The sequence below is a fragment of the Neofelis nebulosa genome, chromosome 3 (assembly GCF_028018385.1).
Source record: "Neofelis nebulosa isolate mNeoNeb1 chromosome 3, mNeoNeb1.pri, whole genome shotgun sequence".
Lineage (NCBI taxonomy): Eukaryota > Metazoa > Chordata > Mammalia > Carnivora > Felidae > Neofelis > Neofelis nebulosa.
The window spans coordinates 38,537,794-38,609,882 of record NC_080784.1 but is presented as its reverse complement, the minus strand read 5'-3'; the positions used below and the strand labels follow the sequence as shown (position 1 = coordinate 38,609,882).

The 72,089-nt window shown below is 38.7% G+C and overlaps 1 protein-coding gene across 3 annotated transcripts; it reads right to left on the bottom strand.

Moving 5' to 3' along the window:
* Positions 1-43,811: 43,811 nt before the first annotated feature.
* SLC18A1 (solute carrier family 18 member A1) lies at positions 43,812-66,219 on the bottom strand. Of its 3 annotated transcripts, XM_058719694.1 has the most exons (15): positions 66,007-66,219; positions 65,009-65,372; positions 64,354-64,412; positions 61,661-61,744; positions 60,444-60,536; positions 58,812-58,901; positions 58,514-58,557; positions 55,916-55,976; positions 55,737-55,832; positions 49,032-49,110; positions 48,080-48,131; positions 46,497-46,560; positions 45,881-46,000; positions 45,528-45,661; positions 43,812-44,615 (listed from the first exon to the last, which is right to left on the bottom strand). In XM_058719694.1, exons 1-15 carry the CDS (start codon positions 66,128-66,130, stop codon positions 44,502-44,504), a joined length of 1,578 nt encoding a protein of 525 aa, XP_058575677.1. In that variant the 5' UTR covers positions 66,131-66,219; the 3' UTR covers positions 43,812-44,501. The 3 variants fall into 3 exon arrangements, with proteins under 3 accessions (XP_058575677.1, XP_058575679.1, XP_058575678.1); XM_058719696.1 differs by lacking the exon at positions 45,528-45,661; XM_058719695.1 differs by lacking the exon at positions 55,737-55,832.
* Positions 66,220-72,089: the final 5,870 nt, after the last annotated feature.

The window sequence follows — 72,089 nt, the reverse complement described above, 5'->3', positions numbered from 1 at the left end:
GTGCCAGTACCATACTGTCTTGATAGTTACAGCTTTGTACTAATAGTTTGAAGTCTGGGATTGTGATGCCTCCTGCTTTGGTTTTCTTTTTCAGGATTGCTTTCGCTCTTCAGGGTCTTTTCTGATTCCATACAAATTTTAGGATTATCTGTTTGTCGCGGCCGGCGCAACAAACACCGAGGTCAGGGTCCTGAGGGTAGGGGAATGCAAGAAAAAAAAGAGAGAAGAGAAAGTTTGGGAACAGGAGGGTCCCCTGGGCTGATGGCCCAAGTGACAGCTTTATTGTTGCTGTACACAATCTTTTATAACCAGATTCTTATGGGTTAGGTCATTCTAAGAATAAACAGGTTTCACATAATTGCTGCCCACCAAAACATTTAGTTCTGTGTTTCTTGTGCATTTTCTAGACAGGTCACCGACCTTGTTGATAGGATTGCTAGCAAAACACAATTCCCATGTTTGTTTCTATCTGACTCGGGGTAGAAAAAGGGAGGTAGCATTACTGCCAACACCTGCAGACCACAGGCTTCAGGAATTAACTTTCTCAGCCTTGACAAGGCTTTCGTATGCCCTTGAGAGTGGGGGAATGGGAGGGGGAACCACCGGGTTGGCTTGAGTCAACAGGGAACGTTGCTCGACCGGTCTCATCCTGGCGCCGGGGCCCAGCCTCCCACATGAATGGGAGGGGGGACCACAGGGTTGGCTTGAGTCAACGGGGAACATTGCTCGACCCAGTCTCAGCCTGGCACCGGGGCCCGGCCCCCCACATCTGTTCTAGCTCTGTGAAGAATGCTGGTGTTATTTTGATAAGGATCGCATTGAATATGTAGATTGCTTTGGGTAGTATCGACACTTTAACAATATTTGTTCTTCCTAACCAGGAGCATGGAATCTTTTTCCATTTTTTTGTGACTTCTTCAATTTCTTTCATCAGCTTTCTATAGTTTTCAGTGTATAGATTTGTCACCTCTTTGGTTAGATTTATTCCTAGGTATTTTATGGTTTCTTGTGTAATTATAAATGGGATCGATTCCTTGATTTTTCTTTCTGTCACTTCATTGTTGGTGTATAGGAATACAGCCGATTTCTGTGCATTGATTTCATATCCTGCAACATTGCTGAATTCATGAATCAATTCTAGCAGTTTTTTGGTGGAATCTTTTGGGTTTTCCATGTAGAGTATCATGTCATCTGTGAAGAGTGAACGTTTGACCTCCTCCTGGCCAATTTGGATGCATTTTATTTCTTTGTGTTGTCTGATTGCAGAGGCTGACTTCCAACACTATATTGAATAACAGTGGCGAAGAGTGGACATCCCTGTCTTGTTCTTGACCTTAGGGGGAAAGCTCTCAGTTTTTCCCCATTGAGGATGATATTAGCATTGTGTCACTCATATATGGCTTTTATGATCTCGAGGTATGCTCCATCTATCCCTACCTTCTTGAGGGTTTTTATCAAGAAAGGATGCTGTATGTTGTCAAATGCTTTTCTGCATCTATTGAGAGGATCGTGTGGTTATTGTCCTTTCTTTTATTGATATGATGAATCACATTAATTGTTTCGTGGATGTTGAACCAGCCTTGCATCCCAGGTATAAATCCCACTTGGTCGTGGTGAATAATTTTTTTAGTGTATTGGTGGATCCGGTTGGCTAATATCTTGTTGAGGATTTTTGCATCCATGTTCATCAGGGAAATTGGTCTATAGTTCTCCTTTTTAGTGGGGTCTCTGTCTGGTTTTGGAATCAAGGTAATGCTGGCTTCATAGAAAGAGTTTGGATCTTTTCTTCCATTTCTACTTTCTGGAACACCTTCAAGAAAATAGGTGTCAACTCTTCCTTAAATGTTTGGTAGAATTCCCCTGGAAAGCCATCTGGCCCCGGACTCTTGTTATTTGGCAGATTTTTGATTACTAATTTGATTTCCTTACTGGTTATGAGTCTGTTCAAATTTTCTATTTCTTCCTGTTTCAGTTTTGGTAGTGTATATGTTTCTAGGAATTTGTCCATTTCTTCCAGATTGCCCATTTTATTGGCATATAATTGCTCATAATATTCTCTTATTATTGTTTTTATTTCTGCTGTGTTGGTTGTGAGCTCGCCTCTTTCATTCTTGATTTTACTTATTTGGGTCCTTTCCTTTTTTTTTTTTTCTTTTTGATCAAACTGGCTAGTTGTTTATCAATTTTGTTAATTCTTTCAAAGAACCAGTTTCTGGTTTCAGTAATCTGTTCTACTGTTTTTTTTTTGTTTTGTTTTGTTTTTGTTTTTTTTTGGTTTCGATAGCATTAATTTCTTCTCTAATCTTTATTATTACCTGTCTTCTGCTGTTTTGGGGTTTTATTTGCTGTTCTTTTTCCAGCTCCTTAAGGCGTAAGGTTAGGTTGTGTATCTGAGCTCTTTCTTCCTTCTTTAGGAAGGCCTGGATTGCTATATACTTTCCTGTTATGACAGCCTTTGCTGCATCCCAGAGGTTTTGGGTTGTGCTGTTATCATGTTCATTGGCTTCCATATACTTTTTAATTTCCTCTTTAACTTCTTGGTTAGCCCATTCATTCTTTAGTAGGATGTTCTTCAGTCTCCAAGTATTTGCTACATTTCCAAATTTTATCTTGTGGTTGAGTTCGAGTTTCATAGTGTTGTGGTCACAAATATGCATGGTATGATCTCGATCTTTTTGTACTTACTTAGGGCTGACTTGTGTCCCAGTATATGGTCTATTCTGGAGAACGTTCCATGTGCACTGGAGAAGAATGGATATTCTGATGCTTTAGGATGAAATGTTCTGAATATATCTGTTAAGTCCATTTGGTCAGTGTGTCATTCAAAGCCATTGTTTCCTTGTTGATTTTTTGATTAGATGATCTGTCTATTTCTGTGAGTGGGGTGTTGAAGTCTCCTACTATTATGGTATTACTATCAAAGAGTTTCTTTATGTTTGTGATTAATCGATTTATATATTTGGGTGCTTTCACATTTGGTGCATTAGTGTTTACAATTGTTAGGTCTTCTTGGTGGATAGACCCCTTGATTATGATATAATGCCCTTCTACATCTCTTGATACAGTCTTTATTTTAAAGTCTAGATTGTCTGATATAAGTATGGCTACTCCAGCGTTCTTTTGTTGACCATTAGCATGATAGATGGTTCTCCATTCCCTTATTTTCAATCTGAAGGTGTCTTTAGGTCTAAAGTGGGTCTCTTGTGAACAGCATATAGATGGATCTTGTTTTCTTATCTATTCTGTTACCCTATGTCTTTTGATTGGAGCATTGAGTCCTTTGACAGTTAGAGTAAGTACTGAAAGCTATGAATTTTTTGCCATTTTGATGCTTGTAGAGTTCGAGTTTCTGGTGGTGTTCTCTGGTCCTTTCTAATCTTTGTTGCTTTTGATATATATATATATATATATATATATATATATGACATTTATCATATATATATATTATATATATTTCATATTTTTACTCTTTTCTCCCCTCAGAGAGTCCCCGTTAAAATTTCTTGCAGGGCTGGTTTAGTGGTCACAAACTCCTTTAATTTTTGTTTGTGTGGGAAACTTTGTATCTCTCCTTCTATTTTGAATGACAGCCTTGCTGGTTAAAGAATTCTTGGCTGCATATTTTTCTGATTCAGCGCATTGAATATATCCTGCCACTCCTTTCTGGCCTGCCAAGTTTCTGTGGATAGGTCTGCTGCAAACCTGATCTGTCTTCCCTTGTAGGTTAGGGACTTTTTTCCCTTGCTGCTTTCATGATTCTCTCCTTGCCTGAGTATTTTGTGAATTTGACTATGATATGCCTTGTTGATGGTTGGTTTTTGTTGAATATAATGGGGGTCCTCTGTGCTTCCTGGATTTTGATGTCTGTGTCTTTCCCCAGGTTAGGAAAGTTTTCCACTATGATTTGCTCACATAACCCTTCTACCCCTATTTCTCTCTCTTCCTCTTCTAGGACCCTTATGATTGTGACGTTGTTCCTTTTTAATGAGTCACTGATGTCTCTAATTCTTAAATTGTGCTCTTTTGCCTTAATCTCCCTCTTTTTTTCTGCTTCACTATGCTCTATAAGTTTGTCCTTTATATCACTGATTCTCTGTTCTGCCTCATCCATCCTTGCCGCCTCTGCATCCATCCATGATTGCAGCTCAGTTATAGCATTTTTAATTTCATTCTGACTATTTTTTACTTCCTTTTTCTCTGCAGAAAGGGATTCTAATCCATTTTCGACTCCAGCTAGCATTCTTATTATCGTGATTCTAAATTCTGGTTCAGACATCTTTCTTGTATCTGTGTTGGTTAAATCCCTGTCCGTTGTTTCTTTGTGCTCTTTCTTTTGGGGTGAATTCCTTCATTTTGTCATTTTGAAGGAAGAAAAGGAATTAATGAGGTAGAAAAATTAAAATTAAAAAAAATTAAAATTAAAAAATATTAAAATTAAAAAATTAAACACACACACATACGAAATCTAATAAATGATGCTAGATCCTAGGTGTGTTTTGGTCTGGGTGTTGAAAGTGGTTTGACAGATTAGAGAAAAAAAAGGTGGGGGGAGGAAATCATTTGAGAGTTTGAAAAAATGATTACACTGAAGTAGACTAAAATGAAATGATAGGAGTAAAATAGAATTTGAAAAATTTACACAAAAGTAAAAAATATAGTAGGAAAAAAATTAAAGAAAAGTATTTTAATAGAAATTGAAGGTAAAAATGATGTTTTTCACTTTCTGCATTCAAGAAAAAGAAAAGAAATGAAGTAGAGGAAAAAGAAAACAAGGAAATCGTTTGAAAACTTGAAAAGGTGAATACACTGAAGTAGACTAAAATAGAATGATGGAAGTAAGGTAGAACTTGAAAAAAATTACACAAAAGTAAAAAATATAGTAATAAAAATTAAAGAAAAATATTTTTAATAAAAATTGAAAATAAAAATGAATTTCTTTCTGTATTCAAGAAAAAGAATAGTGTAAAAGAGAAAAAAAAAGAAAATGGAATAGGTGGACCTGCTAACAGATTGAAATAGGACTGAAATTATTTTGTTTTCCCCTAGAAGTCAGACTATGTAGTGCAATATAGTTCATAAACTAAGTAGGCGGTGAGACTTGTGTTCTTGAGGAGCGAGGTTGGCCCAGTTGGTCAGGGCTCAGCATAACAGCTTCATTCTCCATTTGATGGTGCCACTAGCCCACTGGGGTGGACTGCTGCGGCACTCATAGGTGCCTATGTGCATGTAAGTGGTGAAAGTGGTGTCACCCAACTACTCAGTCTCTAGTATGGGAACTCAGTTCTCTCCCATCCACAATCACTCACCCATCCTCTGTTTTCAGCGTTCGTCCACTCCCCACTTCTTCACTGTCCGTGACCAAGGCTAAGGCAGTACCTCCCTCCTGAGTCTTGTCTGAGATGCAGCTGTTCTCCCTGCCCTGTGTTTCTGAAGGACTGTGGGATTTACCTATTCCACCCCTCTGTGGGAGGGTCTCATCGAGCAATGGACAAACAATGGCCAAATGTCAGATGCACCCAGGAACGCTTGCTGGATCCTGCTGCTGCCAGAGCCCCAAGACTGTGGCCAGGTGCCAGCCCACCCCAGAAAAAGTTTGCAAGATAGTGTAGCAGCAGCTTTTCAGGGATTATGGAAAATCACAACACACATCTGGCACCAGGCTTCACCCTTAATGACCTTGTTCCAGCACCAGCCAATGTGGTCATTTTCTGAGGTCTGTTGGGACCAGGTGGTTTCAACAGTCTCTACCAATTGTGCTCCCAGCAGTGGAACCGCTTTTCCCCTTTGGCCCGAGAACCCCCCGGACCCTGCTCTGTTCCTGGGGATTTGCCCTTCCCACCAGAGCACGGCCAAGTATCAAACTGCATGGTTGCAGACTTTGTGCTCCCCTTGTTTACAGTCTTAATGGAATTTAAACCCTCTCCTTTCTTCTTTCTCCTTTCTCCATTTTTAGTTTAGTCCCTGTGGCTGTGTCCAATTTTCCACTTTCTCTCCAGCTGCTTTTGGGGAGGGGTGCTTTTCCCATATTCTCCCCTCCCCCCAGTCTCTGTCCTCTCTCTGCCTGCAAAAGCAGCTCCCTGACTACCACAGGTTTCTCTCTCCCCAAGTTCACCTCTCTGCACCACTTACCTGCTGAATTCTGTGGTTCAGGTTGTGCATATTGTTGTGTTAATCCTGCAATCAGTTTTCTAGGTGTGTAGGATGGTTTAGTGTTGATCTGGCTGTATTTCATGGATGCAAGACACACAGAAAACTTCCATGCTGTTCCACCATCTTAGCTCCCCCCACCCTAGACTATTAGATTTTAAACCAAAGACTATAGCAAGAGATGAATAAGGGCATTACATCATACTTAAGAAGTCTATCCATCAGGAAGATATAACAATTATAAATATTTATGCCCTCAATTTGGAACACCCAAAAAATACAAATCAATCAATAACAAACATAAAGAAACTCATTGATAACAATACAATAATAGTTGGGGACTTTAACAACACACTTACATACTTATGGACATATTATCTAAGTAGAAAATCAACAAGGAAACAGTAGCTTTGAATGACACATTAGACCAGATGGACTTAACAGATATATTCAGAACATTTCTTCCTAAAGCAGCAGAATACACATTATTTTCAAGTTCACATGGAATAATCTCCAAAATAGATCACATACTGGATCATAAATCAGCCCTCAACAAGCACAAAAAGACTGATATCATATCATGCATATTTTTATACCACAACACTATGAATCTTGAAGTAAAATACAAGAAAAAATTTGGAAACACTAAGAATACATGAAGGTTAAAGAATACATTACTAAAGAAAGAATGGGCTAACCAGGAAATTAAAGAAGAAATTTTTAGAAAGTACATTGGAGCAAATAAAAATGAATACATGACAGTCAAAACCCTTTTGGATGAAGCAAGGCAGTCCTCAGAAGGAAGTATATTGCAATACAGGCCTATATCAAGAAACAAGAAAAGTCTCAAATACACAACCCAACCTTACATCTAAAGCAGCTAGAAAAGGAACAACAAGAAAGCCTAAAACATGAAGAATAAGGAAAATAAAGATTAGAGCAGAAATAAATAATATAGAAACAAAAAAGTACATAGGTAAATAAAACTAAGAACTGGTTCTTAGAAAGAATTAATAAAATTGATACCCTCCTAGCCAGACTATTCAAAAAGAAAAGAGAAAAGACACAAATTAATAAAATCATAAATGAAAGAGGATATATCATGCTCAACACCACAGAAATACAAATAATTATAAGAGAAGATTATGAAACTTATATGCCAAAATGTGGGGCAGTATGGAAGAAATGGGCAAATTCCTAGAAGCATACAAACTACCAAAACTGGAACAGGAATAAATAGAAAATTTGAACAGACCCATAATCAACAAGAAATCAGTAATGAATCAGTAATCAAAAAATCTCCCAAAATCAAAAGTCCAGGGCCAGATGCATTCCCAAGGGAAATCTATCACACATTTTAAGAAGAGTTAATACCTATTCTTCTCAAATTGATCCAAAGAATAGAAGTGGAGGGAAAACTTCCAAACTCCTTCTATGAATCCAGCATTACCTTGATTCAAAACCAGACTAAAACCACAGTAAAAAGAATTACAGACCAATATGCCTGATGAACATGGATACAAAAATTCTCAACAAAATACTAGAAAATCAAATCCAACAGTACATTAAAATAATCATTCAGCACGATCAAGTGGGATTTATTCCTGAGCTGCAGGGCTGATTCAATGTTTGCAAGTCAGTGAATGCAATACTCCACATTAATAAAAGAAAGCATAAGAACTATAGGATCTTTTCAGTAGATACATAAATAGCATTAGACAAAATAAAAAATCCATTTTTGGTAAAAACCCTCAACAAAGTAGGAACAGAGAGAACATACCTCAATATCATAAAGGCCATATATGAAAGACCCACAGCTAATATAATCCTCAATGGGGTAAGAGACTCTTAAGAACTGAGAACAAACTAAGGGTAGATGGGGGTTGGGGGAGGGGAAAGTAGGTGACGGGCAGGGAAAAGGGCACTTGTTGGGATGAGCACTGGGTGTTGTATGGAAACCAGTTTGAAAATAAATTATATTTTTTAAAAATACTCAATGGGGGAAAAACTGATAACTTTCCTCCTAAGGTCAGGAACAAGACGGGGTTGTCCAATCTCATCATTACTATTTAACATTGTACTGAAAGTCCTATCCTCAGCAATCACACAGTGAAAATACTTAAAAGGCATCCAAATAGGCAAGGAATAAGTCAAATTTTTACTATTTGCAGATGTCATGATGCTCTGTGTAGAAAACCAGAAAAAAAAAACATAAAAAGAAACAAACTCAACTAAAAAATTACTGGAACTGATAGAAGAAGTTAGTAAATTTGCACAATACAAAATCAATGTTCAGAAATCTGTTGCATTTCTATACATCTATAATGAAACAGCAGAAAGAGAAATCAAGGAATCAATCCCATTTACAACTGCATCAAAAACCATAAGTTACCTAGGAACAAACTTAAACAGTGGTAAAAGACCTGTAAGTTGAAAACTATAGAAATCTTATGAAAGAAATTGAAGGTTACACAAAGAATTGAAAAACATTCTATGTTCATGGATCTGAAGAACAAATATTGTTAAAATATATACACTGCCCAAAGCAGTCTACACATTCAATGCAATTCCTGTCAAAATATCACCAGAATTTTTCACAAAGCTAGCACAAATAATCCCAAAATTTGTATGGAACCAGAAAAGATCTCAAATAGCCAATGTGATGTTGAAAAAGGAAAGCAAAGTGGAAGGCATCACAATTCCTGACTTCAAGCTGTATTTTTTATTTTTTTGCTTATTGGGTAGGATATTTATTTATTTATTTATTTATTAATATGAAATTTATTGTCAAATTGCTTTTGATACAACACCCAGTGCTCATCCCAAAAGGTGCCCTCCTCATACCCATCACTCACCCTCTCCTCCCTTCCACCCCCCATCAACCCTCAGTTTGTTCTCAGTTTTTAAGAGTCTCTTATGTTTTGGTTCCCTCCCTCTCTAACCTCTTTTTTTTTCCTTCCCCTCCCCTATGGTCTTCTGTTAAGTTTCTCAGGATCCACATAAGAGTGAAAACACAATATCTGTCTTTCTCGGTATGACTTATTTCACTTAGTGTAACACTCTCCAGTTCCATCCACTTTGCTACAAAAGGCCATATTTCATTCTTTCTCATTGCCATGTAGTATTCTATTGCGTATATAATTTCTTTATCCATTCATCACAATTTCTTTATCACAATTTCTTTATCCATTCATCAGTTGATGGACATTTTGGCCCTTTCCATAATTTGGCTATTGTTGAGAGTGCTGCTATAAATATTGGGGTTCAAGTGCCCCTATGCATCAGTACTCCTGTATCCCTTGAGTAAATTCCTAGCAGTCTATGGCTGGGTCACAGGGTGGGTGTATTTTTAATTTTTTGAGGAACCTCCACACTGTTTTCCAGAGCGGCTGCACCAGTTTGCATTCCCACCAACAGTGCAAGAGGATTCCCGTTTCTCCACATCCTCCCCAGCATCTATAGTCTCCTGATTTGTTCATTTTGGCCACTCTGACTGGTGTGAGGTGATATCTGAGTGTGGTTTTGATTTGTATTTCCCTGATGAGGAGTGACGTTGAGCATCTTTTCATGTGCCTGTTGGCCATCCGGATGTCTTCTTTAGAGAAGTGTCTATTCATGTTTTCTGCCCATTTCTTCACTGGATTATTTGTTTTTCAGATGTGGAGTCTGGTGAGCTATTTATACATTTTGAATACTAGCCCTTTGACCAATATGTGCAGAAGTTTTTATCTTCATGAGGTTCCAATAGTTCATTTTTGCTTTTAATTCCCTTGCTTTTGGGGATGTGTCAAGTAAGAAGTTGCTACAGCTGAGGTCAGAGAGTTTTTTTTCCTGCTTTCTCCTCTAGGGTTTTGATGGTTTCCTGTCTCACATTCAGGTCCTTTATCCATTTTGAGTTTGTTTTTGTGAATGGTGTAAGGAAGTGGTCTAGTTTCATCTTTCTGCATGTTGCTGTCCAGTTCTCCCAACACCATTTGTTAAAGAGACTGTCTTTTTTCCATTGGATGTTCTTTCCTGCTTTGTCAAAGATGAGTTGGCCATACGTTTGTGGGTCTAGTTCTGGGGTTTCTATTCGATTCCATTGGTCTATGTGTCTGTTTTTGTGCCAATACCATGCTGTCTTGATGATGACAGCTTTGTAGTAGAGGCTAAAGTCTGGGATTGTGATGCCTCCTGCTTTGGTCTTCTTCAAAATTACTTTGGCTATTCGGGGCCTTTTGTGGTTCCATATGAATTTTAGGATGGCTTGTTCTAGTTTCGAGAAGAATGCTGGTGCAATTTTGATTGGGATTGCATTGAATGTGTAGATAGCTTTGGGTAGTATTGACATTTTGACAATATTTATTCTTCCAACCCATGAGCATGGAATGTTTTTCCATTTCCTTATATCTTCTTCAATTTCCTTCATAAGCTTTCTATAGTTTTCAGCATACATATCTTTTACATCTTTGGTTAGATTTATTCCTAGGTATTTTATGCTTCTTGGTACAATTGTGAATGGGATCAGTTTCTTTATTTGTCTTTCTGTTGCTTCACTGTTAGTGTATAAGAATGCAACTGATTTATGTACATTGATTTTGTATCCTGCAACTTTGCTGAATTCATGTATCAGTTCTAGCAGACTTTTGGTGGAATCTATCGGGTTTTCCATGTATACTATCATGTCTTCTGCAAAAAGTGAAAGCTTAACTTCATCTTTGCCAATTTTGATGTCTTTGATTTCCTTTTGTTGTCTGATTGCTGATGCTAGAACTTCCAACACTATGTTAAACAACAGCAGTGAGAGTGGACATCCCTGTCGTGTTCCTGATTTCAAGGAGAACGCTCTCAGTTTTTCCCCATTGAGGATGATACTAGCTGTGGGCTTTTCATAAATGGCTTTTATGATGTTTAAATATGTTCCTTCTATCCCGACTTTCTCGAAGGTTTTTATTAAGAAAGGATGCTAAATTTTGTCAAATGCTTTTTCTGCATCAATTGACAGGATCATATGGTTCTTATCTTTTCTTTTATTAATGTGATGTATCACATGATTGATTTGTGAATGTTGAACCAGCCCTGCAGCCCAGGAATGAATCCCACTTGATCATGGTGAATAATTTTTTTTACATGCTGTTGAGTTCGATTTGCTAGTATCTAATTGAGAATTTTTGCATCCGTATTCATCAGGCATATTGGCCTGTAGTTCTCTTTTATTACTGGGTCTCTGTCTGGTTTAGGAATCAAAGTAATTCTGGCTTCATAGAATGAGTCTGGAAGTTTTCCTTCCCTTTCTATTTTTTGGAATAGCTTGAGAAGTTTAGGTATTATCTCTCCTTTAAATGTCTGGTAGAACTCCCCAGGGAAGCCATCTGGTCCTGGACTCTTATTTGTTGGGAGATTTTTGATAACTGATTCAATTTATTCACTGGTTATGGGTCTGTTCAAGCTTTCTATTTCCTTCTGATTGAGTTTTGGAAGTGTGTGGGTGTTTGGAATTTGTCCATTTCTTCCAGGTTGTCCAATTTGTTGGCATATAGTTTTTCATAGTATCCCCTGGTAATTGCTTGTATATCTGAGGGATTGATTGTAATCATTCCATTTTCATTCATGATTTTATCTATTTGGGTCATCTCCCTTTTCTTCTTGAGAAGCCTGGCTAGAGGTTTGTCAATTTTGTTTATTTTTTCAAAAAACCAACTCTTGGTTCCCTTGATCTGCTCTACAGTTTTTTTTTTTTTTTTAGATTCTATATTGTTTATTTCTGCTCTGATCTTTATTATTTCTCTTCTTCTGCTGGGTTTAGGCTGTCTTTGCTGTTCTGCTTCTATTTCCTTTAGGTGTGCTGTTAGATTTTGTATTTGGGATTTTTCTTGTTTCTTGAGATAGGCCTGGATTGCGATGCATTTTCCTCTCAGGACTCCCTTCGCTGCATCCCAAAGCGTTTGGGTTGTTGTATTTTCATTTTCATTTGTTTCCAAATATTTTTTTAATTTCTTCTCTAATTGCCTGGTTGACCCATTCATTCTTTACTAGGGTGTTCTTTAACCTCCATGCTTTTGGAGGTTTTCCAGACTTTTTCCTGTGGTTGATCTCAAGCTTCATAGCATTGTGGTCTGAAAATATGCATGGTATGATTTCAATTCTTGTATACTTATGAAGGGCTGTTTTGTGACCCAGTATGTGATCTATCTGGAGAATGTTCCACGTGCACTCGAGAAGAAAGTATATTCTGTTGCTTTGGGATGTAGAGTTCTAAGTATATCTGTCAAGTCCAACTGATCCAATGTATCATTCAGAGCCCTTGTTTCTTTATCAATCCTGTTTCTAGCTGATCCATCCATTGTTGTAGGTGGAGTATTAAAGTCCCCTGCAATTACCACATTCTTGTCAATAAGGTTGCTTAAATTTGTGAGTAGTTGTTTTATATATTTGGAGGCTCCTGTATTTGGTGCATAGACATTTATAATTGTTAACTCTTCCTGATGGATAGACCCTGTAATTATTATATAATGCCCTTCTTCATCTCTTGTTACAGCCTTTAATTTAAAGTCTAGTTTGTCTGATATAAGTATGGCTACTACAGCCTTCTTTTGACTTCCAGTGGCATGATAAAGAGTTCTCCATCCCCTCACTTTCAATCTGAAGGTGTCCTCAGGTCTAAAATGAGTCTCTTGTAGACAGAAAATAGATGGGTCTTGTTTTTTTTTTATCCATTCTGATACCCTATGTATTTTGGTTGGAGCATGTAGTCCATTTACATTCAGTGTTATTATAGAAAGATATGAGTTTAGAGTCATTGTGATGTCCATAGGTTTCATGCTTGTAGTGATGTCTCTGGTACTTTGTCTCACAGGACCCCCTTAGGACCTCCTGTAGGGCTGGTTTAGTGGTGATGAATTCCTTCAGTTTTTGTTTGGGAAGACCTTTATCTCTTATTCTATTCTAAATGACAGACTTGCTGGATAAAGGATTCTCAGCTGCATTTTTTTTTTTTATGTTCATCACATTGAAGATCTCCCTGCCAGTCCTTTCTGGCCTTCCAAGTTTCAGTAGATAGATCAGTCACTAGTCTTATCAGTCTCCCTTTATATGTTAGAACATGTTATCCCTAGCTGCTTTTGGAATGTTCTCTTTATCCTTGTATTTTGCCAGTTTCACTATGATATGTTGTGCAGAAGATCGATTCAAGTTACGTCTGAAGAGAGTTCTCTGTACCTCTTGGATTTCAATGGCTTTTTCCTTCCCCAGATCTGGGAAGTTCTCAGCTATGTTTTCTTCAAGTATACCTTCAGCACCTTTCTCCCTCTCTTCCTCCTCTGGAATCCCAATTATGCGTATGTTATTACGTTTTATCACATCACTTAGTTCTCTAATTTTCCTCTCATACTCCTGGATTTTTTTTATCTCTCTTTTTCTCAGCTTCCTCTTTTTCCATAATTTTATCTTCTAATTCACCTATTCTCTCCTCTACCTCTTCAATCTGAGCTGTGGTCACCTCCATTTTATTTTGCAGCTCATTTATAGCATTTTTTAGCTCCTCCTGACTGTTTCTTAGTCCCTTGATCTCTGTAGTAATAGATTCTCTATCCTGTATACTTTTTTCAAGCCCAGCGATTAATTTTATAACTATTATTCTGAATTCATTTTCTGTTATATTGTTTGAATTGTTTTTGATCAGTTCGTCAGCTGTCACTACTTCCTGGAGTTTCTTTTGAGGAGAAACTCAAAAGTTTCATCATTTTGGATAGTCCCTGGAGTGGTGCAGAACTGCAGGGCTCTTCCTCTGTGCTGTCTGGAGTAACTTGCATTGGTGGGTGGGGCCGCAGTCAGACCTGATGTCTGCCCCCAGCTCACCGCTGGGGCCACAGATTGGTGTGTACCTTATCTTCCCCTCTCCCAGAGGCAGGACTCACTGTGGATTGGTGTGACTGCTGTCTGGGCTACTTGCACACTCCCAGGCTTGCAGTGCTGCTTCTATGGGGTCTAGCATATTAGCTGGGGTGGATCCGCAAGGTGCACAGCAGTGGGAGAGGCAAACTCAGCTTTGCCTTTGGTGGTCCACTTCTGGAGGGGTCTTGTGGTACCAGGAGGGAGGCAGACCTTCGGAGTGATGGATCCACAGAAGCACAGTGTTGGGTGTTTGCGCGGTGCAAGCAAGTTCCGTGATGGGAATCCCTTTGGGATTTTGGCTGGGGGATGGGCAAGGGAGATGGCGGTTCTCAGCACCTTTGTTCCCTGGCAAGCTGAGCTCTGTCCTCCAGGGCTCAACAACTCTCCCTCCCATTGTCCTCTAGCCCTCCCACTCTCCAAGCTGAGCTGTTGACTTATAACATTCCAGATGTTAAGTCCCGCTGGCTGTCAGAACAGACTCCATCCAGCCCCTCCGCTTTTGGAAGCCAGATGTGGGGGTTCTGCCTTGCAGGGAGGGCTGCCCTTCCACTGCCCCGGCTCCCTTCTGCCAGTCCCTGTAGCAGGCACCGCCTCTCTGCCCTTCCTACCCTATTCTGTGGGACTCTTGTCTATGCTTGGCTCCAAAGAATCCATTCTGCTAGTCTTCTGGTGGTTTTCTGGGTTATTTAGGCAGATGTGGGTGGAATCTAAGCGATCATCAGGACGTAGTGAGCCCAGCGTCCTCCTATGCCACCATCTTCTGGGGGAAAAACAAACAAACAAACAAACAAAAAAGAAAAATATTTCAAGCTGTATTACAAAGCTTGGAATCATCAAGACAGTATGGTACTGGTAGGAAAAACAGATGCATAGATCAATGGTACAGAAGAGGAAACCCAGGAATGAATCCATAACTATATGTTCAACTAGTCTTCAACAAAACAGGAAAGAATATCCAATGAAAAAAAAACACAGTCTCTTCAAAAAAAAAAACGGTGTTGAGAAAACTGGACAGCAGCATGCAGAAGAATGAAACTGGACCACACACAAAAGAACACCACATACAAAAAGAAATTTAAAACGGATGAAAGACTTAAATTTGAGACAGGAAACCGTCAAAATCCTGGAAAACAGAGGGAGCAACCTTTTTGACCTTGGCCATAGCACCTTCTTACTAGACACATCTCTGGAGGCAAGGGAAACAAAAGCAAAAATGAACTATTGGGGCTTCATCAAGATAAAAATCTTCTATATAACAAAGGAAATAATCAACAAAACTAAAAAAAAAGCCTTGAAATGTTAGAAGATATTTGCAAATGATATATCAAATAAAGGGCTAGTATCCAAAATATACTAAGAACTTACAAAATTCAACACCCCAAAAATTAATATTTCTCTAAAAAAAGGCATGCAGATTGCTAACAGACACGTGAAAAAATCCTCAACATCACTTATCATCAGGGAAATACAAATCAAAACTACAATGAGATATGACCTCACACTTGTCTGAATAACTAAAATTAATGACACAGGAAACAACAGATGTTGGTGAGGCTATGGAGAAAAGGGAATCCTCTTACACTGTTGGTGGGAATGCAAACTGGTGCAGCCTCTCTGGAGAACAGTATGGAAGTTCCTCAAAAAGTTAAAAATATAACTACCTTATAAACCAGCAATGTGCTACTAGGTATTTATCCAAAGGACACAAAAATAGAGACTGAAAGGGGCACATGCAACCAATGTTTATAGCAGCACTATTGACAATTGCCAAATTATGGAAACACCTCAAATGTCCATTGATTCATGAATGAAGTAGATGTGATACACACACACACACACACACACACACACCGGAATATTACTCAGTACTGAAAGGAATGAAATCTTGTCATTTGCAATGACATGGGTAGAGCTAGAGTGTATTATGCTAAGGGAAGTAAGTGAGTCAGAGAAAGACAAATACCATATGATTTCACTCATATGTGGAATTTAAAAAACAAAATAAATTAACATATGAGAAAGAAAAAAAATAAATATGAAGGCAAACCATAAGAGAGATTCATAAATATAAAGATCAAACTGAGGGTTGCTAGAGAAGAGTTGGGTGAGAGGATGGACTAAATGAGTGATGGGTATTAAGGTGGCACTTTTGTAATGAACACTGGGTGTACATGTAAGTGATGAATCACTAAATTCTATTCCTGAAACTAATATTACAATATTACTTATGTTAAGTAGCTAGAATTTTGATAATAACTTGAAACATTAAAAAGAAACAGAGAAAAAAAATAAACCACCTCAACAAATTTTTCTCTTCCTTATTCTTGAAGCCTCCCCATCCATTTTACTTGTTTTCTATAGGACCCTTTGTTCCAGAAACTCAGTAGTAATATTTACATCTTGCTGACTTTAATGTATACTTGAGGCCACCTTGAAGACATGACAAATGTCACTGGTTGCACATACCAGATTCCTAAAAACGTCCAGATTCTTTATTTTCCTATAAAGCCCCTCAGTCTTTTACCCTGAGTAGGTCTTCGATTTTGAAGGCATGAGCCTGATGCAGCCTCCTCTTCTGGGAAACATAATAAAACTACCAATCCTTTTTATACCCAAACTCTGTCTTTGCATTACATATTTCAGCTTCAGAATGCAGCTTTTCAACAAACTTGACCTTCAGTAAACATAACTAGAATAAGTTTTATATTTAATATTGATAACTCTAAAGACATATATATATTGATTAAACCAACAACCTTAAATTAACTCTAATATCAAATATTTTCCCAGATCATATGAACTTGAAGAATATTTGTTATTTCCTATCTTTCTGAATTCTAGGATGTCTAATCCTTACAATCACTTGCCATTAAACCAACTAAACAGAACTCTTTTACATATTAATTTTAGCAATACCATCTGGAGGTAAAGAAATCTCACATTTACAACATATGTGGATACACACTATGAAACACAGACAAGGTGTAAACAAAATCTTAATTTTGTTTCTACTAATATTTGTAGAGAGGATATTATAGGCCCAAATTTTAAACATTTCCATTTATTTATTTTTATGAAAATATTTTCTCTAGGGTTTGTATTTCAAAGATTGGCTCTTAAGTCCAAAAGAAGATGGGGATATAAATTTATATCAATGGAAAAGCAGAGGAACTAAGTTTTCTCCAAGGTGGATATTTGGAGTATATTGGCCTGTTATCAGAGGTGCTGGAGTCTTTGCATAAAAGCTATTTCAGAAGTTTGATTTGTTGTTTTTAATTTTTTTAAATGTTTGATTTACTTTTAAGAGTGAGAGTGTGAGTGGGGGAGAGACAGAGAGAGAGGAAAACAAAAGATCTGAAGCAAGCTCTGCACTGATAGCAGCAGGCCCAACATGGGCTCAAACTCACAAACTGTGAGTTCATGACCTGAGCCAAAGTCAGACACTCAACCAACTAGCCACCCAGGCACCCCTCGGAAGATTTTTTTTTTTTTAAAGGACTTCCTTTTTTTTCCCCTTCAGTCTCAGGAGATTGTTGGCTGTGTTCATATTTCAAAGACACGATAAGGCGATACCTGGCTGGTTCAGTCAGTGGAGCATGAGAGTCTTGATCTCAGGGTCATGAGTTCAAACCCCATGTTGGGCGTGGAGCCTACTTAAAATAAATAAACACACACACACACACACACACACACACACACATAAAGATACGATATGATTTATAATTTAAAGGGCCAGAGAAAAATGTAAAGAAATTTTTTTTCTAGAATTTCAGGGTAATTGGTATTTAAAATTTATCCTTTTATTGAAGTATAAAACAATTTTGTTCTATTTTTCTTATCTTTTATAATATCCACAAATATTTTGACAGGAATATGCAAGGTTTGGAGATTGGTAGAGTTAGGTGGGTTTTAACTTGTTTCTAGAGTTGTAGTTCTGGTTTTGTGGAGATTTGTAAGATAAAGACAGTTGTTTCTAATTCCCCAAAGAACTGGATTAAAGTCTGGATATCAAAGGATTGGCCCATCTTTTTAACTAAATTTGTTTCTGTTTGTCAGGGAGAATTTTTTGTCTGCTTATTTGTTTTGTTTGTTACATTCCTTATATAAGTGAAATCATATATTTTTCTTTGTCTTATGTAGCAAGATACCCACTAGTTCTAACCATGTGGTCACAAATGGCAAGATCTTTTTTATTCAATTGTGTGTGTGTGTGTGTGTGTGTGTATATATATATATATATATATATATATATATCTTTACCCATTCATCTATCAATGGACATGTGGACTGCTTCCATATTTCCATATTTTGGCTATCATAAATAATGCTGTTATAAACATAGGAATGTATATATCTTTTTGATTTAGTATTTCATTTTGGGGGTTAAATAACCAGTAGTGGACCAGGGCATCATATGGTATCACTATTTTTAATTTATTGATGAACCTCCACACTGTTTTACACAGTGGTTGCACCAAGTTACATACCCATCAACAGTGCACAAGGGCTCCCCTTTCTCCAAATCCACACCAATACTTGTTATTTCTGGTCTTTTTGATACAAGTCATTCTGACTGGTGTGAAGTGATGCCTTCTTTGGAAAAAATGTGTATTAGGGGGGCGCCTGGGTGGCTCAGTCGGTTGAGCGTCCGACTTCAGGTCAGGTCACGATCTCGCAGTCCATTAGTTCGAGCCCCGCGTCAGGCTCTGGGCTGATGGCTCAGAACCTGGAGCTTGTTTCAGATTATGTGTCTCCCTCTCTTCCTGCCCCTCCCCAATTCATGCTCTGTCTCTCTCTGTCTCAAAAATAAATAAATGTTACAAAAAATTTAATTTAAAAAAATGTGTATTGGGGTCCTTTGCCCTGATTTTTAAATCAGATTTTGTGGGGCCCCTGGGTGGCTCAGTTGGTTGAGCATTTATTCAACTTCGGTTCAAGTCATGATCTTGTGGTCTGTAGGTTCAAGCCCCATGTCTGGCTTTGTGCTGACAGCTCAGATCCTGGAAACGGGATCTTCCGTGTGAAGAGGGGTGGCAGTGTTAGAAAGTTAAGTAGACAGCCCCTCAGGTGTCTGTGTGTTTATGCTGGGGGCAGTGGAGGGAAATAGTGCCTGCCAGTTCCTTTTTCCTGGAGGAGTTCTTGAGCAATTTCTGGGACAGGTTCTGAGATGAGTAAATAACTCTTCTTCCTGTATGCCCCAGGCACTTTCAAACTACGGCTTTTATGCTGTATCTTTGTGAACTGTTTGTTGTGCTAAGGGAGGAACTCAGTTTCCTCTCACTGTCCCAGCTTTCCTAGGGCTGAGTTCATAGATTTTTTAAATTCCAGGTTTTAAGAACCACTGGTTGTAAGAAATCTTGAAACTTGGCCCCTCTGGTTTTCAAAGGCAAACGTTTTGGGGATTAATCTTCCCCTTTTAGGGGCCCCAGTGTGGGGTCTGTTTCTCTCCCTTTTCCATGCCCAGTGTTCCCCACCCCCCTGATTGGAGCATCCTGTGGGTCCATTTAGCTCCTGACCACATCTCTACCTTTCCTACCTTTTTTGATATGGTCTCTTCTTTTTAATGTGTGCCCATCTTTGGGTCATTTTATGAGTTATTTACCCTGATGTGAGTGTTCTCTAATTGTATCTATGAGACAAGGTGAGCCTAGGGTCTTTTTACTCCATCTTCCCCAGAAGTCAAGTAGCATATTTCTTGAAATATGCAGAAAAGTTTCTACATTTAAGCTTTACTGATAATTCACAGCTGAAAAAAAAAGAGCTCTGTATTAAGTTTTGTGCATGAGCATAAAGTGTTAAGTTATTTTATAACAGAAAGAGCTCAGACTTTGGATGTAGACCAACCTGAGTTTAAATATAGACTTTACTGCTTGTTATGTGAGAAAGTGATTGTGTGCACTTAAGCTGATTACTTAAACTCTCAGACCATTTTCTTGTTTATAAAATGGGGACAGAAATGCTTAACCCAGGAGGATGAAGTGAGACAACATATTTAGGAGGGCCAATATGTCATAGATTTCTCTTTATGAAGTTTAGTGGAAGAAAATTATAAAATCATAATGAGAAAAATAAAGAGACCTGAGTAAATGGAGAAATAAATGTAAAATTCATTAACTGACAAAAAAATGAATGGAGATAAAAGTAAGATTACTGATTACCTTTAGGAAGAGAGTGAATTTTGAGACAGAGAGACAGCCTTCTGAGGTGATGGAAGTGTTCTACATCTTTATCTGAGTAGTAGTTACATGCAGATACATAAATGTGTTGCATATACACTTAAGATTAATGCATTTTACTGTAGATATAAGATACACAATTTTTAAAGAAAAGAATAGGGGGAGAGGAAGCAAAAGTAGAAGAGGAGGAAAGTAAAAGAAGGAGAAGAAGAAAAGAGAAAGACAGAAAAGAATGGGAAGAAAAAAAATGACTACGAAAACTGGTTGGTGGGGGAGTCCTAGAACTTAAGTCAAGACAGTGGTCTGAAGATGTTTAAATATGCCCCACCTTCCACTCTCTTTCCTTAGGGCTTACTAAATTATCTGTATCAGTTCTGGAAGCTATGGGAAGAGATATCCATACATAGAGACTGTGAAGAATTACTGTGCATACTGATGTGACTGAATGAAGAAAGGGTAGACCATATTGTGATTCAACCATGAGAAAACAGAATCTATGTGGGAGTAAGTGGAAGTGATTTGCATTTAAAAATCCTTGTCTTAGACCAGCAAGAGATGGAGGCCAACACAACCAGGGGACAGCCAGAGTGTAGTTGCACATGTAAGATTTGCTGCTACCACAATTTATGGAAAGAACTCTGAATGCAGGGATAACCACAGAGTGTTGATTCCCCCACATTATTCACCCACAGCCTGCATGCCAGGCATTGTGCATGCCAAAAGCAAATTCACCCATGTCTTTGTCTCAGCTAATTGCTAACAAGAATAGTCATGCCAGTTCAAGAAATAAATCACTTTCATTCAGACTACTTCAGAAAATGTAAAAAATAAATGAAGGCAAACAGACCAAACTCTCTAACATACTTGTCTCAACTCTGCTCTTTTCAAAGTTTTTATAAGAAAGTTCCAACTGTAATTTTTTCGCCATCTTCATTTAAAGGACCTGGAAAATTTTGAGTAAAGGCTCATATAAGCTCAATAGCTGCACTATTAAGGATTCAAAAGAAAGATTTAGGGATAACACATAAGAGATAGGAACAAATTTTTGGAAATTTTGGGCGTTAAAATGTTTGATAAAAACTGATGGGAAAATTAGCAAAAGAGGGATGTCCAATAGCAAATTCAAACAAAACGACATGACAATCAGAGAAAAACTCTCTAAAGTCCTTATTTCTAAGTCAACATGACTGTATATAACTTTGTTCAAACCAAAAGCCTGATTCTATGGCCCACCATGATGCATTATACATCTGCTTTGTAAATCGTAGCTGAAAAGAAAACCATCTTGTCCTTAAGATGCCCATCAATGCTCCTACTTACTCCCTGCATTTCTTTATGATAAAACTAGTTATTCCTGCCTATATGTTAATTTATAATCTTTTGAGCTTTTACAAAATGTAAAAAAGTATATAACCTTGTGAAAACTGTTCATTCTATGTGAAGATTATATTTCCTAGGATAAAACTCCCTTTGAGAGAAGTTTATTCATTCTGCATCAACACAATAAAAAGAAAGTAAATTTATATCACAGAACTTCATAGGTAATTAGGAATTGAAGATGGTGCAAGAAAAAGGGCTGAAAAACAAGAAAATTGGTATGGAAAAAAAAGCCTGTGTAAGGACACCTAGGTTCCATCCAGCATATCCTAAAGCTTACCTGCCCCCTGGGGAGAAAAGAAAAATTTAACCAAAAAGGCAAAAACTAAGGGCATTACTCACAATGGAAGGCAGAGAAGAGGTGCCATGCCTAAAACAGTGAGAGTAACTCAACAAAGGTCCGCTTTCCCACCCTGAGTCCACTTAAGCCATTATGATCTAACAATGTTAACTTCAACAATCCCCTACCACCAGGGGGGAAAGTTTTTACTGGAAAAATTAAAGACAAGACCAACAGACACTGATATGGGACAGTTTTCCCCAAAATGAATCAACTAACACCCAATCACCCCAGGAGTTTATAAGCTCTAGTCATCATGTAGTCTTCTAGGGACTACTTAATAGATTATAAGACATTTGAAGAAACTCTCCCTGATTAAAGACAGCTCAAAACAAGCAAGGGAACTGGAGAAACATGCAAATGCAGGGAATGAAAAACATAGCTTGACCCACTCTCAGAGAAAGAAAATATATTATAACCATGAAATGAAATTAGAAGAGTATTTAAAAATTTGGAGACCTCTTATAAATTAAATTATTATAGCTAAAATGGAAAAATAACTCAAAGAACAGATGGATACAAAATTGAGGAAATATCTCATGGTGGAGAGATTAAACAACAACAACCAATAAGTTTAAAAGTTTGAATAGGAGGGAAGAGAAAGATAATCAATCAATCCAGGAAGCCCACAGTCAACTAACAAGATTTCCAGAAATAAAACAAAAAGTGAACATAAAATAAAACTATAAGAAAGATAGCACAATAAATTCCCAGAAAAAAAGAACATAATTTTCTAGATTGAAAAGTTCCATTGGGTATGCGGCACAAATAATAAAAGAGATCTCCACAAAGTCTCACTATTGTGAAATTGCAGAAGACCGGGAATAACATCCTAAAATCCAAAAGCAACAGTAGATCTATTCAAAGGACTGAGAATTAAATGGTCCTGGACTTCTCAACAAAAATGCTGAGATCAGAAGACAAAGGGCTGCATTCAAAATCTGAGGAAAAATTAGATCTCCAAAGGAAAAGCGAGCTGAGCCTGCCCCTCCGACCCCCGTGCACCTTGCCAATCCACCCCAGCTAATATGCCAGATCCCCCGCACCACAAGCCTGGCAGCGTGCAAGTAGCCCAGATGGGCCACGCCACCCCACAGTGAATCCCTCCCCTAGGAGAGGGGAAGAGAAGGCACACACCAGTCTGACTGTGGCCCCAGCAGTGGGCTGGGGGAAAACATCAGTTCTGACTGTGGCCCCGCCCACCAATGCAAGTTATTCAAGACAGCACAGGGGAAGTGCCCCGCAGTCCTGGAACCACTCCAAGGACTATCCAAAATGACGAAAGGGAAGAATTCCCCACAGAAAAATGTCCAGGAAATAACAACAGCTAACGAACTGATCAAAAACGATTTAAACAATATAACAGAAAGTGAGTTTAGAATACTAGCAATAAAATTAATCGCTGGACTTGAAAAAAGTATAAAGGACAGCAGAGAATCTCTTGCTACAGAGATAGGGACTAAAGAACAGTTAGGAGGAGCTAAAAAATGCTATAAATGAGTTGCAAAATAAAATGGAGGTGACCACAGCTCGGATTGAAGAGGCAGAGGAGAGAATAGGTGAATTAGAAGATAAAATTATGGAAAAAGAAGAAGCTGAGAAAAAGAGAGATAAAAAATCCAGGAGTATGAGGGGAAAATTAGAGAACTAAGTGATGCACTAAAGAGACATAATATACGCATAATTGATATTCCAGAGGAGGAAGAGAGAGGGAAAGGTGCTGAAGGTGTACTTGAAGAAATAATAGCTGAGAACTTCCCAGATCTGGGGAAGGAAAAAGGCATTGAAATCCAAGAGGCACAGAGAAGTCCCTTCAGACATAACTTGAATCGATCTTCTGCACGACATATCATAGTGAAACTGGCAAAATACAAGGATAAAGGGAAAATTCTGAAAGCAGCTAGAGATAAACGTGCCCTAACGTATAAAGGGAGACCTATAAGACTCGTGACCGATCTCTCTACTGAAACTTGGCAGGCCAGAAAGGAATGGCAGAGAGATCTTCAATGTGATGGACAGAAAAAAATATGCAGCTGAGAATCCTTTATCCAGCAAGTCTGTCATTTAGAATAGAAGGAGAGATAAAGATCTTCCCAAACAAAAACTGAAGGAATTTGTCACCACTAAACCAACCCTACAAGAGATCCTAAGGGGGATCCTGTGAGAAAAAGTACCAGAGACATCGCTACAAGCATGAAACCTACGGACATCACAATGACTCTAAACTCATATCTTTCTATAATAACACTGAATGTAAATGGACTAAATGCGCCAACCAAAAGACACAGGGTATCAGAATGGATAAAAAAACAAGACCCATCTATTTTCTGTCTACAAGAGACTCATTTTAGACCTGAGGACACCTTCAGATTGAAAGTGAGGGGATGGAGAACTCTTTATCATGCCACTGGAAGTCAAAAGAAAGCTGGAGTAGCCATACTTATATCAGACAAACTAGACTTTAAATTAAAGGCTGTAACAAGAGATGAAGAAGGGCATTGTATAACAATTACAGGGTCTATCCATCAGGAAGAGCTAACAATTATAAATGTCTATGTGCCAAATAAGGGAGCCTCCAAATATATAAAACAATTACTCACAAACATAAGCAACCTTATTGATAAGAATGTGGTATTTGCAGGGGACTTTAATACTCCACTTACAGAAATGGATAGATCATCTAGACACACGGTCAATAAAGAAACAAGGGCTCTGAATGATACATTGGATCAGTTGGACTTGACAGATATATTTAGAACTCTACATCCCAAAGCAACAGAATATACTTTCTTCTCAAGTGCACGTGGAACATTCTCCAGATAGATCACATACTGGGTCACAAAACAGCCCTTCCCTTCATAAGTATACAAGAATTGAAATCATACCATGCATACTTTCAGACCACAATGCTATGAAGCTTGAGATCAACCACAGGAAAAAGTCTGGAAAACCTCCAAAAGCATGGAGGTTAAAGAACACCCTAGTAAAGAATGAATGGGTCAACCAGGCAATTAGAGAAGAAATTAAAAAAATATTTGGAAACAAATGAAAATGAAAATACAACAACCCAAACGCTTTGGGATGCAGCGAAGGGAGTCCTGAGAGGAAAATGCATCGCAATCCAGGCCTATCTCAAGAAACAAGAAAAATCCCAAATACAAAATCTAACAGCACACCTAAAGGAAATAGAAGCAGAACAGCAAAGACATCCTAAACCCAGCAGAAGAAGAGAAATAACAAAGATCAGAGCAGAAATAAACAATATAGAATCTAAAAAAAACTGTAGAACAGATCAAAGGAACCAAGAGTTGGTTTTTTGAAAAAATAAACAAAATTCATAAACCTCTAGCCAGGCTTCTCAAAAAAAAAAAAGGGAGATGACCCAAATTGATAAAATCATGAACGAAAATTGAATTATTACAACCAATCCCTCAGAGATACAATTATCAGGGAATACTATGAAAAACTATATGCCACAAACTGGACAACCTGGAAGAAATGGACAAATTCCTAAACACCCACACGCTTCCAAAATCTGAGGAAAAATTATGTTTAGCCCAGAACTCTGCATCCAGACAGCTATCAATTAAGTACAATATTTTTAGACATCCAATGTCTCAAATTATTTACCTCCTTTGCGCCTATTTAAGGAAGTTATTGGAGGATGTACTCCACTAAAAAAAGGGGGGAGGCAAACCAAGAAAGAGGAAGAAACTGAATCCAGGAACTAGGGGATCCAATTTGAGAAAGCAGCCTAGGAGAGGCCCCAAAGAGCAGTCTTGCAGACAGCTTAGAAAAAACAGTCCAGAGGACATAGGGCTGAAGTTATGTCTCCAAAAACGAATCATATTGAAAGATTATCTAGTATGATCAGATTATTAGTTATAGGGGTTTTATAAATCTTTTGGAGGACCTGAGAAAACTGAGTGACAGTCATCTGGAAAAGTAGGCAAATGAAGCAGGCATTACCAATTCCAGAAAAAAACTAAATGCTGTAGAAAAGGGAATGAAATCAGAATACCATTCTTAGTTCTGCAGTGAGTAATGCTGATGTGGTCATAATAATGCAAATACTTATTATTAATTTGATAAATTGTGGTATAATTATATTGGAAATTAGAAGGCAGCATAACTGGCAGTAAAAATATCTAATCTCTATCTGCCATTAAAGGAAGATAGTGGATGTCAAAAGATATTAAATCATAGATATTCATGGAGGGAATCTGAAAGGATAGCAGAATAGAGGCCTCCAAGCTCACCTTGTTCCATGAATACAACTAGATAACACTCACATCAGGATAAATAACCCAGAAAATGATCCAAAGACTGGCAGAACAAACCCCACAGCTAAAGATAAAGAGGAGATCACATCAAAGGTAGAAAGGGTGAAGACACAGTTTGGGAGCAAAACAGATCACGGCTGTCCACAGTGGAAAGGGGGCAAGTGTTGCAGAGATGGGCAAAAAGCACGTTCACATCAGGGATCCCATGAACAGGGATGATGAATCATCATAACATTTGCCTTGGAAAGTGAGAGGGATCAAACTTTGTGAGTTCTTACAACTAGTGAGACTTGAAACCTGGAATTTTATAAATTAGCAGACTTGGCTCCGCGAAAGCCCAGAGGGCATTAGGAAGCAGAGTCCTTGCCCTTAAAAAGACATCAGGACAAACAGCCTATGCAGATAGAGCATAGAACCACCAGTTTGAAAAATGCTGGGGGAAGATGGGAGGGAGAATGATTTACTTATCTCAGAGCTTGGCCTGAAGAGAAGGGATTACAGGGGACACCTCGAGGAACAAAGGAGCTGACAGTTGCCATTTCCCTTCCCCACCCCCCAGCATAAACAATGGTCATCTTCTGGAACCAGTGCTGTGCCCACACAAACTTGCTTACACCAAGTCCCCCACTCCTGCAATTCTGTGAATCCACCTTTCCTAGTCATGCTCCCTTAGTCCCAGTGCTATGGGCTCTCTCCTTCAGAAGAATAGCACAAACCCTGCCAACACCACATCTCCCCACCTGCACATATTGTGGGATCTCAGTTGTGATGGCAATGGGTGCAGGTCTCATTTCAGAAGTAGACCACCACATACCTTGTTAAAAGAGGTTGGGTAACCTCTGCTATGGACCAAACACTGCCATAATAGGCAAACGAGCTTCTGCAGACAACTGGACTGAAGGGAAAAGAGGCCAAGATTCAACAGTAGAGCATAAGTAACACACATAGGAGACATTCCCTGAAGCATCAGACCCTGGAGAACAGTGGACACTGCATTGAAGAATACTACAGAATGTTCATAAGGCTATAATCATTGATAGAAGAAGTAGATGACTTTACTAACACAGGGAAACAGATACAGAGAGTTAGACAAAATGAAGAGACAGAGAAATAGGTCCCAAGTGAAAGAACAGAACCAGCAAGAGACCTAAGCAGAACGGATATAATACGTCTGACAGAGAATTTAAAATAATAATAAAGAAACTCACTGGACTTGAGAAAGAGTAGAGGACATCAGTGAGATCCCTAACAAGAAGATAAAAAAAGAACAAATCAGGGATGAAGAACACAATAAATGAAATTAAAATACACTTTATTGCAAAATAAAACAAAATACACTTGATGGAATAAATACCAGGCTAGATGAAACAGGGGACCGAATTAATGAACTGAAAGACAGAGTAGTGGAAAGTAACCATCTGAGCAAAGGGGAGGAAATAAAATTATGCAAATTGAGAATCATCTTAGGGATCTCACTGATTCCATTAAGTAGAAAGAACATTACAGGGATCTCAGAAGAAGAAGAAGAGAAAGAAAAGGAAGTAAAAAAATTTACTTGAAGAAATAATAGCTGAAAACTTCCCTAATATGGGGAAGGAAACAGATCTCCAGATCCAAGAGGCAGAGAGAACCCCCAACAAAATCAACCTAAGGTCCACACCAAGATACATAGTAATCAAAACAGCAAAAAGTAGTGCTAAAGAAAAAAATTTTGAAGCAGCAAGAGAAAAAAAAAATAGTTACATACAAGAGAAACTCCATAAAGCAATGAACAGATTTTTCAGTAGAAATTTTGCAGGCCAAAAGGGAGTAGCATTATATATTCAAAGTGCTGAAAGGGAAAAATCTGCAATAAAGAATATTCTATTCATGAAATATGGCCCTTTGTAGTAACGTGGATGGAACTGGAGAGTGTTATGCTAAGTGAAATAAGCCATACAGAGAAAGACAGATACCATATGTTTTCACTCTTATGTGGATTCTGAGAAACTTAACAGAAACCCATGGGGGAGGTGAAGGAAAAAAAAAAAAAGAGGTTAGAGTGAGAAAGAGTCAAAGCATAAGAGACTCTTAAAAAATGAGAACAAACTGAGGGCTGATATGGGGTGGGAGGGAGGGGAGGGTGGGTGATGAGTATTGAGGAGGGCACCTTTTGGGATGAGCACTGTGTGTTGTATGGAAGCCAATTTGACAATAAATTTCATATATTGAAAAAAATAATAAAATAAAATAATAAAATAAAATAAAATAAAATAAAATAAAAAGAATATTCTATTCAGCAAAGTTATCATCCAGAATAGAAGTGAGGAGTTTCTCAGACAAACAAAAACTAAAGGAGTTCATGACCACTAAACCTGCCCTACAAGAAATATTAAAAGGAACTCTTTCAGTGGAAAGGAAAGACTGTGAGGGTATGAAAAGTTTTTTAAAAAGCAATAAAAATAAGCGCTTCTGTAAATATCAGCCAAGGAATTCATAAAATAAAAGGATGCAAAATATAACTTCTAAAGCATGAGGAGGAAAGGAATAAAGGATGAGTTCAAACTTAAGTGACCATCAACTTAATATAGGTTGTGATATGCAGAAGATGTTATATGCAAACCTAATGGTAACCACAATTCAAAAGCCAGTAATAGATATGCAAAGAATAAAGATAAAGGGGTCCAAGTATATAACAAAAGAAAGCCAACAACCATGAAAGACAGGGAGCAAAGAAAGGACCAGATAAAAACTACATAAACAACCACAAAACAAGAAACAAAATGACAACAAATACATATCTATCAATATTTACTTTGAATGGAAATGGGAAAAAAATGCTCCAGTCAAAAAAATGCCCAGGTATGGGCACCTGGGTGGCTCAGTCGGTTGAGCGTCCGACTTTGGCTCAGGTCATGATCTCACAGTTCATGGGTTCAAGCCCCACATCAGGCTCTGTGCTGACCGCTGGCCTAGAGCTTGCTTCGGATTCTGTGTATCCTTCTCTCTCTGCCCCTCCCTTGCTCACACTTTGTCTCATTCTGTTTCTCAAAAATAAATAAATGTAAAAAAAAAAAATTTAAAAAGACATAGGGCGACAGAGTGGTTAAAAAATAAGCCCCTTGGGGCGCCTGGGTGGCGCAGTCGGTTAAGCGTCCGACTTCAGCCAGGTCACGATCTCGCGGTCTGTGAGTTCGAGCCCCGCGTCAAGCTCTGGGCTGATGGCTCGGAGCCTGGAGCCTGTTTCTGATTCTGTGTCTCCCTCTCTCTCTGCCCCTCCCCGTTCATGCTCTGTCTCTCTCTGTCCCAAAAATAAATAAAAAACGTTGAAAAAAAAATTAAAAAAAAAAAAAAGCCCCAATCTTGAGGCACCTGGGTGGCTAAGTTGGTTAAGTGATTTCAGCTCAGGTCATGATCTCATGGTTCATGAGTTCGAGCCCTGTGTTGGGCTCTGTGCTGACAGCTTGGATTTGGATTGACAGCTGCTTTGGATTCTGTGTCTCCTTCTCTCTCTCTCTGCCCCTCCCCTGCTCACAATCTGTCTCTTTCTCTCTCTTTCTCAAAAATAAATAAACATTAAAAAAATTATATGAAAAATATAAGACCCAACCATATGTTGCCTACAAGAGACTCACTTCAGACCTAAAGACACTTGCATATTGAAAGTGAGGGGCTAGAGAAACATTTATCATGAAATGGATGTCAAAAGAAAACTGAGGTAGCAACATTTTTATCATACAAAATAGACTTTTTAAGATTTTATTTTTAAGTAATCCCTACACCCCAAACATGGGGCTCAGACTAACAGCTCTGAGATCAAGAGTTACATGCTCTACTGACTGGGCCAGCCAGGTACCCCAGACAAAATAGACTTTAAAACAAAGACTGTAACAAGAGAAAAAGAAGGTCCTAAGTAAAAATAAAGAGGACCATCCTAAAAGAAGATAAAACCATTGTAAATATTTATGTACCCAACATAAAGACCCAAATACATAAAACAGTTAATAATAAACATAAAGGAACCAATTTATAGTAATACAATAATAATAGGGGATCCTAACACCCCACTTATATCAATGGACAGATCATCCAAACAGAAAATCAATTAAGAAACAGTGGCTTTGAATGATACACTGGGCTATATAGATTTAACAGATATATCCACAACATTCCATCCTAAACCAACAGAATACATGTTCTTTTCATTTGCATGTGGAGCATTCCCCAAAATAGATCACATATTATCCTACAAAAAAGTCTCTACCAATTAAAAGAGATCAAAGTTATACCTTACATCCTTTCTGACCACAACACTATGAAACTAGAAATCAACCATAAGAAAAAATCTGGAAAGACCACAAGTATATTGAGGTTAAATAACATGCTACTAAACAATGAGTGAGTGAACCAGGAAATAAAAGAAGAAACAAAAATTACATAGAAACAAATTAAAGTGAAAACAAAATAATCCAAAATCTTTGGGATGGCCAGCAAAAGTGGTTCTTAGAGGAAAGTTTTTAGCAATGCAAGCCTACATAAAGAAGCAAGAAATATCTCAAATAAACAACCTAACCTTACATCTAAAACAACTAGAAATAGAAGAAAAAAACAAAACTGAAACCCAGCAGAAGAAAAGGAGTAATGAATATTAGAGTACAAATAAATGATGTAGAAACTAATAAAATAATAGAACAGATCAATGACCAAGACCTTATTCTTTGAAGAGATCAACAAAATTGATAAACTTCTAGACAGACTCATTAAAAAAACAAACAAGCAAGCAAACAAACAAAATAAAAACAGGACCCAAAGAAACAAAATAAAATGAAAAAGGAGAAATAACAGCCATCACCACAGAAATAAAAACAATTGTAAGAGAACATTATGAATATTATATGCCAACAAATTGGACCAACTAGAAAAATGGATAAATTCATAGAATATTTCTATACCTATTTCTATATATTCTATGAATTTATCCATTTCTTCTAGGTTGCCAAATATATATAAGGTTATATATAAGGTTATATCCTTCTAGGAATTTATCCATTTCTGAATGATAAATTGAAACAGGAAGAAATAGAAAATTTGAACAGACTGATTACTAGCAATGAAATTGAATCAGTAATCAAAAAACACCCAACAAACAAAGTCCAGGACCAGATAGCTTCACAGGCGAATTCTACCAAACATTTAAAGAAGAGTTAATACCTATCTTTCTCAAATTATTCCAAAAAATTGAGGAGGAAGGAAAACTTCCAAATTCATTGTATGAGGCCAGTATCACCCTGATACTAAAGCCAGATAAATACATCACCAAAAGAGAACTATAACCCAATATGTCTGATAAACATAGATGCAAACTCCTTAACAAAATACTAGCAAACTGAAATCAACAATATATTTTAAAAAATCATTTACCATGATCAAGTAGGATTTATTCCCAGGATGCAGAGCAGTTCAGTATTCACAAAACAATCAAAATGATACATCACATCAATAAAAGAAAGGATAAAAACCATATTATCATTTTAATAGATGCAGCAAAAGCATATGACAAAGTGCAATATCCATTCATGATAAAAACCCTCAACAAAGTAGGTTGGGAGGGAACTACCTCAACATAATAAAGGCCATAGCTGAAAAACCCATAGCCAACATCATATTCAATGTGGAACAACTGGGAGCTTTCCCCCTAAGGTCAGGAACAACTCAAGGATGTTCATTCTCACCACTTTTATTCATATAGTACTGGAAATCTTAGCCACCGCAATCAGACAGCAAAGAGAAATTAAAGATATCCAAACTTGTAAGAAAGAAGTAAAACTTTCACTATTTGCAGATGACATGGCACTCTATATAGGAAACCCTAAAGACTCCACCAGAAAATTAGAACTGATAAATTAATTCAGTAAAGTCACAGGATAAGAAAATCAGTGTGCAGAAATTTGTTGCATTTCTACATACTAACAATGAAGCAGCAGAAAGAGAAATTAAGAAAACACTTCTGTCTAGAGTTGCACCAAAAATAATAAAATACTTGGGAAGAAACTTACCCAAAGAGGTAAAAGATCTGTACTCTGAAAACTATAAAACATTAATAAATAAATTGAAGATGACACACAAAAAAGGAAAGACTTGCTCATGGATTAGAAAAATAAATTATTAAAATATCTATACTAACCAAAGCAATCTACAAATTTAATGCAATCCCTATCAAAATACTAACAACATTTTTCACAGAACTAGAACAATCTTAAAACTTTCATGGAACCAAAAAAACCCTGAATAGCCAAAACAATTGAAAAAGAACAAAACTGGGGGTATCACAATTTCAGATTTCATATTATACTACAGAGCTATAGTAATGAAAACACTATGGTATGAGCACAAAAATAGACACACAATTCAATGGAACAGAAATGAAAACCCAGAAATAAACACAGGTTATAGGGTCAGTTAATCTTGGACAAAGGAGGCAAGAATAAGCAATGGGAAAAAAAGTGTCTTCAACAAATGTTGTTGGGAAAACTGGAGAGCTACATGCAAAAGAATGAAACTGGACACCTTCTTAAACCATATGCAAAAATAAATTCAAAATGAATTAAAGACTTCAAACCATAAAAATCCTAGATGAGAGCACCGACAATAATGTCTCTGACATTAGCCATAGCAACATTTTTCTAAGTATGTCTCCTGAGGAAACAAAAGCAAACATACACTATTGGTACTACATCAAAATAAAAAGCTGAACAATGAAGAAAACAATTGACGAAACTAAAAGGAAACCTTGGTAATAGAAGAAACTATTTGCAATTGATGTATCTGATAAAGGGTTAGTATCAAAACTATGTAAAGAAGTATACAACTCAACACCCCCAAACCAACAAGTGTTGGAGAGGTTGTGTAGAAAAAGGAGCACTTGTGCTCTGTTGGTGAGAATATATTTTTATATATATATATAATTTTAAAGGGTATTAAATCCAGAAAGAGCTGAGTAAGTTTCTTAGATGTAAAAATAAAAACAAAAATAAATAAATAAAACACCTAAAAATTTGAAACTGTAGGATAGGATTCAAGGGTGAGGATGCATGAAGCAAAGCACAGCTTTTTTCCTTTATATACGCTTGAATTATTTGTTTTCCTTTTTTCATTTTAACTATTGTATATTTCAAGACAAGATACGTTAATCAAGACTGGGGACACTGGCATAAAGATTACATTACATTATTCAAGTTATATTAGGGCATAAGCAGTAAAATAGATTAATGGTAGATCTCAGAAATAAATCCTCAATATGTAGTCAAACTTTCTTTTTTTTTTCTTTTTTTTAATATATGAAATTTATTGTCAAATTGGTTTCCATACAACACCCAGTGCTCATTCCAACAGGTGCCCTACCCAACACCTATCACCCACCCTCCCTCCCTCCCACACCCCATCAGCCCTCAGTTTGTTCTAAGTTTTTAAGAGTCTCTTATGCTTTGGCTCTCTCTCACTCTAACCTCTTTTTTTTCCTTCCCCTCCCCCATGGGTTCCTGTTAAGTTTCTCAGGATCCACATAAGAATGAAAACATATGGTATCTGTCTTTCTCTGTATGGCTTATCTCACTTAGCATAACACTCTCCAGTTCCATACACGTTGCTACAAAGGGCCCTATTTCATTCTTTTTCATTGCCACGTAGTACTCCATTGTGTACATAAACCACAATTTCTTTATCCATTCATCAGTTGATGGACATTTCAGCCCTTTCCATAATATGGCTATTGTTGAGAGTGCTACTATAAACATTGGGGTACAAGTGCCCCTGTGCATCAGTACTCCTGTATCTCTTGGGGAAATTCCTAGCAGTGCTATTGCTGGGTCATAGGGTAGGTCTATTTTTAATTTTTTGAGGAAACTCCACACTGTTTTCCAGAGTGGCTACACCAGTTTGCATTCCCCCCAACAGTACAAGAGGGTTCCCGTTTCTCCACATCCTCTCCAGCATCTATAGTCTCCTGATTTGTTCATTTTGGCCACTCTGACTGGCGTGAGGTGATATCTGAGTGTGGTTTTGATTTGTATTTCCCTGGTAAGGAGCGACGTTGAGCATCCTTTCATGTGCCTGTTGGCCATCCGGATGTCTTCTTTAGAGAAGTGTCTATTCATGTTTTCTGCCCATTTCTTCACTGGGTTATTTGTTTTTCAGGTGTGGAGTTTGGTGAGCTCTTTATAGATTTTGAATACTAGCCCTTTGTCCGATATGTCATTTGCAAATATCTTTTCCCATTCCGTTGGTTGCCTTTTAGTTTTGTTAGTTGTTTCCTTTGCTGTGCAGAAGCTTTTTATCTTCATAAGGTCCCAGTAATTCATTTTTGCTTTTAATTCCCTTGCCTTTGGGGATGTGTCGAGTAAGAGATTGCTACGGCTGAGGTCAGAGAGGTCTTTTCCTGCTTTCTCCTCTAAGGTTTTGATGGTTTCCTGTCTCACATTCAGGTCCTTTATCCATTTTGAGTTTATTTTTGTGAATGGTGTGAGGAAGTGGTCTAGTTTCAACCTTCTGCATGTTGCTGTCCAGTTCTCCCAGCACCATTTGTTAAAGAGACTGTCTTTTTTCCATTGGATGTTCTTTCCTGCTTTGTCAAAGATGAGTTGGCCATACGTTTGTGGGTCTAGTTCTGGGGTTTCTATTCTATTCCATTGGTCTATGTGTCTGTTTTTGTGCCAATACCATGCTGTCTTGATGATGACAGCTTTGTAGTAGAGGCTAAAGTCTGGGATTGTGATGCCTCCTGCTTTGGTCTTCTTCTTCAAAATTACTTTGGCTATTCGGGGCCTTTTGTGGTTCCATATGAATTTTAGGATGGCTTGTTCTAGTTTCGAGAAGAATGCTGGTGCAATTTTGATTGGGATTGCATTGAATGTGTAGATAGCTTTGGGTAGTATTGACATTTTGACAATATTTATTCTTCCAACCCATGAGCACGGAATGTTTTTCCATTTCTTTATATCTTCTTCAATTTCCTTCATAAGCTTTCTATAGTTTTCAGCATACAGATCTTTTACATCTTTGGTTAGATTTATTCCTAGGTATTTTATGCTTCTTGGTGCAATTGTGAATGGGATCAATTTCTTTATTTGTCTTTCTGTTGCTGCATTATTGGTGTATAAGAATGCAACTGATTTCTGTACATTGATTTTGTATCCTGCAACTTGGCTGAATTCATGTATCAGTTCTAGGAGACTTTTGGTGGAATCTATCGGGTTTTCCATGTATACTATCATGTCTTCTGCAAAAAGTGAAAGCTTAACTTCATCTTTGCCAATTTTGATGTCTTTGATTTCCTTTTGTTGTCTGATTGCTGATGCTAGAACTCCCAACACTATGTTAAACAACAGCGGTGAGAGTGGACATCCCTGTCGTGTTCCTGATCTCAGGGAAAAAGCTCTCAGTTTTTCCCCATTGAGGATGATGTTAGATGTGTGATTTTCATAAATGGCTTTTATGATATTTAAGTATGTTCCTTCTATCCTGACTTTCTCGAGGGTTTTTATTAAGAAAGGATGGTGAATTTTGTCAAATGCTTTTTCTGCATCTATTGACAGGATCATATGATTCTTATCTTTTCTTTATTAATGTGATGTATCACGTTGATTGATTTGCAAATGTTGAACCAGCCCTGCATCCCAGGAATGAACCCTACTTGATCATGGTGAATAATTCTTTTTCTATGCTGTTGAATTCGATTTGCTAGTATCTTATTGAGAATTTTTGCATCCATATTCATCAGGGATATTGGCCTGTAGTTCTCTTTTTTTACTGGGTCTCTGTCTGGTTTAGGAATCAAAGTAATACTGGCTTCATAGAATGAGTCTGGAAGCTTTCCTTCCCTTTCTGTTTTTTGGAATAGTATGAGAAGGATAGGTATTATCTCTGCTTTAAACGTCTGGTAGAACTCCCCTGGGAAGCCATCTGGTCCTGGACTCTTATTTGTTGGGAGATTTTTGATAACTGATTCAATTTATTCACTGGTTATGGGTCTGTTCAAGCTTTCTATTTCCTTCTGATTGAGTTTTGGAAGTGTGTGGGTGTTTGGAATTTGTCCATTTCTTCCAGGTTGTCCAATTTGTTGGCATATAGTTTTTCATAGTATCCCCTGGTAATTGCTTGTATCTCTGAGGGATTGGTTGTAACAATTCCATTTTCATTCATGATTTTATCTATTTGGGTCATCTCCCTTTTCTTTTTGAGAAGCCTGGCTAGAGGTTTGTCAATTTTGTTTATTTTTTCAAAAAACCAACTCTTGGTTTCCTTGATCTGCTCTACAGTTTTTTTAGATTCTATATTGTTTATTTCTGCTCTCATCTTTATTATTTCTCTTCTCCTGCTGGGTTTAGGCTGCCTTTGCTGTTCTGCTTCTATTTCCTTTAGGTGTGCTGTTAGATTTTGTATTTGGGATTTTTCTTGTTTCTTGAGATAGGCCTGGATTGCGATGTATTTTCCTCTCAGGACTGCCTTCACTGCATCCCAAAGCGTTTGGATTGTTGTATTTTCATTTTCATTTGTTTCCATATATTTTTTAATTTCTTCTCTAATTGCCTGGTTGACCCACTCATTCTTTAGTAGGGTGTTCTTTAACCTCCACGCTTTTGGAGGTTTTCCAGACTTTTTCCTGTGGTTGATCTCAAGCTTCATAGCACTGTGGTCTGAAAGTATGCATGGTATGATCTCAATTCTTGTATACTTATGAAGGGCTGTTTGTGAACCAGAATGTGATCTATCTTGGAGAATGTTCCATGTGCACTCGAGAAGAAAGTATATTCTGTTGCTTTGGGATGCAGAGTTCTAAGTATATCTGTCAAGTCTATCTAATCCAATGTATCATTTAGGGCCCTTTTTTCTTTACTGACCGTGTGTCTAGATGATCTACCTGTTTCTGTAAGTGGGGTGTTAAAGTCCCCTGCAGTTACCACATTCTTATCAATAAGGTTGCTTATGTTTGTGAGTAATTGTTTTATATATTTGGGGGCTCCTGTATTCGGCGCATAGACATTTATAATTGTTAGTTCTTCCTGATGGATAGACCCTGTAATTGTTATACAATGCCCTTCTTCATCTCTTGTTACAGCCTTTAATTTGAAGTCTAGTTTGTCTCATATAAGTATGGCTACTCCAGCTTTCTTTTGACTTCCAGTGGCATGATAAAGAGTTCTCCATCCCCTCACTTTCAATCTGAAGGTGTCCTCAGGTCTAAAATGAGTCTCTTGTAGACAGAAAATAGATGGGTCTTGTTTTTTTATCCATTCTGATACCCTATGTCTTTTGGTTGGCACATTTAGGCCATTTACATTCAGTGTTATTATAGAAAGATATGAGTTTAGAGTCATTGTGATGTCCGTAGGTTTCATGCTTGTAGCGATGTCTCTGGTACTTTTTCTCACAGGATCCCCCTTAGGATCTCTTGTAGGGTTGGTTTAGTGGTGACAAATTCCTTCAGTTTTTGTTTGTTTGGGAAGACCTTTATCTCTCCTTCTATTCTAAATGACAGACTAGCTGGATAAAGGATTCTCGGCTGCATATTTTTTTTTCTGTTCAACACATTGAAGATCCCCCTGCCATTCCTTTCTGGCCTGCCAAGTTTCAGTAGAGAGATCGGTCACGAGTCTTATCAGTCTCCCTTTATATGTTAGAGCACGTTTATCCCTAGCTGCTTTTAGAATGTTCTCTTTATCCTTGTATTTTGCCAGTTTCACTATGATATGTCGTGCAGAAGATCAATTCAAGTTACGTCTGAAGGGAGTTCTCTGTGCCTCTTGGATTTCAATGCCATTTTCCTTCCCCAGATCCGGGAAGTTCTCAGCTATGATTTCTTCAAGTACACCTTCAGCACTTTTCCCTCTCTCTTCCTCCTCTGGAATACCAATTATGTGTAGATTATTTCTCTTTAGTGCATCACTTAGTTCTCTAATTCTCCCCTCATACTCCTGGATTTTTTTTATCTCTCTTTTTCTCAGCTTATTCTTTTTCCATAACTTTATCTTCTAGTTCACCTATTCTCTCCTCTGCCTCTTCAATCCGATCTGTGGTCACCTCCATTTTATTTTGCAACTCATTTATAGCATTTTTAGCTCCTCCTAACTAACTGTTCCTTAGTCACTATCTCTGTAGCAATAGATTCTCTGCTGTTGTATACTGTTTTCAAGCCCAGCGATTAATTTTATTACTAGTATTCTAAATTCACTTTCTGTTATATTGTTTAAATCCTTTTTGATCAGTTCATTAGCTGTCGTTATTTCCTGGAGATTCTCTTGAGGGGAAGTCTTCTGTTTCATCATTTTGGATAGTTGCTGGAGTGGTGCGGAACTACGGGGCACTTCCCCTGTGCTGTCTTGAATAACTTGCGTTGGTGGGTGGGGCCACAGTCAGACCTGATGTCTGCCCCCAACCCACCGCTGGGGCCACAGTCAGACTGGTGTGTGCCTTCTCTTCCCCTCTCTTAGGGGTGGATTCACTGTGGGTTGGAGTGGCCCGTCTGGGCTACTTGCACACTGCCAGGCTTGTGGTGCTGGGCATCTGGCCTATTAGCTGGGGTGGATCAGCAAGGTGCACGGGGCAGGAGAAGCAGGCTCAGCTCACTTTTCCTTCAGAGATCCGCTTCAGGAGGGGCCCTGCACCACCGGGAGGGAGTCAGACCTGCCGCCGTAGGGATGGATCTGCAAAAGCACAGCATTGGGTGTTTCGGTGGTGCAAGCAAGCTCCCTGGCAGGAACTGGTTCCCTTTGGGATTTTGGCTGGAGGATGGGCAAGAGAGATGGCACTGGCAAGCGCCTTTGTTCCCCGCCATGCTGAGCTCTGTCATCCAGGCTCAACAACTCTCCCTCCCATAGTCTTCCAACCCTCCGAGCAGAGCTGTTAGCTTATAACCTTCCAGATGTTAAGTCCCACTTGCTGTCCGAACACATTCCGTCCAGCCCCTCCGCTTTTGCAAGCCAGAGTTGAGGGCTCTGTTTTGCCATTGGGCTGCCCCTCCACCACCCCGGCTCCCTCCTGCCAGTCCGTGTAGTGCGTACTGCCTCTCCGCCCTTCCTACCCTCTTCCGTGGGCCTCTCGTCTACGCTTGGCTCTGGAGAATCTGTTCTGCTAGTCTTCTGATGGTTTTCTGGGTTATTTAGGCAGGTGTGGGTGCAATCTAAGTGATCAGCAGGACGCGGTGAGCCCAGCGTCCTCCTACACTGCCATATTCCTCCAAACTGACTTTCAAAACAAGTTCTGAGAAAATTCAATGGTGAAAAAATAGTATTTTCAAGAAGTGATACTGGGAAAATTGGAAATCCACATGTAAAAGAATGAAGTGAAACCCCTACATCACACCATATACAAAAACAAACACAAAATGGGTTAGAGATGAGCTAAACCTAAAAACTGTTAGAATAAAATACACGTATAAATCTTCATTGGTCATAAAATAGAACAAAGCTGTAAAGAAAATAATGATACCTAGAATTCATCAGAATTACAAGCATTTGTGCACCAAAGGACAGTATCAAGAGAGTGAAAAGACAACCCACAGAATAGGAGAAAATACTTGCAGATCATATATCTGTAAGGGATTTGAATGCAGATTATGCTTCCTTATAGTTGTGTGATCTTAGGCAGCTTGTTTTCCCTTAATGAATCTCAGTTTCCTCTTCTGTGAGCTGAAAGAGTTGGAATGACTGATAGAAGAAAATAGCACTTAAATACTTTATGGTTTATAAAATGTGTTCTTATTCGTTTATTATCTTATTTAATCCTCATTACAGTTCTGTTGTGAAAGCACTACTATTATTCCCACTTAGCAAATAAGGAATTTTCTATTATAACATTTCCTTTATGTAGTGGAGTTCTACCACTGCTTTGTTTCCTCTCCCCAGGGCCTTGACATTCCATGACATGATTCCATGGTAGATGTAGGTTGAACACCAGGCCATCTCCACATTGTCATGCACTACACCTTACCTTTCTTGTTTTCTTCTGAAGATTTCCCAAGCTATCTGTTGTGTCCTCCACCCTGTCTGCTGACCGAGAACACACACCGGACTTTGCAACCCTTCCTTTAAGAACAGTTGTCAGTTATTGAACTAGGCCAAGAGTCTGAGTAACCAATAGAAGCAAGATTCTATTCAACTTCACTCATGTCTCTTGTAATTTCAGGATACTTTATGATAACTCACTTTGGAGGATAAATGCAAATAGTCCTTGATCACTCCTCTTGCCTCTGCTACCACTGTGCTCTTCACTCTATAAAGGAAGAAGAACAAAGACAAAAAGGGGGAGGAGAAGAAAGAGGAAGAGGAATCACATTTTATTTCCAGTAATTTCCTGAAAGCAGAAATTCAAACCTCAAGGGACATTTGTATTTCTGAGGTGATGTGTAACATTGGAGTGACCTCTCAGTTTTGACTCAGGCTCACAATGGCCCTGCCTCTGGCCCTCAGTGGAAGTGCCCCCACATAATCCAATGGAGAAAGGAAACATATAAATTTCTGCAGATGGTGACACAAAAGCCCAGAAATATGAAATGATCCACTCCAGGCCACACAACTAAAATGTGGGAGAGCTAGATGAAAACATTAGGATTAGGCCTGTCTACTCCTGACTTGATTTTCCTTCTATCACCTTATGACCTACAACCGTTCCTCTCTTAAGACCTTCAATACAACAAGTATGGAGAGTGCTGTGTTCCAAAGCTACTTTGTTCCAATCCTCCTTTGTTTCAGAAAATGTTTTTCTCCTACAAACAAGGCTGCAGGGATGAACTCTGCAGGACTGACTTGTGTAACAGTGGCTCTGGTGCACTGCCTATAAAGCTCAGCATACTTGGAGAGAACTAACAGGTATTAAAGACAACAGAGGTAATCGGCCACATCCCATCCAGAGATACTCAGGGATGTTAGGTGGAAGGACTGCATTCCCCTTTCTTTGTGTCAGCCTCAGAGGACAGACTCACACAAGTGTTACAGAGCTTTCTCCAGGAATAGAGTCAAGTCAGTTTGGGCTATATCTTGGAATAATAAATTCTGCAAGTAAGACAACACAGTAAAAGATAATATTCCCTAATATTAACTCTCAGTTTTCTATTGCTTTCAGAGTGGCTCTTTGTGGAAGTGTTCTTAGACTCTGTGATCACTAAGACTGGGACTTTCTTAAATATTTTAGCTACTTTAGTCATATCCCCTCAGATTTGGGTCCCTCCCTGTAAAAATTTTCCTGTCTTGGGGTACATGAGTGTCTCAGTCAGTTAAGTATCCAACTCTTTATCTTAGCTCAGGTCTTGGTCTCAGAGTCATGGGTTCAAGCCCCTCATCGGGCTCCACACTGGGCATGAAGCTTATTTAAAAAAAAAAATCTTTCTGTCTTTCTCCATGCTGCTCTTCCTGCCACACATTCATCAGAGTCCCCTCTGCATTTTCTCTGACTCCACAGTCACTGCCTTAATTTGTGGTGCTGTGGCTTCCACCCAGGTGTTATACTTTGGAAACAAATGTCTTTTGGTTTGTTTCCAACAGTCCCTCTTAGAGTGCCTATTGTTTCACTGGCCTGTTAAACACAATGTCTCACTAGTCCCACTGTCTTTTCTGCTGCACCATGATTGATAATTCAGAGCCCATCATCTTATAAACATGTTTATGGTCTCTTCAACTCCTCTCTTTCCAGATGAGAAAATTCACATCTTCATCTTTTCCACAGGGGAGGTCATCTGACATTGTATGCTATTTAAAAAATATATATATTGTGGCTCATTTTGCTGGATTGATATTTTCATTTTTAGAAGAACTTAGTATCACTTATGAATGTGGAAAGTTTATAATACATTCTTTTCTTCATATCATATATAAAGCCATGAATAAATACCAATCCCATTTTCTATTTTTATAGGATTCTCCTTTTTTTACTCTTCCAAACATAGACTATGTTTATGATCTATTTGTGATCTAAAATAAAAAATGCTCCCTGACTTACTTTGTAGTATGTGTTTTTGACTTTTCTATAATAAATTATAATTACAATAAATTATATCCATTGTTTTCCCCTTAAATATGTGTTTTATATTGCTTAAACAATGCTAACCAACAAGTCAAGGATGAGTTCCTCTTTATTATTTTATTTTTTTAATGTTTATTTATTTTTGAGAAAGAGAGAGAGAGAGAGAATGTGAGCAGAGGAGGGGAAGAGAGAGAGAGACACACACACACAGGATACAAAGCAGGCTCCAGGCTCTGAGCTATCAGCACAGAGCCCGACATGGGGCTTGAACTCACAAACTGTGAGATCATGACCTGAGCCAAAGTTGGACGCTCAGCCGACTGAGCCACCCAGGCATCCCTGAGATGAGTTCTTTAAAAAAATTCTTCCTATTTTTGAGAAGAGAGGGAAACAAACCACAAGAGACTCTTTTATTATTAATTTATTTATTATTGTTTAAATTTAAGTGAGATTCTTTATGATAGAGAACAAACTGAAAGTTGACAGAGGGAGGTAGGTGGAAGATGGCTAGATGGGTGATGGGTATTAAGAAGGGCACTTGTGATGAACACTGGGTGTGGTATGTAAGGATGAATCAATGAATTCTACTCCTGAAACCAATATTGCACTGTATGTTAACTAAAATTTAAATTTAAAAATTCTTCCTACTTTATAAATGTGGTACAATTTTTGTAATAAGCCCAGTCTTTATTATAAATTCTCCTCCACATGTAAGAGTGTATCATTATCAGTACTCCTGACTCTTCTGCACCCTACCTTAACCTCACTCCCACTTTTGTACAAGGATCCAGTGACCATTCACTCAGTGTACATTTTTAGTTACAGCTTACATATTCTGACAAAGGATTTTCTAATTTTACCTTTGGGCTCTTCAAATTCTGAGACAATATCATCTTGACTAAATGACAATATAAGCACACCTGGTTTTAAAAATCAGGTAAGTCTAATTAATACTAACCCTCTAAAAACATATCCATAAATCAGCTATCCTTTGTCCAAGTAATAAGGATTCACAGCTGTTCAGCTTGAACTTGTTCCAGTAATTTGGAGTTTGTACTGAGCCCAACAAACTCCTGCAAAGAAACGTAATAATCAAAGCCAGACACCATTAACATTTCAATCTGATATCCAAGTACCTCACAGCCTGCACCTGTGGGTCTTTCCATTTCTACCTCTGCCTCTATCTCTACCATTATTCCCACCCAGACCATGCGCATTTCTGCCTCTTTGTACTTTAACACAGAATGTATACTAACTTGCATTAATGATCATTTTCATACTGTGTATATCCTATTTGCTAAAATACATGGGAAGCTATTTACAAGTGGGTGCCATGACTCTCATCTCTTTAAAACCCCACATTTAATAAATGTTTGAAAAAGGTAGAAAAATGTCAAAATATTTATAGGACCTATGTATTTGCCCACACATTCTCTTTTGATATAAAAGAGTATCTAGTTTACTATGTCTGAATTAGCTAATAACTTATTCATTAACAAGTGAGAACAATTCCTCATTATAATATTTGTATTAGGAAATCCACTGTTTGAAGGGATTTCAGGGAAGTTTCTTTTCACTTCCTCTGATAAAATATTGGATTAAAAAATGTTTTCTTTTTTCTGCCCTCCTGCTTTTATTTCTAAAAGTGAAAGAAGTTTAGGAAAGGTAGAAACACGGCCACCCATTCACCGAGGACAAAGTCACTTTAGCAGCTCTAGGTTTAGCCACAGAAAAACTACTCAGCTTCTAAGAACCAGGCAAACAATTTCCCACATTGGCAATTTGGCAGCAGTACAATGTTGAGGACACTTTCTCAACTCAGCTGAGAAAACTCAGGAAAGACCAAATGGAGGAACAGAGGACAAAGTTTTATGGTCTGTTGGGGATGTGCCAAAGAATATCAGATAATAGATGAAATGCAGTTTGTCATTTACCCCATTGGTTTCAGGGGCACACTGTGCTCTGTTTCAATGGAATGAGTCACTCCTTGCAGAATCCACCACAGCTCAAGCTTAATCAGGCTTACAACAGCTTAGGAGAAAGCATAGCTATGTCCTCCCATAAAAGATGGGCCAGCTGAGGTAGCAAAGCATTAGAGGAAGAGCTATGGGTTACATTGATAAGGAGAGAACCGGGGAATGGCACTCATGGAAGTCGGGGGTAGGGGGAGGTATACCCAGGGGAGAGGGAAGTAAAGCCTGTTGAGCAGCCCATAGAGATCTCATGATTAGGGAAAGAGGTGGTCACTCTTTGGTCACTGAAGTCCAAGGCTCATGGATCCAACATGTGACAAGGCTCAGAGACCACTTTCTGCTGCTACTGCTTACTGCCAGGCTCCTTGTCACTGTCTTCCCCCAGAGGAAATTCCCTTGTGGGCTTCTGAGTTGCACATATCCGGGTCTCCATGGGGCAGTCCTGGCTCAGAATTGCCTGAAGCAAGAGTCAGGAAGAGAAATTACTGCATATATTTTACCAGTCTCCCAGTTCCCTTCCCTCACTAGCTTACTCAAGTCTAGTATTGTTTGGGAAAGAGTCAAGAAATGGGGTAGGATTCTTTTTCTGCTTCGTTTACAGGCACAGGCCTCCCAAGGCACCTAGGTGTAGCAACTCTAGTCAAGAGAAATATCTGGAATGCTTTTAATTGAATCTTAACAGTGGTAATACAAACTATAGCAGGGAGTCAGCTGAAACTGGAACCATCCCCTATCAGACCCCTCTGTCTTCTTCCATCCCTTTGAGCAGCCCCCATATCCATCACTAAGCACCCTTAGGGTGCTCACGCTGCAATAAAAAGAAAGTATCTTATTAACTAAAATCATATGTTGTGGTTCTCTTCCCTGGGTTTTGTACTTTAAATGATGACCTGGTAAAGGTAATGGCAGACAAAAAAAAAAAAAAAAAAAAAAAAAAAAAAAATATATATATATATATATATATATATATATATATATATAATGGCAGACATGAATTAATGAATTAATGAATGAATTAGCCTGGTGGAATTTTGCCTTCTTTGCGGAAATAATTTGGTAACTCATATTTTGCTAGTAACTAAAGTACAGGATGCTTTTGATGGCCCCCGCACCTAAGGTTCTCATTGTTCTTCTTTACTTAGGACCCTTTTTAACCACCTGATGTAAGAAGCAAAGTGGTTATATAGAAAAGGGAAAATAAGGAAGAAAACAAAGGAAAGATAAAGGTGAAAATTAGATCAGAAAACATGGCAAAGCAGAAAAACACTCAAAGAGGGAGGAAATGGCATAGGATAAAAACAATGTGAGAGAGATATGGAAAAAAAAAACCCAGATTATTATTTTTTTAGCAGCAGTCAGAGCCCCTTACCAGCTTTTCCTCCTTGGCTGGGGGGCTTCTCAGGTAGTAACAGAGAGGAGCATACATGATGTTGATGACCCCAATGATGACCATAAGCCAGGGGAAGCCAATGGCATGCACAATGGCTCCCCCGGTGGATGGGCCTGTGAGTAATAAACCAAATTTACCAGTGTTTATTGAGCCTTGATCACATAGAAGACACCATGCAAGGGGCAATAGGTGACCCAGAGGATGTCCTGAAGTCAAATATCTACAGAACCTTAGGAGAATCAGCCTTCTGACTCTATTTCCAGTTGGTAAACAGTAAACAAGAGAAAACGGAAACCAGGTCCTGGGTGCTCCCTTCTCCCCTGCCAACATACCTATAGCAAAACCCATGCAAAAAGCTACATCAGCTATGGCATAGACACTCCCATACACCGAGGTATGACGCAGGTCCACCAGGTGTCCCATGATGGGCATCACAGAGGAATCCACCATACCTGTAGCCAGAGGAAACAGGACACTGTCAGCTCTACTCACAGTCCCTTCCCTTTTTGTGGCATCTTTCCTTCTTATTCTCCTTTAGTCTTTTTGCCTGCTATCCTCCCACTCAGCACTAACACCTATTCCTGGTAGGAGTTAGAAGTCCACATCTTTGCCAGCTGCCCTCCTGCTCCTTCTGTCTTTTCATATACCTCCTCTTATCTGACCCAAGGCCAAAATTCAGGAGGTTCTTATCTCCTTTAAAAGTACTCTTAGGGGCGCCTGGGTGGCGCAGTCGGTTAAGCGTCCGACTTCAGCCAGGTCACGATCTCGCGGTCCGTGAGTTCGAGCCCCGCGTCAGGCTCTGGGCTGATGGCTCCGAGCCTGGAGCATGTTTCCGATTCTGTGTCTCCCTCTCTCTCTGCCCCTCCCCCGTTCATGCTCTGTCTCTCTCTGTCCCAAAAATAAATAAAAAACGTTGAAAAAAAAAAAATTTTAAAAAAGTACTCTTACCTATGGAAAAGCCAAGTCCTGCATTGGGGCTAATGAGACCAAAAATATTATAAGCCAGAGGAACCTGCAACAGGGAAGGGAGAAGAGTTCATCAGGAGTCCAGCTGAATCACCACAGAAACAAAGCGTTTTCATACGGAATGCATTTATTAGCCATGTGCTGTGTACCACATGTATTATCTATCTGGATTCTCACATCTCCTTATGAAGAAGAATCTTTACCTCCAATTTAAAGATATGAAAGTTAGATTGGTGCCATTGGGATTAAACATCCTATCCAAAGTTAAGATCTAATAAGTGGCAAGATTAAGTCTAAACCTCAAATTTGACTCCAATATACTATAACAATGCTTGAGCTTCTGTTGAATGAGCCCTCCCCCTACTTTAACCACCGCCCACCCCCCAACCCCAGACATACATTTCTGTCCTCACTATTCATTGAATAGTGTTTCCTCCCTTTTCTATTAGGAACATTCAAAGGTTTTAGTTAAATTCTAACTTGGTAGCCACTGGAGGAAGACAAAATACACCACCAACAAATTACCCATAATCTAGAGGGGCAGGTGGCATGTTTGGGGTGCTATATCAGCAAGCTTGTGAAACTCATTATTCTGCCTTACCAGTGCTCCACTGAGAGCCTTCCTTTCCTCTTTTGCTGATTCCTTACCTCCCTCTCTCCTTGAGCATCTGTTACCTACCCCTGCCCCAAAACATTTACCCCTCAGAGGTTTAAAATACCATTTAGATGTTAGTGGCTAAACACAATTTTAAGGATTATTCCCAAGGGGTATTTATATTTTACCAGCAGTTGTCTTAAGATTTACTGTGGGCTCACTATGTGTCAGACACTGTTGCTATTTATATGGACAGCCCTATGAAATGCTAACAGAATCCTCTCTACACAGATGGGGATACTGAACAAAAAGAGGTGACATATCTAGCTCAAGTCACACAAGCAGCAAGTGGAAAATCTGAGAATGAATGTGGAGCTCATGTTCCTGATCAGGACCTCCAGCCTTTCTTGAACACTGTATTCAGTGCTTTACAGCTCTAGTCTCATCTCCCTCAAGCCTAGGAGACAATTGTGCTGATGATTCCAATTATGGAGAGGAGAAAATGAAGGTTTAGAGAGCTTGAAGGGGGCTCTTGAAAATAGGAAAGTTCTTCTTTCTTTCTTTTTATACCAAATATTCTGGCACCAGAGCCTGCAACTCAAATGATGGTTCCCCTAGGGTCCTGTCATGGTGGGATAAATAAATTAAGTCATAAAAGTCATCACTCTGTTGGCCCCAGAAATAGATACCAACTTGGATAGTTTCATGTGCCCATACATAGGACCTCAGACCTCTGGCTACATCTGCCCCAATTACACTTCCTCCCTCCTTCCCTCCTCCTTTAATGGGATGCCTGATGGCATCTCTCCCAGTTCTCAATTCCTACCTATGCAGAAACAGTCCTTCCAACAATCATTGCCAAGTTAACCCTCCGTTCATTTTAAAGGAAAATGGTCTTTAAATGTCTCTCTCTCTCTCTCTCTCTCTCTCTCTCTCTCTCTCTCTCTCTCCCTCCTAGACTTATACTTACACAAAGCAAGCTGGTACCTATAACCATCATCCCAATCATGGAGCAGAGCCACCTGGAAGAAAAAAGCCATCAGCAAATATTGCTAAAGGGAGAAATTCCTACCACCCCTAATTCCAGGAATCCCTTAGGATGTGAGAAGATGAAGACATCTCTATATGACTTGTTTATAACCAGGTGAGAGATCTTTCCCTGTTTTTTCATTGCCCTCATCTATTCCAGGCTCCATATCTCTTTCCATAGTAGAAGCAGAGGAGGTGCAACGGAACATATTATTTCTTCCTCTAGAAGAGGAATCAACTTACTCAGAATGTACTTGCCCCTTGGTAGTAACCCTCAAACATAAATCATGCTACTCCCAGTTCACACTATATCTCCCCTATTCATATTTTTTCTGGTCTTCAAGGTTCATCTCAAAAGCCACAGAAAATACCATACTTCTTTCCTTTTCTGACTTCCTATAGCAGGGCTTTTAAGAACTTATTTTTTAAATCTTTATGCTGAGCTCCAAAGATAAAATTAAAGTTGTTCTCACTGTAGTTGAACAGAATCCATACTCATATTTTTAGCCCTCAACCTTTTACACTTGATGGCCTCTGAGGTCCCTCTAGAATTCTCTAGGGATCTATGGAACACAATCTGATAACCACTGCCCCCAAAGTACTGAGCTTTCTCATGACTGTTCTCTGTGGGGTTATTTTAGCACTTCAACTAGACAACAAACAACTGGAAATAAAGGTTATCCCTCACAACCAGCTCAGGGCCATCCTTTCTCTATATTGTCCTCACCAACTACCCACCCTCATCCTCCCTGTGGGCAGCTTTTATCTATGTGTACTTGTTCTAAACTTTAAATATCAGAGAAGCTGTTCATTATCCTAAGCTCAGGGACAACCTCAAAAGGTTCTCTCATCCTACATTCTTTTTATTCTCCACAGATTCCCAGGTTACATACCGACCCATCTTGTTTGCCAACACACCAAAGAGGTTGGTGCCAATGAGGTAGGACACACTGGCAGGCAAAAAAGCTAGACCTGTGGAAAGACAAAGGTCCTCATCTTAGGACATTCCCAGTTAACTATTATATAATTTATTTCCTACAAGACAGTTAAGTCATCAAGGACCCCAAGCCACTTTGTTACCTATTACCTTCAAGGACCCCAAGCCACTTTGTTTTGTGGTTTGGAGATCCTTGTGCAAACCCAGAGAAGTTGACATAAGGCTCTCACCTCCATTTTCCTCAGGAGTAGGGCTTTGTTTAGCTTTAATACAATGTGTTCCAAGCTCCCCACTTAAACTTCTTGAAGAATGGCTCTAATGAGCCATTTTCATGTATAAAATCCTTTTGATTATCAGCATAAGACCATCAGCATTAGAGAGAGAAATAAATATATCTTGGGACGTGAAATTCCTGCCTTGCTATTCACCTTTCTTTCTATTGCTCTGGTAATGATCTTGGGTATGTTACTAAATCTTTCTGAGCTTTGGTATATACATCTGGCAAAAACAAAGCTATGACTCTATCATACCAATTTACACTGAGAAGTAAATTGTATAATGTATGTAAAAGTATTTTGTAAACTGAAGCACCAGCTACATTGCTTTCTCTGACTGCAGAGCCAGGTGGTTTAGATCATGGGCTTTAGAGCCACACAGTTTTGGGTTCAAACTAGTTTTGCTACTTTTTAGCTCTGTGACTTTGGGCAACTTACCCTCTCTGAGTCTCATTCATTCATTCAGTTTACTTTTAATGAGCTTTTACTATGTCTCAAGTGTTCTAGGATTAGAGGGGGTAAATAAGATAGACAAAATCTTAGCTTTTGGAGAGTTTACATTCCAAGAGAGGGGAGCCAGAAAATAATAAACACACAAACAAATGAATGAAAAAACATAATTTTGTAAAATGATAAGTTCTGTGAAGAAAATTTAATGTGGTGACATGGAAGTGTGACCAGGAACAAGGCTAACTTCAGTTTGGGAGTTGAATGCTTTTTTGAGGAGATGACATTTAAACTGAGATTTGCGAATCAAAGCAGAGCATTCAAAGCAGGGGGGGGGGAAAAGCACATCTAATGCAAATACCTTAAAGAAGAAACCATTTGTCTGTTACAGGAAAAAAAAAAGGAAGTCTGTGTGGCTGAAACACAATGAGCAAAGTGAAGAGTGATAAAAAAAAATATAGGTCTATGGGGGAATGGGTTAAATGGGTAATGGGCATTAAGGAGGGCACTTTTCAGGATGAGCACTGGGTGTCATATGTAAGAGATGAATTACTGGCTTCTACTCCTGAAGCCAAGGCTACACTGTATGTTAACTAACTTGAATTTAAGTAAAAAAAAAAAAAAAGAAAGAAAGAAAATGTAGGCCTAGAATTTGGGATTTATTCCAAGTGCAATGGGAAACTTTGGAGGGAAACAACATATTTTAATTTACATTTTTAAAAGTCCTCTGGTTGTGGTTAGAAGAATGGGATCACAGGACAAGCATGGAAGTCAGAAGATTATTTGTAGAACCCAAAAGGAAAGTGACAATGCTTCAGCTTAGAGGTCACAATAGAAAGAAGTGAATAAAATCAGAGGTGTTATGGTGGTAGAGTCAGTGGAATTTTCTGTCAGATTGGGCGTGGGCATAGTGGGAGTGAGGGAAAGAAAGAAATCAAGGATCACTCTTTTTTGTCTTACTTAATTTGGTGTACTATTTAATTTTGTCTTACTTAATTTGGTAGAGGAAGAGCTTGGGGGAAAAACATGAAAGGTTTGAAATGTGTATTAAATATCCAACTGGAGATGTCAGGATGTGAGCATACAAGTCTAGACTTCCAAGGACAGATCCTAAGCACAGATATAATGTTTGATTCATTGGTTTATACATGGTTCTTAAAGCCATAGGGAGGGCTGGGATCACCTCTGAAATATCAGATAGAGAAGAATAGAAATCCAAGGTCTGAACCTTCAGGGACTCTTAACTTTAAAAGTTAGCAAAAGAAGAGGAGCTAACAAAGGTAATAAGAAGTAGCCAAAGAAGTGGTTGAGAAGGGATGGAATGCAGAAAAAGAAGAAGTAGAAGAAGAAAGAAGAGGAAGAGAAGGAGAAGAAGGAAGAGGAGGAGAAGGAAGAAGATAAAAGAAAAAAAGGAGGTGGAAGAGGGAGTTGAGCAAGGGAGGAGGAGAAGAAAGAGGTGGAGATGGGAGGAGGAAGAAGAAGAAAAAGTAGTAATAGTGGTGCTGGGGGCAGGTGGGGGTGGGGTGGTGATGGTGGTGATAGTGGTGGTGGTAGTAGTAGTAGTATTAGTTGTGGTTGTAGAAATAGCAGCAGTAGAAGTAGCTTGGCCTCTGAAGGAGTTGGGATGCTTCAACCATAAAGAGAAGGCAACGAATGTGGGTACAAGTGCAGGGAATATGTGAGTTCCTATCTCATTGCTTCTATTTTCTCAATGACTAGGAGATGAGAAGGATGAAGGTAAAGGAATCAGGGTACAGAGGAAGTTTGAATGGATAAGTGTAAAATTATCATTTCAGAAAGTTGGAAGGAGAACAAAACTGGGGACTTAGAAAAATGTTGTTGGGTAATATGAAAACCTACTTCAATTTTTGTAAAGTAACTCCACAACCAACAGCGAGCCCAATGCGGGGCTTGAACTCATGACCCTGAGCTGAGATCAAGAGTCAGACACTTGGGGCGCCTGGGTGGCGCAGTCGGTTAAGCGTCCGACTTCAGCCAGGTCACGATCTCGCGGTCCGTGAGTTCGAGCCCCGCGTCAGGCTCTGGGCTGATGGCTCGGAGCCTGGAGCCTGTTTCCGATTCTGTGTCTCCCTCTCTCTCTGCCCCTCCCCCGTTCATGCTCTGTCTCTCTCTGTCCCAAAAAAAAAAAAAAAAAAAAAAAGTTGAAAAAAAAAAAAGAGTCAGACACTTAACCAACTGAATAACCCAGGTGCTCCTATGAAAACCTACTTTAGATTTGTAGCCATAAATATAAGGTTAAACTGAGAGCCTAGTTGTGTGTTTTCCTACAGCCCCAATCCACTACTCATGTGCAGACAAGGAGTGGGAAAACAGATTGGCTTAACCAGAATTAATGCTGTGCCAGCTGACAACCCTAGAGGGAGAGCAAGGCAAAGGAATTAGCAATGCTTTCAAAAGAGTAACATCATGATGGAATCCAAGCTGAGTAAATGAATAAGTGAGGATATGAGAAATGATGGAAATAGGAAAAGAATTGAGGCCAATGGATTGGTGAGCTTAGAGTAGCCAAAATTTGTTGATATGGAGATATTAGAATACCTGAGCAGGGAATATGTAAGTTGATAACCTGAAAGCTTGGAATTGAAATTTCAAAGGTGATACAATTAAAGGTTTGATTGGTTGAGGTGGAGAGGAGAAAGAAAAATTGCAAAAGATTATTGTAAGAAAGTAGATTAAGGAATAGGCCAAGATGTTGGTAAAGTTCTCCACCTGGATTGAAGCCACCAAAAGTGGCTATAGGTGTAAAGGATAAAAGAATATGAACCAGGTATTGACAACTTTAATGAGTGAGAATGGGTAAGTAAGGGGTCAATAGGTGATTGCAATGAAGAGAGGTAGAGGGGGGTATAATATGATGACATGATCTTCAAGAGTGTTTGGGTCTTTGAAGGAGAATTAAGAAGAAATGATCCAGCAGCAGCAAAAGTAAGCAAAGTCTAGAGGAATGTGGACTTCCATCAAGAGGGCTGGGAAAGGGTGTTCTCAGGAAACATTAGGGTTTCAGGGCAAGAGAAGATGAAGGAAGTGTTTGGAGAAGAAGATGAAGGCACGGGGACACATGTCAATGACAGGAGGTTCTACAAAGCCAGGGAGTTTTTGGAGGGGAAAATAGGAAATTGGGTAAAGATTAAGAAATTTATTTTTTTTTTAATTCAAGTTAGTTAACATACAATGTAGTCTTGGCTTCAGGAGTAGAACCCAGTGATTCATCTCTTAGATATGACATCCAGTGCTCATCCCAAAAAATGCCCTCCATACTGCCCATATGAAATATGGTGTTAATAATAATTCCTACCAGATGGGCTGGTTGTGAGCTTTGAGATAATGTATGCCAACCATTTTTCACAGTGTCTGGGACACAATAAGTGCCCTCAGAGCACCAGCCTTAACTGTTAACATCATAACCAGTGAGTAGCAGGATCAGGACTTGAACCCAGGCCTTCTCCTTCCGACTTCCTGTGTCTCCACTACCCATACCAGTGGTGTGAGAGCACAGATGGCTCTGGCATAAGGGACTGTAGAGAATGCAGTGTGAGTTTCTTCAAGTCTCACTAGCCTCTCTATGCCTTTCTGTAGCTATATGAAGCAGTGTTGCCTGATGGAAACTGTCATGATGATTACAATTAAACCCAAAGTACAATTCACCAGTTATTGGTCAATGGCTTGTTTGACTTTAATATTCTCTTCAATGGGCTGAAAGTGAAGCATATCTTAGTGTATTTGTCTATTTGTACAGGGCATCAAAACTGTACCCAGTTGTTTATTTGTAATTGCTTTTAAAAATTTAAAAGTATACCTACTCCATTTTTTACCTGAGATCTGGAAATGAGCATCTCTAAGAAGCCCACTAGCCACTTAAATACATCTCCTTAATATTGCTTTGAATGACATGGAATTTTCTAAATGAGATTTTCCTCAACTAACGTGGCTTGTTCTTTAGGATCTGGGTATAGGTTGCATTTCAATAGTATTTTGTGCAAAATAGGTGTTACAAACTATATGTCTACAGACAAACATATATTTTTCACAGCATATCTTCAAAGGAGCAGGAAATTACACATATCTGTGACTGTTTAAATAATTTCTAGAAAAATAATGATGAAAATAATAATTTTTATTTGCTGTGTATAACTATCCTGTATTCTTGTACTATGCTAATCCCTTTAGAATACATAGATATATTTAATCCTGAAAACATCTCCCTTTTTACAAATGGAAAAAAAAAGTGGTGTGAAGTGGTATGAAGAGGTTAAATAACTTATCCAAGGTCACAACCAGTAAGTAATCAGGATTCAAACCCAAGTGGGCCTATTTCCAAAGCCTGTGCTGTTTCCTCCACTTAGAGTGCTGGGTCACTTAAAAAGTGTCCAGTCACAGACTACAAAGCACCCTCAAAACTGCTGTCTCCAACTCCTAACAACCATGAGAGGTTGTCTCCATTTAGTGCAATATTTTTCAGTGTGGTCACTGATACCACATCAGCATCACCAGGAAACTTATGAAAATGCAAACTTGATTCTGTCGAATTTCTGGGTGGGGCCCAACACTCAGAATTTTAACAAGCTTTTCAGATGATGTGAGACTTTTTGAAGCTAGACTTACAGATGCAGATAGCATTGAGGAAAGTTGTAAAGGATGGTGGGAGACAAAGCCTTATTGGTGTTTTGACTTACTCTCCAGAGGGCTTTCTGCTGCAGCCTCACCTCCATAAGGGACTGTGTGGAATCAGCCCAGTGAATTTCTTTTGGTGTCACTAGCCTCTCTATGCCTTTCTGTACCTAGAGGAAATAGTGGTCCCTAAAAGAAACTGTCATGACAATTACAGTTAAACCCAAAGTCAACAATTCAGCAGTTATTGAAGGCTGGTTCACTTTTCTCTCCTATAGGGTGAAGAAAGGCTGAAGAGGAGTTGTTCTGAGCTGTATTTGCCCACCTGCACCAAGAGCCTGAGCCAGCAGAGCCTTGGAGCAGAGGATGCTTTTCTATTACAAGCACCAATTCAATTAATTGTCATGGTCAGAGGTAGTCGCAGCCCAGAAAAATTCAATTTGAGGCTAGGAGTGCAGCTTGGAGCCTTGCTTAGAATTGTCCCCTAAAAAATTAGATTTAGTACTTTTTATTGTATACTGAATTTTATCAAATTCATATCAACTTCCCCTCTGGTCCCATAAGCTTCTCCTCTCTACAGTGACTGAATGACATGTAGCCTTCTATGTTCCCTTTTCTTAGGCTTCCTGAACCTAAGCTCATCTAAGCTCAGATGAGTCATGAGTACCTCTCACCATGAATCAGAGGAGGCTAGAGGCCTTTCTCACAGAACAACATACTCCATAAACACCTTGTTAGAGGTAAAAAGATAGCAAAAGGGTAATCTAGGGGAACGGGAGTTGAAGAGAGAAAAGTGTGGATGTTAATGGTGGTGCATATTAATATTCCACAGGTGCAAAGCATTTCCACAAATTATAACATGTATTCCTCATATTGCCCTTTGAACTAGACAGTATTCTGATGCCCTCTTCAGAGATGAAAAAAAAAATATTCTCAGAAAATTGATGTGGTTTGCATAAGTTTGCATAGCCAATCAATGGAGCTGAAATGAAAACCGAGGTCTTTTGACTAAAAATTATTGATCATTCTATGACTTAGCTGGGCATGTTGACTCTCCATAGCCCCTCTCAATCCCTCCCACCCTGCCCATCTCAGGATGCTTCTTGGAGGTACTGCCTGGCCACTCAGGCTCAATTTATAAGTATGGAAAGAGAAAATACAAATGAAAAAAAAAAAAAAAGAAAAGTGGTGACAAAGGAAGCACATTGTGACCCTGAAGACCTGGACCTGATAATGCTTCTCAATTACCTGAGAAATGGCCATGGCACACACCTCTGGCCAAGCCCAAGTTGGGGAATAAGGTCACTTACCTAACTGCCACTCAGGGGAACACATGGTCTGCATCATCCAGATGGGCAGTGTGGGCTCCAGCATGGCCACTCCCATGTTAGCAAAGCAGAGGGAGCCTGGAGAGACATTTCTGTGAGCCCCCATGGATACCCTGAAGCCCAGACTCTTCCTATCCCAAAGGGAGGCATTGTCAGCTTACCTGCAGCCACCAGGATATAAGGGTCTTTGAGAAGTGTAAGAAGTGGAGTCCCCTTGGCACTCTGAGAACATGCACAACAAAAAAACATCCATTTGTACAGTGTACATCTCTCCTATTTTCATATAATCTGAGAATATGCAGACAGGACCTTAGAGACCATCTATGTCAGCTATGTTACTAGATGGTCAGCTATGACCATCTATGTTACTGAAGAGAGCAGACACACAAGTTAAAGGAGATAAAGTGACTTGTCCAATGTCACAGAGTCACCTGGCAGTTTACCTCCTGTATATAAGACAGACAATGTAGTAGTCATAAAGAATAGGACAACATATTCCATACATGATTCCTGCCTTCAAATGATCATCAACCAGATGAGAGTGGATTGTCAGCAAGGCCAGCTTTGGACAATGGATGTCTGGACTTCTGGTCTTGGGCCTTACCACTAGATCTCACTGGCATTAATGTTTGCCCTGGGAGAACCACAGGCAAAGTACTGAATCCCAAAGGTGAACACAGAGGTGATAACTTAGAAAGCTTCTCAAGCATTCTGAATGCTTTATTTTAACCATTTTGAGCCATACTAGACAAGTATAGCAGAAAGTGTTTGAATATCTAGATTAAAATGTGAGCCTATGGACACCTGGGTGGCTCAGCCTGTTAAGCGTCCAACTCTTGGCTTTAGCTCAGGTCATGGTTTTGTGGTTCTTGAGTTTGAGCCCTGCATTAGACTCCACACTGATGTGCAGAGCCTGCTTGGGATTCTCTCTCCCCCTCTCTCTCTGCCCCTCCTCTGCTCATGCTCTCTCTATATACCAAAATAAACTTTAAAAAATAAAAATAAAAATAAAAATAAAATATAAGTTCTAAATATTCAGTTCTAACTTCTGTCTACCCCCAGCAAATTTTTATTCCAGCTAAACTCAATCATTCCATCTTCTTCCCATTCATTCAGTGGGTTATTTTTGCCTAACTAACTTCGTGGTTATTTTTGCCTAAACTATCTTCCTTCTCTCTACAGGTCCAAATCGTCCAAATTCTACCCTTCTTCATAGTCAATCTTAAATAGCTCCTTCTTTTCCACAGTATTCCATGACTCAGCAGCTGGAGCTTCTCCCACTTTCAAACTTCCTGAATTCTGTGCCTTAATCCATGGTGCTAACTACATCTTATCTTGTAATAGAATGAATAGTTTTGGTATGATAATCACCTGTGCATACACACAAGGGTGGATTGAAATATTCAGAGATATTAAAACTAAACATATAATTCAAATTAAAGAGACAAACCTAAATCATAAAATACACATAAAGAAGTCCAATAAGCCCTTTGGCCCAAAAATTCCACCTCTAGAAATTTATTCTATAGATTACTTCCAATGTAATAAAATGTATATACATAAAGTTATTAATTGTAGCACTATTTATAATTGCAAAATACTAGAAACTACCTAAATGTTCAAATCTATGAGATTGAATAAAATATGGTACATGCACAATGGCATTTCATACAACCAGAAAAATAATAATTGAATTTTTTGCATATCTGTAACATTACCATCTAAGTCAAAATTATTGAAAAAGATATTAAAGGAAAATAATTTCTCCTCTCACAACACTTTTGACACTGAATGTGGGAACTTTCGCCAAGCAATTCTTCGGTTCTTTGTGGGCACCAATTGGTTGTCCTAGAATGTAATTCAATTCTGACACTAAGTACTTGGAGTTAGCACACACCCCACAGATTAACAACTTGGTCCCGCAAGACTGCCCCCACTTCAGATCCCAATTGCAAGTAGTGTGTTCCCATATTACCCACACTTCTGTCTGATGTGGCTATAAAATCAAGGTTTTTAGATCAAACTTTCCCACATTTTCTGTACTTACTTGTCTTTTATTCTATGTGGTTTGATATGAATTTCTCAGAGCCATCTTTGGCTTGGGGTCAGACAAATACCAACTCTGATATTTAATTTTTTTTTAACGTTTATTTTTGAGACAGAGAAAGACAGAGCATGAACAGGGGAGGGTCAGAGAGAGAGGGAGACACAGAATCGGAAGCAGGCTCCAGGCTCCGAGCTGTCAGCACAGAGCCCGACACGGGGCTCGGACTCACGGACCGTGAGATCATGACCTGAGCCGAAGTCAGCCGCTTAACTGACTGAGCCACCCAGGCGCCCCCCAACTCTGATATTTAATCATGATAGGATGATAGTGTGCAAAGATGCTCTTGGTGGAGAGATTGAACAGCATCTAAAGTCTTCTCTAGCTCTGAGGTGTTATAACCATGAATTCACAGGTCCCAATGTCATTCCCTCTTGTTCTGAGTTCATATATATAAATTCTGTAATGTTTCTTTAATTTTTCATAAGGTCCTTCCTCCATCTTTGTCCAACATCAAACCAGACTCCCTCACCATCCCCAACATTATCCTAAATATGGACCTATCTTGGAATCCAGATATATTTCTAACTTTCCATCAATCCACCCTCCTTCACCTTTCTTCTTATGGTTTGACAGGGATGATCTAGGGGAGACTGGGTCTTAGCACTTAACCATTCTATATATCCCTTGGCAATGGAGCTTGGTGCCCTCTTACCTCAGGAGAGACTTTGGAAGGCTGTAGGATACACAGCTGGAGTGCTAAGGAAGAAAGAGGCAGAGAAAGAAACAGTTTAGTTTGTCCACTGATTATTTGGAAACTCCAGTAACAGCCATAATTCTATTGCTATTATCACCCTATCATGTAGAGATCTAACTCTCTGAATTTCTTCCTTCTTTCCAAGAATGGGGCAGTCCTTGATTTTTCAAGTATGTCAAGACTGACACCATAGCAGAGTACATTGCCAACCTGATTTAAGCTATCATCTGTCTGGTGATCTCTTATGGTGACTTACCTCCATTTAGTAGTGCCAGAAAGGCCAATATAAGGAAGGGTGAAGACCGCCCAACAAACACATACATCACACTTCCAAAAGGAGCTCCCACTGGAAAAGAAAAACAGATTTCAGAGGTAAGGGTCAATTCCTAGTTGGTGTGATTTGTCCACATATATCCAATGAGATTTACCAAAGCTCTACTAGGCACTGAGCTCTACATGAGGTTCTGGGGATTCAGAGATGAAGAAGACCTGGTTCCCAGGGGCTTACTTTCAAATAGAGAAAATGCATGTGATTGGGGTGGGGTGGGATGACCCAAATAATTAGAACATGGTGAAAAGTAAAGTTCAACAGGAAAGTTTCAATCTACAAAGTGCTGTGTAAACACAGTGCAGTGAGTTCAGGTGGCCACAAGGGCTTTGTCAAGTGGATAATACAGGTGGGGAAGAAGCATAAGTGAAGAACATTGAGGTGTCATAAAAGAGACTGTAGTTGGAGAAGAAATAGAATGAAGTCAGTTCAGTGTTCAGTCACTAGAATGTGAGTATTTGGGAGAGAAAGAGTAGAGGTGGGGAATGTTGATGCCAAATAGTCAAGTGCCCCGTATATCCAGATAAAGCATGTATTTGGCCTTGTGAGCTATGGAGAAACATGTTTTTTTTAGCAGGGGAGAAATGCCACCAGCTCTGAGCATAGGACATTTTTTTCTGGTGGCAACTTGGGGGAAGAAAGGAAGGTGAACGAGATCAGGCAGTAGGCTGGTTCCAACTGAGATGTGATGAGGAACCAACCTTGAGGAAGTAGCTATACAGAATATACTGGGCTTATCCATTTGAGAGTGAGAAGTGATAAAGGAGACCAAGATGAACCAAAATTTTAGCTTGGGTGGGAAAATGGATATTAACAAAGAACAGGGTTTATGTTCCCTCTTCTCCCATGGTTGTGGTGGGAGGTGGGGTATGGACCAGGGAACAGACCTTTGGTGTTTTTCCCTCAATTAGATTGCAAGGAGGGGAGAAACCATGTGTGAGGCTTCTTACCCATATCCCCTCTGTCCTAACATTGTGCTTGGCATGAAATAAGTGCTCCGTAAAATATTTGACTTGTTGGACTAGTCAAATGAATCATATGAGAGATGAACCTCAAAGGAAGTATGTTACAGCTTGGGTTTTTAGGCCAGAAAATGTGAGTCTATATCCTGGCTCTGGCATTTTCTGTATGTGTAATCTTGGATGGTTGCTTAAACTTTTTAGTTCTCATCTGTATAATGAAGACAATAATTCCTCCTTTATAGTGGTGTGATGACTAAGAGAGATTATGTCTGCAATATATTTAGCACAAAATCTGTCAAGGAGCTCCTTTCATTTTGAGAGCACTAGCCATGTGTGGAAATTGAGGTGAGACAGTGGCTGCTAACATGGGTTTCTGGACCATTCCCAGGCCCTCATGGGCTATTAAGCTTCTTAAGGGGAAAGAGACTTTGCCTTTTTTGGGAAACATTTCAGAAGGACTCCACATGTAATTGGAAAGAAAAGGGGAAAAAAATACTGTCTTCCTTGAACTTAGAAACACCTGCCTCCTGGATCCATCTTCAAAGAGTATGCACTACCCTACCCTCTGAACCTAGATTTGGGTCCAGGTTATGCTTACTCAGCACTCCCAAAGCCAGGCCCCCCAAGGCAATTCCCATGGCATGCCCTCTCTCATAGTCATCAGTGTAGACACTTGCCAGCATCCCAAGACCTGAAAGAAGAGTTACATAATGGAGTTAGCATACAGGAGCCCTCTGTCTGCCTCTTTCACTGAATTCTTGGTCTATTAGTTCTTAGTCTTCTATCCCTATTATATCTTCAGGGATCATCTTACCTAGAGTTCCAGTTTGAGGGTTTTTATAAAACTTAATGCATAGTACTTTATAAATACTGTCCTCACTGGTCCCCCAAACTCTCACATTGCTGTCTCCTTCTGCTCACAATATTGTTGGAAGTGTAAAAGTCTCTGGGAAGGGTAATACAGAATACCACTGTCCATTGATTCTGCATTTCATTGCATTTTATCATTCCCTATCTTATTTTCCTGAAGGAATGTATATGAAGTAGGTAAAAAAAGGAAAAAAATCTATAAACACAGAACACTATTCTATTCAATGGAGGTGCTCAAGGAAGACATAAACAGAGTATCTGGAAGACAGCATGGGTTGGGCTTTCATGTCAGTTGTTCATGTGAAAAATGGCATAAAATATCTACTTCATAGGATTACATTAAATGTTGTATTTGATGATATTTTTCAAAGTGTGATAGGGTTACTGGTAGTATTCACATTATTCTTCCTATAAAATGTTAAGAGGGGGACAGAGAAAAGACCATAGAGTAGCATTAAATACAAACCTGGCCTACTGCATGGTCTTACTGAACTTACTTGGACCTAAGATGGCTATATCCAAATATTATCAGAGGAAGTTGTGTCAGGCTTAGTTATTTATAACACTGCCAATAACTACAATTATATTGTTTTTGTTTATTCTTTTAATGTTTATTTATTTTATTTTTGAGAGGAGGGGGAGGTGGGGGGGGCGGGTTGGGAATAGAGAATCCCAAGAAGGCTCCACGTTGTCAGCATGGAACCTGATGCAGGGCTTGATACTACAACTGTGAGATCATGACCTGAGCCAGAATCAAGAGTTGGACACTTAACTAATTGAGTCACCCAGGTGCCCCCAATTGTCTTGTTTTTGAATCATAATTTCTTCCTACTAGGATACTTTCTTATCTATTCATATAAATCTTATAGGGTCTGAAGATGGTAAGAGATGTATGGGTGTGTGTGTTGGGTGTGTGTGTGTGTGTGCATAAGATGTCAGTATTACCTGCAACAGAAGAAAATGAGGATCCAATGCCTTGAAGGGTTCGAGCCACAAAAAGTAGGGTATAGGTACCAGAAAAAGCAAACACTGAGTAAAGAGAACAGCAAGAATGCTCCAGTTAGCAAATTGTCTTTATCCCTGGCCACCAGAAAATATGCCCATGATATTATAGATATAAGCCACTAGATATAGGTTTTAATAAAGCATGATCACTGCTCTCTGTTTTTGGATTTGTCTTTCTAATCTCCCATGCCTTATTTAGGATTTAATTTTCATTGACATGAAAACTGAGAAACCACAGAAACATAAACCAATTCACCACACAGTGGATGGAAGGCTGGATTTCCACATTTCCTGTCCAAAGCTCAACATCCTGTCCATTGGAATCATGGCTGCCCAAAAACTTTAATGCCTTTAGATCCTACTTCTCAATCCTTTATATTCAACACCCACATTTGACCTTTGCCATTGTTGGGCTCCATTGGGTCATCTAAAGTGAGAGGACAAAAGCTATGTGTAATTGAAGGACCATTGGCATTGGGTAGAAAATAATATCTTGTGATCCAATCAGGTATTTCCTCTTATTTTACCTGGAAGATCTTTTAACCAAATCAAATCAGTGAGTATGTGTTAAGTAATACCAAACACACAGCTATCATATACAGACTCTGTAGCAGATGTGAAATAAAGAAAACATCCAGTTCATGCCCTTTAAGAGGTTCAGCCTACTCAAGACTAGCATACAAAAAACTGAGTACCAAATAGAAATACATTATCAAAAACTAAATTACAGGGTGTTGGTAGTAAGCTTGGTAAATCTAGACATGTCTCACCTCCATTTCAGGACAATATCCCTGGAAGAAAGAAGACTCTCTCCCAAAGTATTTGAATCAGCAGAATTTGAATCCATTTACCCTTTCATTACAGATGTGTTTGGTTGTTTGCTGTCTTATAATTTTCTCCCATTACTTCCTGACATGATCATAGTCTCTCAAACATGCATGGACTTGGTTTCTCTTTGCTGGCTTTCTAATGCCTTCTCCTAAGCTTTCTGATTTTCAGTCTGTTCAAGGTTAGCTATTCCTATTTTCTTTGAGAATGGAGTTACCAACTTGTTACAGTTTGCCAAAGACTTTGCATTCTGGAAGGCACCTGAATCTCAGGCAAAATAGAATGGTTGATAACCCTATGTAGGAAAACCAAAACAATTTCTTTCTCACTTTGCCCCCAAACATGGTCTGCCATTTCACTCCTAATTACATTAAGCATAGGTCTCAGCTGGAGGCCCTTAAGGGTAATAATGGGCATCAGCAACCTCTTTTCAGTATTTAAAAAACCCTAAAGAGATGTCACATAAAATTCTGTAAAGAGCAAACATTTGCTAGAATTAGGCCAATTCAGTATAGCAACACTGGTTATAGCATGGAAACAATAATTATTATTTAATTGCAGAGAATCAAGCAAGGACCTTATACTAAAGAGTTTGGGATACTATAGCATTATCTTATTTTGCAGGGTGCTTGTTTTATCTTCCCAGACACACATCATAAACCTCTGGACTGGAACCATGTCATTTCATTCTTTAACTCCCCTCAATGGCTTTTGCCATCAAGACATAATATGTGTGCTCTACAAAGTTTTTTGGTGAGAATTATGGTCTCATTTGATAAAACAGAATCCTATTCATTTTTAATCTATTATGTGGCATGGACTGAGATTCTACAAGTTCAATAAACATTTCTAACTTGAATTTCCTCACTTTCTTTTATTTAGCTAGAATTTTCACAAGTAAGCTGCAGTTCTCAGAACTTCACACATCAAGCTTCTGCTCTTTGCAGCTTTCCAACCCTGAATGCAACAAATTCCTGTTAAGCATTGGTTGATAAGAGTTAAGCCCTATGCTGAAAGGGAAGAAAACTTGAAGAAAGGCAATAGAAAAAGCAGAAAAGTAACAAAAAGGTGATAAGAAAAACAGGAGAGAGAAGGAAATAATGTTACTGGAAGCAGAGTAAGCAGAGGCAAGCTACCTTCTCCTGTATTAACCTCCCACCCCCCTTCATTCCTTCTTATTTTAATTCTCAGGGTCAATTTCCAGACATAATTTGTTCACTTACTATTTTTATTCCATCTCTATTTTATTAGAACATTTATATTATACTGGATAGACTGTCTTTATTTTTCTTTTTTTTCAAACAAAATTATTTCTCTAAACTATAACCTTTAATGTCTTTACTTGAAGTCAGTAGACTCTTTGGTATTATCCAGTTGCTATTGTCCAATTTAGATTCTTTGCTGGTGGCCCTTTACCTTTGTGTATCAAAATAATACAAACTTTCTCCAAATATGGGAGGTTTGTACTAAACTCATTCAAGGGACTACTGATACACACACACACACACACACACACACACACACACACACACACTATAGCCCACCTATTTAAAAAGTATTTACAATTTTCCCCAGCTGATGGAAGCAAAGTGTCTTTTCTTCTATAGCAGAATATACAAATTCCAAGTAGAATGATTTGCCACTACTGCTCTAGTCCCTATATAAAAAGCAGCAAAGTATTTAAATCAGTGTCAGGCTATTTAGATACTACCTAGCTAGCTTGACCCTACTCTCTTTATTGTAGTGCATGTGATAAAATCAAAGGTAATCAATGAATAAAATAAAAGATGAAGCAAATTACTTACTAACTGTGGAGAGAAACAGGATAACAAAGCCAACAAACATGGGGATGTGATATCCAATCCTAAAAGAGAATTAAAAAGAAAAAGATACAGTCCCAATAGGCATCCATATACTTGGACTATATATTTTTTTCTTATAATTGGGAATATAAATGCAGTTATTGAGTACATGGAAAACATGTCTCTGAATGCAAGTTTAGAGATGAATATGACATATGAATGTGTATAAGCAAATAAACAAATATGCAAATTTACCCAGAGACCAGGGCCAAAATCTTTTTTTCCAGGAAGGATGCCCTAGTCAGAGTATATATCCCTTTGAAACATCAGGGTAATCCCAAACACTTCTAACAAACCAGTGTTCTAGATTGCAGTAGTCCTGCCTTTGAGATATGTTCCAGAGCACTGAAATAACATCAACAGTATACTTCTGACCACTGGTTCTTTTCTTGGTACTCAATAGTCAGTACATCATTAAGAAAATTTGAGCTCCATGGCATTTCATCAATACCATGTTATCCTTTGGGTAAACAGCTGACTCCCCAGAGATAGACAAGTGAGTTCTTTTCTTCCTCTAACTACCTTTATGATACCACAGCCCATCCTCTTGCTTCTGAGCCAGTGCTCAGAATGTAGAGCACTGAACTTATTGAGATACCTGTTGATGAAAGGTCCCACGAATGGGTTGACCAGAAGTTGCATCAGAGCCTTTGAAGCAAACAGAACCCCAACCCGTATGTTCTCTTCCTCCAAAAACTCTGTGCCTTGCAAGCAGTTGTTTTGTTGTGCTGGGATGGCTTCAGTGACTAGAGGAGGGATGGTACCAGAAGTGCGATCTGTCCATGCTGTGCCACTGGGTGCACTTTCTTTAATAGCCATGGTGTCATTTCCAAAGAAGGAGAAGATTGTGGAAAAGGCACGAGGAGTAAGGACATGCTGGGAAACTGTGGTGGTGCCAAGGTGCAGAGGAGTGTTGATTTCTTTGAACTCTGTGGCATATAGGAAGTTGGGTACAATGGGCACTGAAAGTCAAGAAGGACAAGTGATGAGGGTTAAGGATACTTTTTTAATGCTAATTGGTTCAAAGGCATTACTATAGGCTCTATATCATGCTCAATGTGACATGATTTGAAGCCTACTAAAAGACTGCGCCATCCAAATTATCCTTTTAGATTAAGTAAATTCCAACTAACATAAAATTGGTCGCGTTACTCCTGGATTCTGTATGGGCCAATCACCTACTCACTAACATTTATTTTTAATCACAAAATCATTATTTATGGTGTTTTCACAATTTTTCTCAAACATACATACAGAGAGTGGGGAAATTTTCAACTCACCAGATGCTCACTTTCATAGCTGAGGTTGAACAAGGCAAGCTTTGTCTTACTGTTTCAGCTTTCATACAGAGATGGCAAAGAATGGAGATGGTAGGGTCAGGGAAGTATAGTGCAAGAAGGTCTAGCTCTGGGATCAGTTGGACAGAGCTTGAACCCCAACTTAGCATCTATTAGTAGGGAAGTCACAGAACACTTCTGAACCTCATTTACCTTTTGTGTTTTTCAAGTCCACTCACTGCTAAATTTTAGCAGGGTGTGTGCTCCCTGCTGGAGCCCAGACCAAATTAACCCCCAGGGCAGAGACATCCAAACATACCCACTACAGTAAGTAGCATGTTGTCCAGGAGCAGAGCAACAAACACCACCACCAGTACCAGCTTCCGGGACTCTCTCCTCTCCTTTAGCAACTGTTGAGGAGCATCCCAAACTATCCTGAGCATGGTGAGAGCTGGGCTGAAGGTGTCTTCTCCAGTTTCTTATGGAAGGTCCTCTTACAGCTATAGGTCTTCTGCAGCCTTTACAGAAGAGGGGAGAAATCCTGCCCAGACAAGTGGAACTCACTATTAAAATAAAAAAGTGCAAATAGTTGCAGATACTAGAATGGTAATTGAACCATTTCCATGCCTGTGTCTCTGTTCACTTATACATCTCAACAATTCTACTGGGTTCCTGGAATGCCTTATAAGAAAGCACTGCTTACCAGCTTTTTATATCTGGAATTCTACCTAGCATATTTTTTTTCTTTTTTTCAAATTTTTATTTAAATTTTTATTTGAATTCTTTATATATATACATATATATACATATTTAAATATATAATATATTAAAAATATAAATATTATTTTATTTAAATTCTACTTAGTTGCACTAAATACAGTGCAATGTTGGTTTCAGAAGTACAATCCAGTGGTTCATCACTTACATACAACACCCAGTGCTCATCATAACAAGTGCCCTTCTTAATACCCATCATCCTTCTAGCTCATCCCCCACCCACCTCCTTCCACCAACTCCCAGTTTGTTCTCTATGAGAAAGAATCTGTTATGGTTCATCCCCCCTCCCTTTTTCCCCTTTCCCGTATGTTCATCTTTTTTGTTTCTTAAATTCCACGGATGAGTGAAATCATGGTATTTGTCTTTCTCTGACTGACTTATTTCACTTAGCATAATACTTTCTAGCCCCATCCATGTTGTTGCAAATGGCAAGATTTAATTCTTTTTTAAAAATTTTTTAGGTTTATTTATTTATTTTGAGGGAGAGACCACAAGCAGAGGAGAGACAGAGAGAGATGGAGAGAGAGAATCCCCAGCAGTCTCTGCACTACCAGTGCAACACCAGGGCAGAGCCTGATGCAGGGCTCGAACTCACAAACTGTGAGATCATGACTTGAGCCAAAGTCAAACGCTTAACCAAATGTCAGACTGAGCCACCCAGGTGCCCCAAGATTTCATTCTCTTTGAATTCTGTGTAATAATCCAGTGTGTGTGTGTGTGTGTGTGTGTGTGTGTGTGTGTAAGCGTGTGTGTATCACATCTTCTTTATCCATTTATCAGTTTATGGACATTTGGGCTCTTTCCATAGTTTGGCTACTATTGATAATGCTGCTATAAACATCAGGGTGCATGTGCCCCCTTTGAATCTGTATTTTTATATCCTTTGGATAAATACCTAGTACTGCAATTGCTGGATCATAGGGTAGTTCTGTTTTTAAATTTTAAGGAACTTCCATACTGTTTTCCAGAATGGCTGCACCAGTTTGCATTCCTGCCAAAAATGCAAGAGGGTTCCTCTTTCCCGATAGCCTCACAAACACCTATTGCTTCTTGTGTTATTAATTTTAGGCATTCTGAAAGGTGTGAGGTGGTATCTCATCATGGTTTTGATTTGCATTTCCCTGATGATGAGTGACATTGAACATCTTTTCATGTGTCTGTTAGCTATCTGGGTATCTTCTATGGAAAAATGTCTATTCATGTCTCTGCCCAATTTCTAATTGGATTTTTGTTTTTTGGGTGTTGAGTTTGAGAAGTTTGAGTTCTTTAGTTTGAGAAGTTCTTTATAGATTTTGGATACTAACCCTTTATCACATATGTCATTTGCAAATATCCTCTCTCATTCCATAGGCTACCTTTTAGTTTTGTTGATTATTTCTTTTTGCTTTGCAGAAGCTTTTTATCTTAAGTTCCAGCAATTCATTTTTGCTTTTGTTTCCCTTGTCTCTGGAGACATGTCTAGTAAGCAGTTGCCATGGCTGAGGTCAGAGAGGTTGTTGCCTGTGCTCTTCTCTAGGATTTTGATGGTTTCCTGTCTCACATTTAGGTCGTTCATCCATTTTGAATTTACTTTTGTGTATGCTGTAAGAAAGTGGTCCAGTGTCATTCTTCTGCACTTCACCGTCCAGTTTTTCCAACATCATTTGTCGAAGAGACTGACTTTTTTCCATTGGATATTCTTTCCTACCTGTTGAATATTAGTTGACCATGTGGTTGTGGGTCTATTTCTGGGTTTTCTTATGTTGCATTGATCTATGTGTTTTTGTGCCAGTACCATGTTGTCTTGATGACTACAGCTTTGTAACATAACTAGAAATCCAGAATCACGATGCCTCCAGCTTTGCTTTTCTTTTTCAGCGTTGCTTTGGCTAGTCAGAGTCTTGTTTCCACATAAATTTTAGGATAGGGATTTCATTAAATAGATTACTTGGAGTAGTATATACATTTTAACATGTTTGTCCTTCCAATCCATGAGCTCAGAATTTGTTCCATTTCTTTGTATCCACTTCAACTTCTTTCATAAGTGTTCTATAGTTTTCAGAGTACAAATCTTTTCCTTCTTCAGGTAGGTTTATTCCTAGGTATCTTATGGTTTGGGGTGCAATTGTTAATGGTATCAATTACTTGATTTCTTTTTTTTGTTGCTTCATTTGTTTGGAATTCTACCTAGCACATTAAGCAGACTTTAGCTCTATTCACCTAACTCTCTTTGTCACATGTCAGATATTTGCCTATCACTTCAATGGTTTATGTTAATATCTGAGGACTACTTGTATTATCACTTGTTTAATCTTTTTCTCTAAATCAACTCTTTTTAAAAATCAAAATACTGTTGGGGCGCCTGGGTGGCGCAGTCGGTTAAGCGGCCGACTTCAGCCAGGTCATGATCTCGCGTCTGTGAGTTCGAGCCCCGCGTCGGGCTCTGTGCTGACAGCTCGGAGCCTGGAGCCTGTTTCCAATTCTGTCTCCCTCTCTCTCTGCCCCTCCCCCGTTCATGCTCTGTGTCTCTCTGTCCCAAAAATAAATAAAAAACATTGAAAAAAAAATTTAAAAAAAAAATCAAAATACTGTTGTTTTAAGAAATAAATATGCCATACAAAAGAAAAGAAAAAAGTATGGTGGGGTTCCTGGGTGGCTCAGTCAGTTAAGCATCAGACTTCGACTCAGGTCATAATCTCACTGTTTGTGGGTTTGAGCTCCACATAGGGCTTTCTGCTGGCAGGACAGAGCCCACTTTGGATCCTCTATCCTTCTCTCTCTCTCTCTCTCTCTTTCTCTCTCAAAAATAAACATTTGAAAAAAAATATGGTTTATGCCTATGTACCAACCCAAAATTATAGCCTATGGTCTGTACCACCCCAAAATATCTCATGTGCCTCAACCTGACCTAGACCAACACTGTCATCTCACAGATGAGAAATCTGAGACTCAGGAAGTTAGGACATCTGTCTCAGGTGACACAATTAGTATTAAACTGTAATAATGCTCCAAGCTTTTTAACTTGCAGGATTATATTCCACCATCTTCCCTTGCTCTGTGGTACTTGAAGCACTTCTATTTTGTCTGCTCAGAAAGGTGTGTTACTATGTGTAAATAAAATACTGTCATGGCTAGTTCTCTCCTTAGGATTTCATATCATTAATCAGCATTAAGTCACAGTATTTTTTTTAAACTTCAGGTAATAACAGTTTCTGGGAATACTTTTATTTTTGTGTGTGTGGCTTCTGTTGTGGTATCAACAATGACAATTATATAAATTTTAAAATATATTACTGTCATGAAATATATCAGGCTCTAAAATTATGTAACCTTTGATTTGGTAACCCCACTTCTAAGAGCCAATCTTAAAGAAAAGATCAAAAGTGCACCCAAAGATTTATGTTTAAAATTATTAATTGCCAAATTATTGATATCAGTGAAAAAATAAAACATTTTAATGGTGGAATATAAACAGCTCTTAAAATCATTTTTTTTCAAATGATTTTAATGACTTACAAATACAGTTAAAAAACTAACTGTATTTGCAGCTTGATCTTAAGCACATAAAAAATAAAAAATGTGCATATTTTGAAAGATTAGAAAGATATACACCTAGTGTCAGCTATTATAATCACTGCTTAAATCATTTTGTTTTTGCTTTTCTATAATTTCTAAATATTTTAAACTATTTTCATAATATAAGAAGTAAATAATTTAAATGATTATCACTGGAGTTCAACAGTGGGCCTCCAATGTTGGGAGTATCCTAAGTACTGAGCTACTCTGTTCTGTTCTAAGACCAGAGCTGAGAGAAAAACATCATCCATATGACAGTTCTAATTGACCAAGAGGTTCCCCCACTGAACCAAATTCCCAGATAAGTTTTAACCAGAAAATGCATGCAATCATTTAAGATCCTTCATTTCTCTATATAAATAAGGTATTTCTAAATACAAATTTAACCTGGGATACATAAGGAAGAAAATAAGAAACTAAGAAAAAAAAGCAATAGAAAACTACATGTAAAATGGAATAAGTACTATATGGACAGGTCAAAAAATATATAACAAAACCAACAAAACCAAATCAAGAATTTGCCAACCAATCGTAGTAAACTTAGTTTACTAGGGAATTTTAGTCAAATTCTTTGTTGAGGACGCAAATTATAAGGAAGGATTAAATGTGTTCAGGAAGAGAAACATCTTACCTTAAAGCCCATCTTTTGTGAGGTACTCAATGAGTTATTGACAGCTGTTTGCTGTTCAGCAGGGACTCTGTTCTCTGAGTAGATGTGCTGATGTATTTATTGCCACCTGTTATCTGAGGATGTCATGTGAGCCCTTTGTCCACAAAGATTTAATTGGAACCTCCAACAGGTTTCATTCACTTTGTTCCCTGCAGTCAGAAGCAGGAAGGCAGGACTAGAGAGGATAAAGTGAAGGGGAAATTATCCTATGCGAAGATGGACTGGGCTGTGTTGTTTTTCCTCTGTGCTTATCTATCATTGAACTAATTAACTCTTGCCTGGATCTGAATGTAAATTGGAAGATAGAATGAAGCCACAGTACAGCTCCTGTCCCTTGCTACCTAGTCAAAGAGACTCCATACACCCCAATTGCTTTCTGGAAAGAAACAAATCCTGGAACACCCACAGGATCAAAACAAACAAACAAAAAAAAACTATGCAAGTTGTTCTCAAATCATAAAAATCCAACTTCTATGGCTTCTGTAAAGACATAGTTCATGCTGCCATTTTTTGCATAAAGGTGCTAGCTGATTGCCAAGCACATATTGGCCTTCAGCAAATATTTCTCGGATGGATGACTGAATGAATGGCTACATGAGAGAGTGTGACTCACTCACTGTGGGGTCTTGGAGTGGCACTACAGATTTATATTTTTCTGACACTAAGAGTCATCAGTGGGTCAAAGAACATTAACAGTTTACAAAAGAGCAAGAGTAGCAACAGTAGTTTCCACCTTATGGTTTCTCCTAATTGTTTTAAATAACTTGAAGACTTTCAATTTAGGGGAAAAAATAAGGAAAGAGCTTTAAAGGAAATCTAGAAAGAGAAATAAGGTGAAGAGGCAAGGATATTTAAGGGAGCATATGAGTTTCCTGTTGCTGCTATAACAAATAACCACAAATTTAATGACTTAAAACAACACATATTTATTATCTTAGAGATATAAAGGTCAAAACTTAAAAACAGGCTTTATTGGGTTAAAAATCGAGGTGTTGGCAGAAATGCATTTCTTCTTGAAGCTTTAGGAGAAGCTCTGTTCCTTTGACTTTTTTAGCTTCTAGAGATGGCCTGAATTTCTTGGCTTGCAGCTCCTTTCCACCTTCAAAGTCAGCAACAAGGCACTAACTCATTTAACTCTCTCTCTCTCTCTCTCTCTCTCTCTCTCTCTCTCTCTCAATTCTTAGCTTCTGTCTATTCCCTTAACTTTTAAGAACTCATGTAATTGCACTAAGCCCATCCAGATAATCCAAAATAATTTCCTCCATCTCAAGATCCTGAATTCAATCACATCCATAAAGGCTCTTTACCATGTAAGGTAACATATTCACAAGTTCCAGGATTAGAATGTGGACATCTCCGGAGGCATTATTCTGCCTACTGCAGGGAGCATGATGTACTTC

Bases quoted from the DNA above. Each gene is read 5' to 3' on its own strand.
- SLC18A1 (XM_058719694.1), bottom strand. From the start codon at position 66,130: ATGCTCAGGATAGTTTGGGATGCTCCTCAACAGTTGCTAAAGGAGAGG. The intron at 64,413-65,008 runs GTATCTCAATAA...ATTCTCTTTTAG, and splicing joins GTGGGACCTTTCATCAACAG to GATTGGATATCACATCCCCA. The intron at 55,977-58,513 runs GTAAGAGGGCAC...GCATGTTCTCAG, and splicing joins CTTCCAAAGTCTCTCCTGAG to AGTGCCAAGGGGACTCCACT.